The sequence below is a fragment of the Mauremys reevesii genome, linkage group 5 (assembly GCF_016161935.1).
Source record: "Mauremys reevesii isolate NIE-2019 linkage group 5, ASM1616193v1, whole genome shotgun sequence".
In the NCBI taxonomy this organism is placed as follows: domain Eukaryota; kingdom Metazoa; phylum Chordata; order Testudines; family Geoemydidae; genus Mauremys; species Mauremys reevesii.
In genome coordinates, this window is record NC_052627.1 from 119372462 (window position 1) to 119444550 (window position 72089).

Below are 72089 nucleotides of genomic sequence, written 5' to 3' on the forward strand. Positions count from 1 at the left end.
ACTTTCACATGCGTATAATCAAATATAGAAATGACTTATGTGATCAGCATCACTGTGACCTATGGGCATACGGTAACCATTCAATGTACATAGCACATTACTTCAAACTCCCCACAACAGAAAGTATGAAAAGCCCACATCCCAGGACTATTCCACCATAAGGGAAAGCACTGTGATGATAATGAAAAGGCAGACCAAGGCTTGACCACAAAGGTGTGCCTTGTACCATGCTCTGAAGCTCAGTAAGTTACCTGAGTTTAGGTTCATTCACTGAAACCACTTTGCTTCCAGTCCTTAGGCGTGCACATCTAGGGACTGTGACATCACAATAATTGTGTGGCCATGACGGTTTGAAGCAGATGAATCCTAAACCATTTATAGATTAAAACCAACGTGAACTGTATCTAGAATCAGATAGGAAACCGGTGCAGTTTTTGGAACACAGGTGCAATACACCCCCCACTGAAGCACTGCACTAAGCAAGTAGGATATTGCATTCTGCATTAGCTGAAGCTTTGGAGAGCGCTTGCAGGATAGCCTCAAGTAGACCACATTGCAGTATTCCAGTCCGAAGGATGACTGTGGGGATGTCTATGTTGGCACGGAAAGGCTACATCATCTTTACTAACCACGGAAGACGAGAGACATATGGTACAGTATGAACTGCCTGGGATTCCAAATACAGCAAGAATCCAAAAATGTTTTGAGAAGAGGTAGAGTGTGTGTGTGTGTGTGTGTGTGTGTGTGTGTGTGTGTGTGTGTGTGTGTGTGTGTGTAAAACAGCCACAACTCCCATCAGTTCCCCCTGCCAATATGCATCACCTTCATCTTTATCAACAATGAGCCTCTGCCCATTTGTTGTCATGCAATTCCCTGTTTTGGCTAGACATAAGGAAAGCAAGGAAACTGCACCACTGAGCTCAGCTATGAGCATCACGGTGAGAGATCTGATTTACCTGGTCAGCACTTAGATACTGTTGTGGAGGGTGCTTAGGATAAACCTGATAGCTAGATACCATTTATGAACAAAGATGACTCAGTTTTTCAGTATTAATTTGTTGCTCAGTTGTATTACATTCCTCTGATCTACTTTTTTACTGAAATTGATGGTGATGATGAGATATTGAGATTTTATTTATTTATTTAAATAACGTCACTTCTCCCTTGGCCCGTGGCATAATCTTGGTCAGCTTCTGGATTCTCGGAAGTCAGGGTCTTTTTCTTTGTTAAAAAATAAATTAATATTAAATTTTAATAGCCAGGATGTTGGGTACTAAAGTTAGTAATAGCACAGAAGGGAAATGGCAGAGGACTGAAAATGAAAGAGTTAGAAGGATAGAAACAGAAAGCTGAGCAATTGTGAGAAAGGACATCATCTTCAGGGTGCGGGTAAGGTCTCTGCTGAGCAATAAATTTAGTTTCAATGGCTTTCCCATGGTAAGCTTATGTTAACTGGCTCTGACGTAGAGGTAATGCTTATTTGAAATGACCTGGGAAACGACATATGAGAGAGAGAACTGAACCTAGTGGCACACAGTTTGCCTCTTTCTCCAGCTTGAGGTTGGAAGTTTTTCTACAAAGGCTACAGTAAATAACATCACTGAAAATGCATTAGACTTTACTGGTAATCAAGAAGGAAACTAAGAGGCAGTGTACAGAAATGTACCATTTGTGATGGGAAACTGATGACACAAAAGAAACCTGCATGAGGGCACATTCTCCGTTTTATCAGTTTTTCATTTTTTCTTGATCTTGCTTTAATCTTCTTTCTAGAGAAAAACACATGAAATAGTGTGGAGAAATGAATGATCTCATCAGAATCGGCTATTGTCCTTACACTATTACTCAGCAAAGCTGGATTATCTCTCTTTACAGATAATAGCTATTATGGAGGACCTCAATTTTGATTCTCAAGCCCTTCCTTAGAGATGATCTGAACCAAAAGTTCAGATTCAAACATCTAAACTTTGATAAAATATTGAATTGAACCTAGATTGATCTTTTCAGCTTGTGCTCATCTCTGTTTAAAAACCACTGTTTTTGTGCTGATCTCGCTACAAATTTCCCCTTAATCACTCTGCTCCCCACAGTTTCCCTATCTATAAAATGAAGACGAGAACATTTACTCGCCTCAAAAAGCACTTTGAAGTCTAGCAATAAAAAGTGCTAAGAATTATTATTATTATTAATAATAAACACATTTATAAATTGCTATGTATGCCAATGGTGCCATGTAAGCTATACCAAATGACCATTATAATCTACAATCAATTATCAGGAAAAATAACAGTGTTTAAGAAGTCTAAAAGGAGGTCTGCAGACAGTTTACGTACAACATATGTTTGATGGTAAGGGGATCTAACTGTGAGGTGGATCTGCATTGTTTTAAGCAGCATTTTATTAAGCATAGTACTAAACACACTTTTTAAACAGATCACAGATATTTTTAGAATTCATTGGAAAAATCTTCAGGAAGTTTGGCCTTTCGCAAAGATTGGGCAAGTAGTTCTATTAGCAGTTTTAAGTGTGGGGTGTGCTGCTAATGGACTTGGTAAATTCACTGCATGCACTTCCTTTTAATTTACTGAAAACTGAACATGTCATAGTCTCCTATTTAGATTAGCCAAAGTACGAAAGTGAGACAGAGAGAAGGAACAATTAGTAATGGGGAAATGTTTACAAACTTTACTGTAAAAGATGATTTGGTCCCTCTTGCATTACTGCATTCAGAATTTGTTTGATTTTTTTCTTTGTTTGCAGTTCAGAGAAAAGCCTAAAGATTTCCAGGATTTTATTATTTCCATTTCTTCAAGTACCTGGAGTATTTTCTGTCACTGATTTCAGAGTGGTAGCCGTGTTAGTCTGTATCAACAAAAACAACAAGTAGTCCTTGTGGCACCTTAGAGACTCAGGGCAGGTCCATACTCACCGCGCAGGTCGACGCGGTGAGTTCGACTTCTCCGAGTTCGAACTATCGTGTCTAATCAAGACGCGATAGTTCGAACTCCCCGCGCGCTCCGGTCGACTCCGGAACTCCACCACCGCGAACGGCGGTGGCGTAGTCGACCTTGGAGCTGCGGAGTTCGACCCCGCCGCGTCTGGACGGCTAAGTAAGTCGAACTAGGGTACTTCGAGTGTAGCTGAACTTGTGTACCCTAGTTCGACCCCCGCCCTTAGTGTAGACCAGGCCTAAGAAATTTATTTGGGCATAAGCTTTCGTGGGCTAGAACCTACTTCATCAGATGCATGGAGTGGAAAATACAGTAACAGGTATATATATATATAGTACATGAAAAGATGGGAGTTGCCTTACCAAGTGGGGGATCAGTCTAACGGGACAATTCAATTAACAGTAGAATACCAAGGGAGGAACTGGATAAATTTAAAAGAGAACTGGATAAATTCATGGTGGTTAAGTCCATAAATGGCTATTAGCCAGGATGGGTAAGGAATGGTGTCCCTAGCCTCTGTTTGTCAGAGGATGGAGATGGATGGCAGGAGAGAGATCACTTGATCATTGCCTGTTAGGTTCACTCCCTCTGGGGCACCTGGCATTGGCCACTGTCGGTAGACAGATACTGGGCTAGATGGACCTTTGGTCTGACCCGGTACGGCCGTTCTTATGAAAAATCACTTTTGTAGTGGTAATGAGGGTGGCCCATTTCAAACAGTTGACAAGAAGGTGTGAGTAACAGTAGGGGGAAATTAGTGTGGTAAAATTAGTTTTTGTAATGACCCATCCACTCCCAGTCTTTATTCAGGCCTAGTTTGATGATGTCCAGTTTGCAAATTCATTCCAGTTCTGCAGTTTCATGTTGGAGTCTGTTTTTGAAGTTTTTTTGTTGAAGAATTGCCACTTTTAAGTCTGTTATTGAGTGACCAGGGAGATTGAAGTGTTCTACTGGTTTCTGAATGTTATAATTCCTGATGTCAGAGTTCTTTTGCGTAGAGACTGTCTGGTTTGGCCAATGTATGTGGCAGAGAGGCAATGCTGGCACATAATGGCATATATCACATTGGTAGATGCGCAGGTGAACAAGCCCCTGATGGTGTGGCTGATGTGGTTAGGTCCTATGCTGGTGTCTCTTGAATAGATATGCAGACAGAGTTGGCACCAGGGTTTGTTGCAGGGTTTGTGTTTTTGTTGTGTGGTGTATAATTGCTGGTGAGTATTTGCTTCAGGATGGGGGGCTGTCTGTAGGCGAGGACTGGCCTGTCTCCCATGGTCTGTGAGAGTGAGGGATTGTCCTTCAGGATAGGTTGTAGATCCTTGATGATGCACTGGAGAGGTTTTAGTTTGGAGTGGATGCGTCATTACGAAAACTAATTTTACCATATTAATTTCCCCTACTGTTATTCACACCTTCTTGTCAACTGTTTGAAATGGGCCACTCTCATTATTACTACAAAAGTGATTTTACCTCCCTTGGTATTCTACTGTTAATTGAATTGTCTCATTAGACTGACACCCCCACCCACTTGGTAAGGCAACTCCCATCTTTTCATGTACTCTGTATGTATATATACACCTGCTACTGTATATTCCACTCCATGCAGCCGATGAAGTGGGCTGTAGCCCATGAAAGCTTATGCCCAGATAAATTGGTTAGTCTCTAAGGTGCCACAAGACCTCCTTGTTGTTTTTTTCTGTCACTGAGAATCACATAATGGAAAACAACTCTAAATGTTGTTGTAAATAACAAAAACCTTTTGATGCAAGTAAATAGCAAAAGCCAGGTTTCCTGTTTGTGAATAATTTATTTGGAATTGTCTCTTCCTGCTCATATCTCTTCTGATAACCCCTACTATGATTTTCCTGCCTTTTGTATCTTCTGAGGCAACTTCCCATGGGGAATAGGCTTAAAACTGCCCCATGCTCTTCCAAAACTGTATTTAGCAATGCTTGCTCCTGGTACCTAGCTCTCTGGGGGCAGGGACCATCTTTTTATTATGTTTATACCACACCCAGGACAATCAAGCTCTGATCCTTGATTAAATTGATTAGTGTGCCTAGACATTACTGGAATACAAATAATAACTGGAAGCTTCCAGCTTCAATTTCCCTCACTGAAGCTTTTTAAGGCAGGTTGGTGTAGGGGACTAGTAATGAGATCCAGAATCTTTCATCTCTGAACACTAGTTCAAATCCAGCCCAGGTTGATAACAGGTAGACTAAGAGATGTTGCCATGTATTGACAGGGGGCGGCTTATATGAAAAGAGTTTGGTGGTCTCAGTTCGGTTACCAGTGTTGTGATGGGGTGTACAAACCCCACACTGAGGAACAGGGTGTTCATGAGCAGCTCTGGTCACAGGCAGCTACACCCAGCCTTCGGGGTGTGCTCTCAATGGAGGTGGAGCTTAAAAGGGTGCAGAAGCAAAAGGAGACACAGCTATACCACATTAGCCTCCTAAAGTGTCAGCCAGGAATATGTGAAGTGAAGCACCTCATGTACACTGTGGGGAAAGGCTGTCTGTACCCACTGATTGACAAAGTTTAGGCACTAGCAAACTGCCCAGTACTGCTGACCAAGAAGGAAGTACAACAGTTCCTGGGCTTGGCTGGCTATTACAAGTGGTTTGTACCAGACTTTGCCACAATTGCAGACTTGGTAAAGGACAGTAGCCCCCAGAAAGGTCAAATGGACAGACGCTTGCGACAGTGCATGCAAAGACTTGAAGAACTGTCTAACCCACAAGCCTGTCCTTTTCCACCCTGACTTCTTGAAACAGTTCATCCTACAGGCAAGACACTTTGGATATGGACCTTGAGGCAGTGCTATCCCAGAACGCTGATGGCAAAGCACACCCACTCCTTTAAAAGAGTAGAAAGCTGTTCCCTCGGGAAGTAACCTACTCAACCATCAAAAAGGAAGCCCTGGGTGTGAAGTGGGTCGTAGATGAGCTACATTAATATTTACTGGGAGCCCATCCTACTAGTCAAGGACTATGCCCCTCTCCATTGGCTGAATTCCATGAAGGATACCAATGCCCGGATCTTGAGGGGCTACCTTTCCCTACAACCCTATGATTTCATGGCATTCCATCATCAAGGGAAGACACACTAGAATAAAAATTTCTTTTCTCAAGATGGAGGGGAATAGAGGGCAGATGACAGTCCTGCAGGTCTCAGATTGATGGGGAGGGGTGTGTGATGGCATGTACAAACCCCACATTAGGGAACAGGAGGTTAAAGAGCAGCTCTGGTCACAGGAGGATCCGCCCAGCCATGCCTGCTGGGCATGCTGTCAATGGAGGTGGAGCTAAAGGGCTGCAGTACAGCTGAGTCAGGGTGGTCAATGCAAGGAAGCAGATTTGTACTAACTCCTGCAGAAATCCAGAAGGTGCCCCACACCGTCCTGAAGCAGATGTCAACTCAGAGCAGCAAGCCACTGCAGAAGAGACAGAAGAATGTCTGCTTGTGAGTGGGGAGGGAACCTTCTGACCCTTTCTTGTGGGCCGTTAGCCAGGCCTTCCCAGTGCCTCTGGAGGAGCATGGACACAGTAGAAAGTAACCCAGGGAGTAGGCTGGGTGATATCCTGGTTCTGGTCACACACCTGAACTATTTGCCCAAGGGCCCTGGCTTGGAACCTAGAGGAATGGAAGGGCTGGGTTCCCTTACTGCCAACCCTGCATTTGAACCCAATAGGCACTACTGCCAGCCTTCAGTCTTAAACCCACGAGGTGCTACCATCAACCACAGGCTTGACCACTAGGTGGTATGGCTAGCCAGTGCTCTGTCCACTAGGGGAGTCATGGTCTAGGGAGATGGTCTGCCATCACCATGAGACACAAAAAACACCATCCCAATACAACTCTAATTGGTACTCCTAGAAGAGAGACAAAAGACTGAATCTACCATATAGACCAGGGGTCGGCAACCTCTGGCACGTGGCTCGCCAGGCTAAGCACTCTGGCGGGCCAGGCCAGTTTGTTTATCTGCCGCATCGGCAGGTTCAGCCGACCGCAGCTCCCGCTGGCTGCGGTTCACTGTCCCAGGCCAATGGGGGTGGCGGGAAGCCGCGGCCAGCACATCCCTTGCCTGCACCGCTCCTGCTGCCCCCATTGGCTTGGGATGGCGAACCTGCCAACGCGGCAGGTAAACAAACTGGCCCGGCCCACCAGGGTGCTTACCCTGGCGAGCTGGGTGCCAGAGGTTGCTGATTCCTGATATAGACTGAACTTTCTATCACAGAGGCGGTTCTGTCAGTTCAGATTTGATATAAATTTACGTAGCTGTATGGGGAAGCTTACACTGCCACTATTCTGTGGCTAAATGTAAGCAGTCCCCAAGACTGTTCATTTGGAGTCCTTCACAAACACTAATTTAACACAAAATGTTTTGTAATCAAATGTAAATATAATTAAAAGTGAATCATATAGGAATGGAGGGCTGGAAAGGACCTCAAGAGTTCATCTAGTCCATCCTCCTATGCTCTGGCAGGATTAAGTACAGTATACCCAGACTATTCCTGATAGATGTTTGTCTAACCTGTTTTTTAAAACCTCCAATAACAGGGATTCCACAACCTCCCTAGTAGAGGTTTGTTTCTAGTATGGTCACATCACTATTTTAACAAACTCTTACAACTGTAACTTGCTTTTTTTGGAAGAAATAATAACGTTGAAATCTAACTTTCATTCATCTCCTAGTATTTTATTTTTAATGCTACCTTTGACCCTTGTTTGTTCTGACTCACTGTCAAGAATCATTAATTGTTTCAGTCTTACTACGAACCTGGATTTTTCTGCCATCATCACCTGAATGTGAGTAAACAAGAGCTGTTCTAAAGTTCAGTGTCAGCAGCCTACTTCAGAATGGTGATCACATGATCGCACAGTCATGCATAAGAGGGGAAAGTACTTCTGCTTTGCAATGATATACAAATGAGAAACGCTGAGCATCCGGTTAATTTTCAAATGTCTATGACTAAGAATCAATTTCAGACTCACATTCCTTGCTCATAATGAAATTTCTCTGAAACTAGGATTGTTCTAGCACCGGTGGAGCCCCAGCAGTGCTAGCAACGATGAGAGAATTTCAGACATCCTGAGTGCAGAGAACACCTTGGAAAATAGTGTTCAGAACAAATAAGTTCAACTGAGAGACCAAATGCCACAATATAGAAATATATTGTCCTCTATTTTCAGATTAATGTGCAGGTGTCTATGTACATGATTAACTCTCAAGAGGTGTTAAGGGGGAATTGTGCACCCCTGTGAAGCCAAAGAAGAAAAGAGATTCCTTTGAGTCCTAAACTGAACTACAGGTTTAAGCTGTAAGTCTGTGCAGCAATTTACAGAGTGTTTTTAAAGTGGTAGGGGAAGCCCTTGGGCATGGGTACTCAAGTCTCACACAGGATCTTGTAGTGTTGGTGGAAAGACAAACACAAGATGAGGCATCAATACGCCTTGGTTCTATTTCTGGTTCTTCCACAGACTTCCTGCGTGACTTTGATGCAAGTCACTTTTCTGATGCTTCAGCTTCTCTGGCTAAAGTAGGGATAACAGCACCTACCTCCTTACCTCACAGGAGTTCAGTGAGATTAATTCCTTAACGTTTGTCAAATGCTATAGCAGTGAAAAATATAGCATGGTGGCCTTTCCTTCCAGTGTATAACAAGTGCACAGGAAAAAGTTTCCTGTGCTCCCAGGCAGGTAAACAAAGCGTCTCGTGGCCCGCCAGCGGCTTACCCTGAACAAGCTGCGAACCAAGTTTGGGAACCCCTGATCTAGACCATCCCTGACAGGTGTTTGTCTAACCTGCTCTTAAAAATTTCCAATGATGAAGATTCCAAAACCTCCCTAGGCAATTTATTCCAGTGCTTAACCACCCTGACAGATAGGAAGTTTTTCCTAATGTCCAACCTAAACTGCCCTTGCTGCAATTTAAGCCCATTGCTCCTTGTCCTATCCTCAGAGGTTAAGGAGAACAATTTTTCTCTCGCCTCCCTGTAACAACCTTTTATATATTTGAAAACTCTCTTAATTTTCTCTTTTCCACACTAGGCAAGTCCAATTTTTCCAATCTTCCCTCATAGGTCATGCTTCTTAGACCTTTAATCATTTTTGTTATTTGTCTCTAGACTTTCTCCAATTTGTCCACATCTGTCCTAAAATGTGACGCCCAGAACTGGACACAATACTTCAGTTGAGGGCTTACTAGTGTAGAGTAGAGCGGAAGAATTACTTCTACTGTCTTGCTTACAACACTCCTGCTAATACATCCCAGAATGATGTTTGCTTTTTTTGCAACAGTAGTACACTGTTGACTCATTTTAGCTTGTGGTCCACTATGACCCCCAGATCCCTTTCTGCAGTACTCCTTTCTAGGCAGCCATTTCCCATTTTGTATGTGTGCAACTGATTGTTCCTTCCTAAGCTAAGTACTTTGCATTTGTCCTTATTGAATTTCATCCTATTTACTTCAGACCATTTCTCCAGTTTGTCCAGATCATTTTAAATTTTAATCCTATCCTCCAAAGCACTTGCAACACCTCCCAGCTTGGAATCGTCAGTAGACTTTATAAGTGTGCTCTCTATGCCATTATCTAAATCATTGGTGAAGATATTGAATAGAAGCAAACCCAGAACTGATCCCTGTGGGACCCCACTCAATATGCCCTTCCAGCTTGACTGTGAACTACTGATAACTACTCTCTGGGAACGGTTTTCCAACCAGTTATGCATCCAACTTGTAGTAACTCAATTTAGGTAGTATTTCTGTAGTTTGTTTATGAGAAGGTTATGTGAGATAGTATCAAAAGACTTACTAAAGTCAAGATATACCACATCTATTGTTTCCCCCATCCACAAGGCTTGCTGCCCTGTCAAAGAAAGCTATTAGGTTGGTTTGACACAATTTGTTCTTGATAAATCCATACTGACTGTTACTTATCACCTTATTATCTCCGTTATCGTTCCGGATGCTGAAATTAAGCTGATTTATCTGTAATTCCCCTGGCTGTTCTTATTTCTCTTTTTATAGATTGGCACTATATTTGCCCTTTCCGGTCCTCTGGAATCTCTCCCGTCTTCCATGACTTTTTAAAGATAATCGCTAATGGCTCAGATATCTCCTCAGTCAGCTTGTTGAGTATTCTAGGATGTATTTCATCAGTTCCTGGTGCTTGAAGACATCTAACTTGTGTACATTTTAACTTGTTCTTTCCCTATTTTAGTCTCTGATCCTACTTCATTTTCACTGGCATTGGCTGTGTTAGATGCCCAATTGCTACTAAACGTCTTGGTGAAAACTGAAACAAAAAAGTCATTTAGCACTTCTGCCATTTCCACATTTTTTGTTATTGTTCCTCCTACCCCCTTGAGTAAAGGGCCTACCCTGCCCTTGGCTCTCCTCTTGCTTCTATAATGTATTTGTAGAATGTTTTCTGGTTATCCTTTATGTCTCTAGTTAGTTTAATTTTGTTTTGTGCCTTGACCTTTCTAATTTTGTCCCTACATATTTGTGTTATTTGTTTATATTATCCTTTGTAATTTGACCTGGTTTCCACTTTGTGTAGAACTTGGATTTGGAGAAATTGGAGAGGGTCCAGAGAAGAGCAACAAGAATGATTAAAGGTCTAGAGAACATGACCTATGAAGGAAGGCTGAAAGAATTGGGTTTGTTTAGTTTGGAAAAGAGAAGACTGAGAGGGGACATGATAGCAGTTTTCAGGTATCTAAAAGGGTGTCATAAGGAGGAGGGAGAAAACTTGTTCACCTTAACTCTAAGGATAGAACAAGAAGCAATGGGCCTAAACTGCAGCAAGGGAGGTTTAGGTTGGACATTAGGAAAAAGTTCCTAACTGTCAGGGTGGTTAAACACTGGAATAAATTGCCTAGGTAGGTTGTGGAATCTCCATCTCTGGAGATATTTAAGAGTAGGTTAGATAAATGTCTATCAGGGATGGTCTAGACAGTATTTGGTCCTGCTGTGAGGGCAGGGGACTGGACTTGATGACCTCTCAAGGTCCCTTTCAGTCCTAGAATCTATGAATCTACAAATCTTTTTTGCATTTCAAATAATTAAAGATCTCCTGTTTAAGCCAGTGGTGGCCTCTTGCCATATTTCCTATACTTCCTATGCAATGGGATAGTTTGCTCTTGTGACTTTAATAATGTCTCTGAAAAACTGCAAACACTCTTGAACTGTTCTTCCCCGTTAGACTTGCTTCCCATGGGATCTTACCTACCAACCAGGGCCGGCCTTAGTGAAAATGGTGCCCTGGGTGAACTTGTATTTTGGTGCCTCCCATTCTCTCTCCCACCATCACCCCTGTCTCCTACAGGCTCCCTGGCCTCCCCTCATCCCCTCCCGCACCTCCGCTATCACCTCCGGGCCATTACTTATATTTCATATGGAAAGTCTATAGGAAAGTCCATTCAATGGGTGTCTTCCATGATCCATTGAGTTAAGTGTCCCTTGATGAGCCACTTACTTTGACTAGTCCCTTCAAGATGTGCTGGCTAACTACCTTGTGGGCGTTACCCTAGGAACAAACATTTGAAATACAGGTATAGAGCCAATAATCATAACTTCAAATACAAAAATGATACATGTACACAAATAGCATAAACATATTGAGAAATCATAACCTTTTCATAGACATCTTACATGCCACATTTTGTACAAGGTTTGTTGTAAATATATAGCAGTAGTTGCAACAATGATTTATGTGGTCATGTTTTAATCTGATAATGTCACAATGAGTAACTGCTACAACTAGCAAATTCCTAGGCCACTGTCAGCAGAAGTGCAGAAGTAAGGGTGGCATGGTATATGGTGTATTACCTCACTTGCTTCTGTGCTGCTGCGGTGGCTTGTGGTGCCTGGTGCTTGGCTTGCGGCTCAAGGCAGGTTTTGTGCTGTCACATGGGGGCTACATCTTGCTGAGCCCACAGCCCTCCTGCAGCCCCTAGCCACTCCTGGCTCACCACAAGCATTTTGACAGGAAGTACCAAGCAGTAGTAACAACAGTAATAATACAAGCGTGTGTGTGTGCATGACAGAAAGTGTGTGTGTGTTTGAGGAGACAGATAGAGAGACAGTGTGTGACTGTGTGTTGTGGGATTGTGCGATAGAGTGTGTGTTGAGGAGTGTGAGGAGAGTGTGAGAGACAATCTGTGTTGGGGGACTGTGAGAGGCAGTGTGTATGTGGGTGTGAGCGCCAGTCTGTGTGAGAGAGACTCTGTGTGTGTGTGTGTGTGTGTGTGTGTGAGACTGTGTGTTGGGTGATTGTGTGAGAGATAGAGTGTGTGTTGTGGAGTGTGACAATCTGTGTTGGGGGACTGTGAGAGGCAGAGTCTATGTGGGTATGAAAGCCAGTCTGTGTGTGAGAGAGACAGTGTGTGTGTGTGACTGTGTGTTGTGGGATTGTGTGAGAGACAGTGTGTGTGTTGGGGACTGTGAGACTGTGTGTGTGAGAGACAATTTGCATTGGGGGACTGTAAGAGACAGAGTGTATGTGGGTGTGAGAATCTGTGTGTGTTAAGGAAGTTTGAGAGACAGTGAGTGCACTGTCACTTTAAGTCCCCCCTCCCTCCTCTCCCCCACCGCTCAGCCCGGCTCCCCCCCACCCCCCCACTCACTCCTCCTGGCCCCAGACTGAGCAGCACAGGACCACAGGCAGGGAGGGACTTGGCTCTGCTCCGGGCAGCAGGTGGTGGGCCGCGCCGCCAGTGACCGGCCCCAGCCATGCCGCTCTGACCTCCCCAGGGCTGGGGCAGAGCTGAAGCCCTCATACAGCCAGCTGAGGAGTGAGGGAGGGAGGGGCCAGGGGGTTGGGGAGAAGCCTGCTGGCCCAGCGCTGGGGAGGGGCCAGAGAAGAGATGAGCCCCTTGTGGCATCCCCCTGGCTATGGTGCCCTGGGCGTGGGCCCCGTTTACCCGGCCCTGAGTTTGCTAAAGTCTGTCTTCTTGAAATCCATTATAATTATTGTGCTGTTTTCCTTCCTACCATTCCTTAGAAACATGAACTCCACCATTTCATGATCACTTTCACCTAAGCTGCCTTCCACTTCCAAATTTTCAACCAGTTCCTTCCTAGTTGTCAAAATCAAATCTAGAACAGCCTGCCCCCTAGTAGCTTTCTCCACCTTCTGAATTAAAAAGCTGTCTCCAATACATTCCAAGAACTTGCTGGAACTTATACCAACCTAACCCCTCTTGTAGACAGCAACATGTTGGCAGGAGAGCTCTCTCTTGTCGGCATAGAGCATCTTCATTAAAGCACTACAGCAGTGCAGCTGCATCAGTGCTGATGCAGTGTTTTAAATGTAGACTTGCCCTAGGTCCCTGGCCGTTACCATGAAGTAGTCTCCAGCTCCAGACTACAAACAGCTCAATATTAACCTATCTGGATGGGACATGGGGCAGGTAGCAGCTGTCAAATATTTGGGCAGCATTACAGACAGTGCTGGTGGATGCTTGAAAGACATGGGCAATCATTTAGCAGCAGCTGGTGCCATATTTTGAGCCCTTCAGTGGCCTGTGTAGGGATCTCATGACATCAAGTTTGCTCTGAAGTTGCAGGTCGATAGAACCATAGTTATACCAACTCTATCATATGGAAGTCAAACGAAGGCACTGAGGAAGGCTGAAGAACACAGGATTGATGTTTTCAATTCTTGTTGTCTTTGTCAGCTGCTCTATATCAAGTGGCAGGATAATATCAGAAATGAGGATATTCAAAGCCAAACCCATAAACTGCCTCCATCAGCGTTGGTCTGATTTCGGCAATTTTCTTGGTATGGACATATCATTAGAATGGAAGACTAATGAATTCCAAAGGTGTGTACCTAGGAATGCCGCTACGTGGCCATTGATCACATGGGCATCAAAAGCTTTGGTGGCGCAACAAGATTGCCAGTGATAGACATAAACTGAATATAAAATCAGAGCTCCTTAAGCACCCTACCCAGAGACTGATGTGGGCGGCACTCAGTTTGTCAGGAGGCCAAGTCCCTTTGGGATTTGCCATGATGATGATCTCTGCTGAGAATCCCAATCAAGGGTGTCAGATGTGGTGGTGGTTTTTTTGCAGCGGACATTACTGATTTTGCTTGGATTTGAAGTAGATGTCATAGAAGTAAAAAGCTCTATTTTCCACATGCCATCCATTCTCCACTAAATTCAGGTGTTTACAATCAGAGCCCTTAGAATTCTTCAATAAAACTTTCTATGAACAAGATACAAAATCGAAAAGCATCAGTTTTTCAAAGGGGATGAAATATTGCAAGATTTCTTATATGTTCCTTTAATGATGCAGAGACAAGGTGAACCAGGTAGTACTTTTTATTGGATCAACTTCTCTTGGTGAGAGAGACAAGCTTTCGAGTTGGTCCAATAAAAGATATTACCTCACCCACCTCGTCTTTAATATTCTGGGACTGACACAGCTCAGCAACACCTCATAATGGTGCACTCTATGAGAAATTATTCTCTCTTATGGCTGCAAATGAGTTATCAAAAATAAAAACAGAGTGATGCATATGTGTGCTCAACAGCTCCTGTTGTTTGCTAGGAAGGAAATAAAATCATTTGTAGTTATGGATATGTTAATTTAATATGGCAAAAGGGAAACAGATAGCTGACATTTAGGTCCTGGGCTTTATCAAGGATGCTTTTCCTTTTGATGAACCTGAGAATGGTATAGTGGGACTCAGAGACAGTACAAGTTAAACACAAATGTTATGGTTAAGATGCAGTCATAAAAACACATTTGGCTGCTTGTGGGCCTGTCTTATTGTTACTAACTTTAATATCTGCTCACCCACATGCCTCAGTTCAACGTCTGTTCCACTTTTTCCCACGGTCAGTTCAGTCCTGAACACGTATGCTATGTCTTCAAGGTCTAACGAATTACAGCAATAATACAATGATTGGGATCCATAATAATACTACTTTGCACTTGTGTCTTGCCTTCCACTTGGTCTCAAAGTGCTTTGCAAACTTTAGTGTGCACAGGGAAATCTTGCAGCCCCTAGACTACCACCATGGAAGACACAAGAGATCCTTTTTCTCCTTCACCACAGTGACCATTAAGACCAGAAGAACTGAAAACCACTGAAACCAGGCTGAAAACCCACATTGTTACCCAGAAATTTTCCATTCAGTTTCAGGATACAGCACCTCTCATGGGAAAGAATTACCAGCCTAGTTCTCAGAAAATATCCCTTGAATTTAGGATGGCCCATTTGGCTTCCAGGAATGGCTTGCTGTGCAAATGACATACCTTTCTAAAAATGTGACATGTTCACACAACAGCAAGTCCCACAAGCATTGAACATTATTCAAGCCACCATTTGCAACCCTGAACCATGCGGTTCCTGGCTGGTGAAATACAGTAAAGAGTGCCTCCTCTTTCTGTTAACAGGGATTGTCAACACTTCCGTTGAAAAGAACAGTATATACCCTACCCTAACACACACAACAATCCAGCCATAACTCAACAATCATCACCTGACCCAAATGATCTTGCTAACTATTGCCTAGTGTCTGACTCCCATTTTGGGGCAAAGTAATTGAGAAGCTGGTGAAGTGCCATCTACAGCTACACTTGGCCTCTGCCAAGTTATTGGACCCTTTCTAGGAAAGCTTTAGACTGGGATACTTCACACAGATAGTGATGAGTAACATTTTCTTCTCGGGTATGGACAAGGGGCAAATATCCATACGATTATGACCAGATCTCTGCAGAATTGGATATGCGTCATGAGAGACTACAGATTCACCTTTAAGACTTGGCAGAGGTAAGCAGCAGAGTGTTGAGAAATGCTCTGATCCTTTCTCTGGATCAGAGCATTTCTCAACACTCTTCTCACCTGAACAGTTCTGCAAGGATTGATCTGGTTCCCAAGTATTTATGTAAAAACTGGGGTAGAGACTTTGATTTGTCTTTGTATATGGAAGAAAATAAGATGTGGAGGAACAGGGCTCTTTATTCCTGATGAACATTCTAGAGTTTTTTTCTCTAATTTAATACCTTTTTGGAATAAAACTAAGCATGAGGTTTTTGTTGTGTTGAGTAAATCCTATTAAAATGGTTACAATTCTTAAGCCGTAGTACTTGAAAGAAATGCTTCAGACTTTGCTGCTTATATGATTTATTGAACATATTTCACAAAGCATTGATGGAGGAGTAGTGTTCGTTAGTTAACTAGAGTTATCTCCCAGGTCACATGTGGTTTCTCAATTCCTACAGTATTATTCATGAACATAAATGAAATGCAATTTTGTATACCATGGTGTCCTAACCCGAATTCAGGCTGCTGAGTATAGAGAGGTTAATACCAAAAAGTTTACGGAGGCCAGCATACCTTAACAAAACTTCTCAAGCCTGACCCTGTTGGCTTGACTAGCCCCATTTTCAGATATTATTAAGTAAACTCTCAGAGCTTAGCATCTGGCAAAGAAGCATGTTGCTATTATTTACCCTGTCCTCTTATCCCTGGTTGTTCTTTTCTGATTTTTGAAAACCCCGATTTTTCCGCTAGTCAGAATTGGTAAAGGCCTTCTGAACTATGTGAAGTTACGTATATACAACTGTTTCATATATTTGAGTTTCCTGCCACAGACTTTTTGTTTGCTTTTTATAGCTCAAGCATTACCTCTTCTCAGTTGAAGACCCCTTTGTAAAAAGTTCGGGTTCGAAACATGTGCAACATTCGTTTTGATTACCGTGATTATTACATTCTGCCTTGGGCAAATCATTTCACCTCTCTGTACCACAGTTTTCCATCATAAAATGGGGTAATAATGCTTACTTACTTTTGTAAAGTGCTGACAAGTGCTGTTACTGCTACCAGTTATTCATTTGTATTGTTTTCTGACTTCCCACTCCCCGCTACCACCCACTCCCTTCTGGAATCATACTCTTTGCCGTCCACTGACATGGCACTTCTGAAAATCAATAATGCTCAAAACACACTTCTCTTTTCAAGCCAAATCAACCATTTGGGTACTCACACCACAGCAAGAGTGAACTTCCACACTGAACTTCCTTTGGGTTTACAGGAAACATACCATTTTGAAACTTTTTGGGGGTTGCCCACAAAAGTGAGCAATGAACTGAGGCCTGTGGTCATTATTTGTCACATTCACAGCTGTTTTTGCAAGCTGAGACACTTCTTGGACAGTTCACAGGAACTGAAAGATGGCAGGAAGATTCTGTTTCATTTTCTAAAAATGTTGGGCTGGTCAATAGCCATCCACATGGTTTAAAATGACAGATAAAACATCTTCCTGGAATAGAATGTATTTCACCCAGTAAGTCAGAGTGTGTATAATCTTGTTAAACATGAACTAACAGCATGTCTAAATATTTCAGTCAACCTGCAGAAAAACCAGCATCTCCTCTGAGTAGACACAAAGAAACTATGATGTGCACACTCCTTACAAAAACTTCAATAGTCGTATTATGCCTGATTCTGCAACTATGTGTAAGGATGATAGTGCATCTCATTGACTTTAATGGGAGTTGCATGTGATGCAGTTACAGAACAGGACCCATTCAAGACCCATTCTCACAGAAACTAGTAACTATAATTGTCACAGGTTCCCACTGAATTCCCCCTCTTGGCTATTCACTAAACTCTGTGAGGGAACTAAGCTGCTGCTGTTGTCAGACGCCACCAGTATGGTGCTCTGTTCTGTTCAATGTTGACAACTGTCGGCTGTGTGCGTGTGTTCCCTCTATGTGCTGCCCTGGCTCTACAGATCGCTGGCACAGCAGACCCCAAGAGAACCCCCCAATGACCACAGACTCCGATAAGATACAAAGGCACCTAGCCAGGTTTATTGTCAAATGAAGCACAGTAATAGTTTCCAGCAGACTCTACAGGGACATGCTACGAATATGTGCCCCCTGACAATGGACCGGCTCAGTCAGTGGCAGGACACTCCACTGCCCCCTAGGCCGGACAAAGGGATGCATTCTTATACACAGGTACAAACAAGTTACACATCACTCCTAACGTATTGAGGTGCAACCCTTCTACATAGCAAGGTGCCGCCTCTCACCTTGTACATGTTGGTTTGAACAAAACAACTCTATCCATCATATTATCCTTTTGTCCCTGTCTTTAGGATGGGTCAGCTTGTTCCTTGTTGTGTGTGTGGAATGTGCAAGTATTGGAGTGTTCTGTAGGGTGACCAGACAGCAAATGTGAAAAATCGGGACAGGGAGTGGGGGGTAATAGGAACCTATATAAGAAAAAGACCCAAAAATCAGGACTGTCCCTATAAAATCAGGACATCTGGTCACCCTAGTGTTCTGATATCTAGTGTCCAGTACCATTTAGGTATGTATCTTTTTGCAGCATCAGTCCTTTCCTTGCCAGCTTCTGTGATCAGGGCCTGCCTCTGGCTCATAGCTTAACTTTGCTTTATGTTAGCAAAGTCTTGACCATTACTTTAGTTCAGGCCTTAAGCCTCTTACCAGGCCTCTGATATAAGGGATTATGTTTCAGGGCCTCATCTTACTACATTCCCCCACTTTTTGTCTTTTTATGGGGAGGATGTTTACCCATCATCCCGGAAAAGCATAATGCATGGACTAAAGATAACCCAGTGGGCTAAATACTGTTATGTGGTTATCTTATTTTACCATCCATACACTCATGCCCCATCTGTCTTTTTAGTCTGCACATTCCCACGTACGACTGATAGACAGATTTTATTATCCAATTATTTTTTAGTCCCTTATGGCAGGCCTGGGAATGTTAGGCCCGGGACCATGACTGAGGAATGTAGTATTATGATTGAACCTTAGAGGTACTCCCAAATAATTAATATATATGAATAATATAAATATGGCATATATATTTGTAGTGTATATGGGCATATATGTATAGTATGTATGCATATAACAGAACTTTATAGCCAAGCATAACAATTCTTTTCCAATCTGTTGTTGTACTTTGGCCCTTGTGGTACTGCAGACAGCAACCCTTTCTACCGCCTCTCCTCACTTCGTCTCTCTCTCTCTTTGTTTCAAAAGTTATAATTTTTACAGAAACCTCCAAAAGAAAAGTAATTGAAAACAGAACAAAACAAGAAACAAAAAGAAAACAAGGTAAAAACTTTACTTTAAATAAATCCAGTAAATTAATTATTTTAACCCTTCAGGAATGGAACAGCTGGAATTATTCCTAACTTTCTTGAAGATATGGTTGCCAAGCAACAGAAATGCACACTCTGCTTCTAATCCTAACCACTCACTAATATTTGAAACATGGGCTTTTCTTATTTCCATATAGCAGAGTTTTAAAATAATGTTAAACATAAAGTAATGCAAAATTCCTTGTGACTAAATTAATACAATAAATTTGGCAAATATTAATATTTTTTATCAATGTATGATAAAAGCTTTAAACAAGGTAATAACTTGTTTATTCAAATGTTTAACCCTTTTTATTTTTTATTTTTGTTTGCCTTATTTTGTACAGTTACGGCAATCATGTGTGGGAGTCAAAAGCTTCAGTGGCACCCTATGATTGCCAGTGATGGAATAAACAGAATATATGACCAGGCCACCTTATGCACTTTGCCAGAGGGCAAGCCAGCTTATGCTGTATTTGCAAAGAAATTATGCCCCTCTGGAATTTGCTATGATGAAGATGATAAGTTGTTTTCCACGTTTCCAAGAGTTTCAATCATGATGGGGCTTTTAATTGCTTAATTCTTCCACTCAGGGCATTTTTCTTAGTCTCTACTACACTTACCCGCCCGGTTTCGGAGAGAGACTTTTTTTTTTTTGAACTATCTCTATGATCTGGATCTAGATATAGTGAACTTCGAAAGCCATGATCAAACTCGGTACTCCACCTCGGCAGAAGGAGTTGGTGGAGAGGGAGCGGGCGAGAGCGTTCCGCCGCCGCCTGCTGGGAGGTGAGTAGTTCGAAACTAGGCATTTTTCAGGCAGCTTATTCACGCGGCTGATTTTTGCGTACCCTAATTCGAACCCCCTTCTTAGTGTAGACCAGGCCTTAGTTTCTTTTTACTCCTGTACCATGTAATGTTCAATGATCACTCACTGCTTAGAGGGTTTGCAAGAGATCTGCTTCATTCAGTATCCAGTTTTAAATGGCTATACATAACTATAACAGCTTCAAAGTATCCCACCTCTCGGTCTAGGAAGCTCACCCCTTGGAGACACATTCCCCAATACCTCTCACACAGCTCCAACATGCCCAAGCTTCAGATTCTTAAAAGGGTGACACTTTTGTCTGACACATTAATTACTTGAACTTGAAACTCTCCACTGGAACTTGCTGGTACTAATATATTACTTATAGAACTCTTTTTGGTGGGGTTTCTGCTACAAAGAGGCCCAGAAAGCTGGAATGCTTCTTATCTCCAAAGTAGGACTGGTGTCAGGTTTCTTTCCTGCACTAAAACTGGGCACTGAATCAAGGCTCTACATGATTTTTGCTTCTGCTCTTGCAGGGGAAGGGTGTGGGTGCTGACTAGAAAGTGTTGTCAATTATTCCAGTTTTGGGCTCCGTTTATCTAATTCCTACCAACACTCCTGCAAGAGCCACATTTCCATCAACTATTTCATCATCTAGTACCAGATAGAGTCATAGAGTCATAGACTTTAAGGTCAGAAGGGACCATTATGATCTTCTAGTCTGAAATCCTGCACAATGCAGGCCACAGAAGCTCACCCACCCACTCCCGCAACAAACCCCTAACCTATGTCTGAGCCATTAAAGTCCTCAAATCATGGTTTAAAGACTTCAAGATGCAGAGAATCCTCCAGCAAGTGAGCCGTGCCCCATGCTGCAGAGGAAGGCGAAAAAACCCCAGGGCCTCTGCCAATCTGTCCTGGAAGAAAATTCCTTCCCGACCCCAAATATGGTGATCAGCTAAACCCTGAGGATATGGGCAAGACTCACCAGCCAAAGAATTCTCTGTAGTAACTCAGATCCCACCCCATCTAACATCCCATCACAGGCCATTGGGCATATTTACCGCTAATAATCAAAGATCAATTAATTGCCAAAATTAGGCTATCCCATCATACCATCTCCTCCATAAACTTAGTCTTGAAGCCAGATATGTCTTTTGCCTCCACTATTCCCCTTGGAAGGCTGTTCCAGAACTTCACTCCTCTGATGGTTAGAAACCTTTGTCTAATTTCAAATCTAAACTTCCTGATGGCCAGTTTATATCCATGGTTGCTTGCTACACCCCAATTTGTGGTTTACATGCAGAAAGTCTATTCCAAACATTGTTTCTCCTGAAATGCCTTGTTTGCCCAGGAAATCCATCTTGTAGACAATCTTCTAAATCACAGAGTCACTTGCATTTTTCTGAGTACTTCTACAGGTCTCTATTTGATGGCTAGAAGTCAGAGTAGTCATTTGTAAATTAGTTTCCTTCAAGTCAAGGAGATGAATACAAACTCCACTTCATTTTTTTTTCCTCACTAGACTTACTATTTTTGTGTCTTAATTGTTTGAGGGCACAAATTTTAATTCACATTTATTACCAATTGTGTAAATTGAATACCAGGCCAAAGAAGGAGTGTTCAGGTCAAAAGCAGAACGTACACCATGGTGGGGGTGTGTGGAATGTAGAAACACATAAGAAAGATGAGCTCATCAGGTTCCAGTAACCCTGCATGACCACAAACTGATCTCTGAAAGCGTTCCACGTTTCAGTTGTAAGAAAACTATTTGACTATCTGATCTAGCCATTTATAAAATAATTGGAATCCTGGTGACTATCCCCTTCCTCAGTCATTAAAACGGTTCTAAACATAACTGTCTGGTTATGGCCACTCGGAGCTTATAATTAATGTGTGGGTAATGGGACAAGTTTATGATGCCATTGTTCAGCATTAAAAGCACACCGTTGTGTTAAATGTACAATTCTGTTTTGAAAAGTGGGACCTTCTGAACTCAACAGATCTGATCCCTGTTGGTATTCAGAGTCATAAGAACTGACTTCAGTGATAAAAACAAGATTTTACTGCTTTTTACTCCTGGTTGCACTGCAGAGCCAACAGCTAAAGGGAATTTGAGCTGGAGTTCATTCTTCATGGCATAGTGTCAACAGGATTGCTTACTACATTCCACCAGTTTCACCTGTGCAAATCAAAGCAAGGCAATGAAGTTGTACAAGTATCAATGAGGGCATAATTTGGCCTGTAGAACATTTATTACTGGTGATGATACACAGCACAGAAAGAATCCAGCATGACTTTCTGAACTTGGGTTGAATTTGTAGGTCTTGTAGTTAGAAAAACATTTTGTATTTTCAAATAGAGCATATCTGATATGCAATCCTGATCACACATGGAACTCCACATCGCTATTTTTACAGTCACAATTCAGGGAAAAAAAGAACTTTAAAAATCATGGGCCTTATTCTAACGTCACGTACATTGGGGTTACACAGATGTGACCAACTTAAGTGGAATTATTCCTGATTTACATGAGTGTGAAATTACAATCTATTCACAATATATTTCCAAAATATTCCTTGCCTAATCTACAGATAATACCTTAGATTATTAAAAGATTAAAAATATCAGTTTACATACTATGCTATTTAGTTTTCCCATTTTCCAGTTAAAATAAACTAGCTAGTATCACTTCTGTTTCTAGTCAATCACTTTCTATTTTTCATGTATTATGACATTGCTGCACTATTTGGGTGGCAAACATTGCAGGGGAACATTTAGTATTTAAAAATAACTTTTATTTGATCTTTTAATTTCATGGTAACATTTCCATTGGTCAGATTTTGAAAATAATTCACTTTTTTACAAAACCTATATTTGGGCTAAATTTGACTGTGTCCCTTTGACACCCTGCTGCACACGGTAGTTATCACAAAGGTGTATAGTGATCTCTAGTTCAGATTTTGAGTTGAGGCTAAAAAGACATAGCCAGATTAGAAAGTTACTTACCGTATGGTAACTGGAGGTGCTTTGAGATGCATGGTTGTGATAGAATATACCCCTGGGTTCACACTCTCCACGCTATTGTAATAATGTTTGTACAAGGTATCATTTGAGGTATCATTTCAAAACATAAAATTTGCTGATCAATACTATCATGGCAAAATGCACATAGCAGTGTTATATGTGAAGTTATAAACATAAGATGAGATCATGACTAAAATTATGTTTTGTCGGTAAGTCTGGGGAGTGGCCAAACCAGTTCCTCAGAGACAAAGGGCAGACTGATGCCTCAGCCAGGTGTAAATAATGCTGATGAACCATTACTTGCTAAGTGGCCATTCTTTGGCAGGAAAGGGGGCAAGGGCAAAAAGTCTACATCTTAGGCTATGTCTACACTGAAAACCTTACAAAAGCACAGCTGAGGTGTTGCAACTGTGCTGTTGTAAGGTGTGCTATGTAGCCGCTCTGTATCGCCGGGAGAGATCTCTCCCAGAGACAAAATAAAACTACCTCCATCGAGGGAATGGTAGCTTCGTCATGAGGAGTGTGGCTCCTGCTGTCGAAGCGCTGTCCACACCAGTGCTTTTCATCATTAAAACTTTTGTCGTTCAGGGGGGGTGTTTTTTCACACCCCTGAGTGACAAAAGTTTTAACAACGAAAGTGCCAGTGTAAACAAAGCTTTACTACAGAAACGGGTAGAGTTTCCTTCCACACAGACTGCCTGGTGCCTTTCTCCCAGCTGGAAATGCTTCTCAAATGGGGGACAGGACTATAAAAAGAAGGGGCAGACATCCCAAGACACCCCTCCTCTCTCTCCCTGTCTGTCTCTGGCATCGCACCTAAGCAGACACAGGAAAACTGCCATTGGACTTGGGGATAGGGGATCCTGATCTGACAGTGTGGTCAGTAATCTGCTGAAAGCATGTGGTGAGAAAACTTTGCTTTTAATCTAATATAATTTGTTAAATTAGGTTACTGGTGCCTATTTTATTTTTCTTGTAATCATTTCTGACTTTTATGCCTCATTATTTGCATTCACTTAAAATTTCTCTCTTTGTAGTTAATAAACCTGTTTTGTTGTTTCATCTAATTCAGTGTATTTAAGTTGAAGTATCTGGATAACTAAAAAATAAGATGGCATATTATTCCCTTAAAGGAATAACAAACTTAATATATTTGTATTTTCCAGGAGAGGGCTGGGCAGTATGGGACATACATTTCTGGGCGGAAATCCAGGACTGGGGCTATGTTGGGGTCACCCTGCAGTATAACCAAGGCCGGTGAGAGCCAAGGTGTGGCTGGCTGGCTGGTTGTAGCGCACACACTCCCAACATGGCTGGGAGTGATTTACATGCTGGAGGCTGTTTGTGAGCTGTCCAGGTTGGAGGCTACAGCAGCAAGGCATTGTAATGAGCACTCCAGGTTATAGGACAGAGGTGACACCACTACTCATTATTCTGGATTGTGCCCTGCTATGTCACAGTGGTCCCTATCTGTACTCCACGGTGGATACACTGACACCCCATGTGCCCAGAGTTGGAGCATTCTTGTTGGTCCACACATGCACCCTCACTCTCCTCATGCTTCCAACATAAAGGGTGGAGCAAATCAACCATCTCTCCAGTTCTTTTCTACTGCAAATCCAGGTAAGATCTGAAGCAGAGGGGAAGGAAGGAAGGAAGGTATATAATGACCACATATCTAGAAGAACTTCCAATTACCATGAAATAAGTAACTTTCTTGTCCTCTTCAAGTGCTGGTGTCTATGTGTATTCCATAGCGGGTGACTGACAAGCAGTACTCAAGTAGGAGTAGGGTGCAAGGATGCAGGCAGCTGGGCTGCTCGAAGGACCGCTGTCCAAAAGGATGCATCAGTAGAGGAATTCAGCACTAAAACATAATATCTTGCAAATGTATGGATAGAACTCCATGTAGCTGCTTTGCAAATGTCAAGTAGGGGTACTTCTTGAAGCGATGCCATTGAAGTAACTTGTGGTCTTGTAGAATGAGCCTTCACTCCAATTGATAGCAGAATAGAACTCAAGATCCATGTAGAGATCCTCTGGAATTATATAGCCTGACTTTGGATTCTTTCTGCTCTAGCGATAAACAATCTGGTAATTTTCTGATTGGCTTTGTCCTTTGCAGGTGAAAGGCTAAGACTATTCGCATGTTGAGGGACTGAAGTCTCCTCTCCTCTTCAGATGTGTTTAGTTGAAAAAAAAATATAGGCAAATGCATTACTGGTTCAGGTAAAACTCCAAAACTACTTTGGCGGTGAACTTCGGATGTAAATGTAAGGAGACTTGTCTTTATGGAATATGGTGTAAGGCAGATCCTCCATCAGCGTTCTGAGCTCATCTAACCTTCTAGCTGAGGTGATGGCCACAGGAAATGCAACTTTCATAAACAGAAGAGACATGGAACGTGTAACTAGTGGTTCAAAGGGAAGCTTAGTGAGTTCTGAAAGAGCAAGGTTTAAGTCCAGTTGAGGAATAGGTTTCCTTACTGGCAGAAAGGTTCTGATTAGGCCTTTCCAGAAACTGCTACTCAGTGGATAAGCAAAAATTGGAGTATCGATGTGAAGGTGGGGGGTAAACACTGATTGCTGCCAGGCAGACCCCTAAAGAGTTGATAGAAAAACCAGCCGTTTTGAGAGAGAGAAGATGGTCTAAAATAAGGGGACTATCTACTGACTCTGGGAATGCAAGTTTTGCTGTGCCTAGATGGAGAAATGCTTCTCCTTGGCTAAATAGCATTTCCTGATTAAATCTTTTCTGCTATTAGTGAGGATGTTTTGTACGGCTTCAGAGCATGAACATTCTAGATGTGATGCCCTCCAAAAAAGAAGCCTTGAGATGGAGTGCTTGGTGGTTGGGATCCTTGATTCTGCACTTCTCCTGGGTCAGGAGGTTAGGAAAAGACTGAATGTTGATCATCCAATTCCATGGGGTGACTGCTTCTTCACACAAGGGACTAGATCATGCTCCTCCCTGTTTGGTGTAATAGTTGGTTGTCATATTGTCCAACATTATGAGTACCTGGTGACACTGGATGAATGGAAGAAAGACTTTTCAAGCTTCTTGGACTGCCTGTAATTCCAGAACATTGACGTACACCCTGGCCTCTCAGGGTGTCCAACTGCCTTGTGCCATATGGTTGTCCATGTGGATTCCACAGCTTAGGAGGGAGGCATCTATAATGATTGCCCTGTCTGATGAGGGGCAAAGGAAGAGAATGCCCACACATACATAAAAGGGGATTTTTCCACTGCAGTAGAGATAATGTTATCTTGGTGGGAATTGTTACTATGGTATTCATGGACTGTTTGTTTGGTGAGTACAGTTTGAAGCCATGCCTGCAGGCAATGAAGGTGGAGTCTGGTGAACAGCATAACATAAATGCATGAAGCCATATGTCCAAGAAGAAAAAGTCATACTCTGATTGATGTTCAAGGACTGCGCATAACCTGATTTATGAGGTTGTTTGTTGCTTGGAATCTGTCCATCGGAAACTAAGCTCTTGTCATGAGTGAATCTAGGGTTGCGCTGATGAAGTCTACAGTCTGTGTCGGAGTGAGGACATACTTTTGTAAGTTTATGCTAACCCCTAGGGAAGACGGGACCTGAAGCATTACCAAGTCAACTCGTAGGCATCCTGATGTGTCTTAGAAACTAGTTGTTGAGACAGGGGAAGACAATGAAGCCGCCTTGCCTGATATAGGGTACTATGACTAGAAAAACTTTGGTAAAGACCCGGGGAGCAGTTGCAAGGCCAACTGCGTGCACTCTGTATTTAAAATGGTAGAGGCTCACTATGAACCTGAGAGAATATCTATGAGCAGGGTGAATGTCCATGTGAAAGTATGCATCCTTCATATTAAGACTTGTAATCCAAATGTCTTTTTCCAGGGATGGGATTATAAATGGCAGTGTGTCCCTGCAAAATTTCAGCTTACAAATAAAGTGGTTGAGTGGTTGAGATCAAGGAGGAGTCTCCACCTGCCTTCCTTTTTGGTACTAGGAAGTATGCTGAGTAAAAACCCTTCCCCTGGTATTGAAGAGGTACTCACTCTATTGATTCCTTCAAAGAGGAGGGATTCTACTTCTTGTTTGAGAGTCTCTTCATGAGAATGTCCTCTGAGAAAGGGCAGGGATGAGATTTGGAGGGGGCAGGGAAGTGAAATTGATCCCATAGCCAGAATGGATGATGTGTAATACTCATTTGTCTGTTGTTATTGCATGCCAGTTGTGGAAAAAGAGTGCTACATGACACCCAAATGATATATGGGAATTGGTTGATGATGGCATCATTGGTGGTTTGCAGCTCTCAAACTCCCATCAAAAATATCATTTAGTTGAGGGCTGGAGTTGACATGATAACTAGAAGGTGCAGGGAAATGGGACTTTTGAACTCTGTCTCTTATGGGGTGGCTCATAAGGTTGGTGATGGTACAATTGTTGATCCATCTTTCTAGGCTTGTACAAATTTTCTCTTTGGGGAAGGTGTATATATTCCTAGGCCATGGAGGATGGCCCTGGGGTCCTTTAGAGTACGTAAGCACTCATCTGACTTTTGGTTGAAAAGATGGACTTCATGGAAGGGCAGGTCCTCCATGGTGTACTGTACCTCCTTTGGAAACCCTAAAGCTTGAAGCTATGATTCACAGCGTATCACAATGGCTGTTGCCATTGACCCTGATGATGTATCTGCTGCATCTACCACTGATTGAAGAGAGGTTCTGGTGACCAATTTGCCTTCCTCAATGAGAATCTGGAACTGAGTTACATCTTGTTGCGGAAGCTTGTTGATGAAGTCTGTGAACTTGGAATCATACTTAGCCAACAGCGCTTGGTAATTGGCTATCCTGAACTGAAGGCTAGTAGATGTGAAGACCTTTCCTTCTCAACAATTCTAAGTGCTTCGGTTCCTTGTCAACCAGAGTAGATCTAAGATGTTGCTGTCTAAATCTCACTGTGGCAATTTGGACAACTGCATTTGGTGCAGGATAACAGAAAAGAAATTCTATCTTTTGGCTGGGACAAAGTAGCATTTCTTTGCTGTCTTAGGGATATGGGGTGTATGTGGTTGGAGTATGCCAGAGTGCTCTAGCTGGATCCAGAATGGCTTTGCTAACAGGAAGCACTATTTGGCTGTTCCTGGAAGGTTGTACGATGCCCAAAAGTTTATATTGTGGATCCCTCTAGGGAAATTTGGAGCTCCTCTGCAACCCTGCACAAGAGTTCCTGGAACTGCTTATGGTCATCTGCGGGGAAAGGGGATATTGGAATGACCTCTTCATCCAAAGATCACAAGGATAATTTTGTCAGCACCAGCAGAACCACTGGATCTGGCTCGTAAGAAGGACGTAAGAAGGATCAAAGGGGATTGTGGAGGTCCCCATGGAACCTTTGGTTCCAAGTGCTGAGGTGGAGGTTGGTTACAGATAGGTCAAGGTCCCTGTCTAAGTAGATATCCTTTGGAGGAGACATCTGTTCTTCAGGTGGTTCAGAGTTCACCAAGAAAGATCCAGAATTGGCTATCAGCAGTATCGACGGCTCCGTGAGAGGGAAACCTTGGTTGGTAGATGGAATGGGGGACTGACTCCTCATAACTTGCATCTCTTGATGGAGTCAGGATCTCTCTGATGACGGAAGAACCTGATAGCAATGGAGATTGGGGATCAGGGAGAGCAAAAACATCCTCTGGTGTAGCACAAGTTTCTGTTCCCCCTGGAGCGCAAGGGGGTCCTGTCCTCCCGAACTAATAGAGCCAGAGCAGTTAAACTTTGTGTCACTGTCAGACAAGGCAGTGCTGGAACTGTTGGTGGTTGAAGCTCTTCATGGTTGCCTTCTGTCAGTGCCATCGGCTCCTGGTATTTGGGTTTAACTGGTACTGGAGGTATCTTTGCCGCTGGTGTACAGTCCAGTACCAATGGAGTCCTGGATTTATGGGGTTTCTTGTCATGGCTCTGAGACTTAGGATGTTATAAGACCTCATGGGCTGAGCAGAAAGATTTGCTTGACTAGGCAGGGTCAGATCCGACTTCTTTGAAGTGGACTTAGAGGAAGATCTGCTTTTGTATTTCTGAGACCGTTCCCTGCATAGGTGCTGGAGCTAGGGGTGCTGTGGGTGCGGCAGCACTCCCTGATTTGAAGTGGTTTCCATCATATGCAGGGTTTACAGTTTTGTTCAATAGATTTCAGCACTCCCACTATACAAATTGTTCCAGCACCTATGGTTCTCTGCCTTTCCGACAAGATCCCAACAAGGTGGGGGGCCAGTGAGTAGATTCTCTTGTTCCTAAGTCAGATCTCATGGCAGGAGGTGCACTCCTTGAATCAGTCTCATGTATGGCGGATTGTTCCCTGGCCTGTGTCTGGGTGTGGCCTCATGGCTTTCTTCATGAGGTGCTTTTTGAGTCAAAACTCCCACACCACATGGGTACAACTGGGGAAAGAGCGGCAGATACTGTACATTGCCATGATGTGGGCTTCCTCAAGGCAGCACAGGCAGTGTCAATGGTCATTGCTGGCCAAGAAGCAGCATGAAACACAGGTTTTGAAGAAGCCTGGCATTCTGGACATAGTCCAATCCCCTTAACAGGGTGGTGGTGGGGGGGGAATTCCCTGGGATGGGAAAGTTATGTAACTATGGCACTATAAAACTTAGCTAAAAACTATAGAGTAAAAATTCTAAGCTATTTACTATATATATAGTGCATGCATACCCACAGGGGACTACACATAGGGACCAGCACTTGAAGAAAAAAAAATAGGTGTTTCATCCCTTAATGGAGAGCGTAGTGGAGAGTGACTGATGATCATGCAATTATTTGCTATTCAGAATTACACTACCAGTGTCAGCATTTCGTTACATAAAACTGAAAAAAGCACAAATGTGCAATGCAGCAGCTCATGAATATACCTCATGAAAAGCATCTGATAAGCTTAGAGAAATCCAGGAAATGCAGGCACAGTAACAGATACATGTAAGTGCTGACTAATTCTCCAGGAGGAGTGTCCTCATAGCTCTGCGTGCTAGACTTAAAACAAAGGAAATAGTTATTCAAGGACATTCTCAAAAACATACAGGGTCAAATCCTTACTCAGGCCAAATTTCTTTTGAAGTATTTCCTTGAGTAAGAACTGTGGGTTTTCATTCACAGTGCTGTAATGAGAAAGGGAGCAAATGAAGAGGTCATTCTGTAGGCAATCATTAGGGGTTTTTTTTTTATGATGAGATACAGTATTTGATTTTGAACATCTTTATGACATTTTATTTCAAATAAAGGAATCCTATGCAAGCAGTGGAATATCGAAAATATTATGGTTCTTAGATTGTGTATCATTTTTTTAAAGTGCACAGAGATAGCAGAAACAGCAGCAGTGGAATCATTCACACCAGTTAGTTTTAAACTTGACCCAGAGGGAAAGTCCCCTGGACTTGAGTGGTTAGTTCATTAGCCATGCTCATTTAGGTCCCAATTCAGCAAAGATTTGCAAAACTTCCTTTTTTATAATCTAAATAGATAACATAAATTCTGGCTTACTCCATCCTATTATTAATTGGCTGATTTGTTGTAGGTATAGTGGCAGATGATCAGAAGCAGAGACTTGAAGGAGAGAGTTCTACCTTTACAGATGAGGTCAGGGAGAGCAGGAGTTCAGATTTGGCCCTGTTGGTACAATGCTGGATCTATGAAAGTGGGGAAGTAAAGAAGCGTATCGGAACAGACAGGCACTTTCCCCTGAGGAAAAAATGAAACTGCCTGGCCCAGTCACATGTTTTATCATATAAAACTGTGGCAAATGAAATAGTATATTTTTATGAGACTGAAGATGACCCAATCACACTGTCAATTCACTGCCACAGAAACAAACGTTTAAATAAGTAATCCATTCCAGAGACTCTGAGGCCCATCTCAGGGTAAAAACTCTAATCTTGTGCAATGCTGCTGTAAATGTCAGGGCTCTAACTTGAATCTTCGTAAAGAACAGTATGTTACAGTTTGAGTAGGGGCTTTTCAAAATTGCTTAGTTTTGAAGGACGAGCAGTGATCTATCTGGGTCTTTCTGCATTTTTTTTTAAGTGATCTGGTCTACTGAAATGAAAACGGAATACATTCTAAATGGAGGTGCTTACATCAGAGTCACATTACAAGGAAGACCGACTACTCATGCACATAAAGATTTTCAGGATCAGCCTCTAGGACTGAAAACACTAGCTCTCTCCTTAGCAAGTACTAGGAACTGGAAAGCTTCAGTGTTGCTGTAATGTAGTTTTTAGGGGCCAAATTCCACAGTTAAAACTCATGCTGACTAAGAACTCCAGAATATGGGTCAAGATTTTCTTGTAAAATTTAACTGACTTAACAATTAGTTTAACAACTGTATACATTTTTTTTTAATTGCTGAACTCACCTTACAAAAACACTGAACCTCTCCAGTTCTCCACAGCTTTCTAGTGGGAAAGCTGATTCTGAGGCCATGTCTACACTATAAAATTATGTTGACCTAACTTACATCTGCATCCAGCCACTGCGGTTATTAAATTGCTTGTGTGTGCGCGCACTTGGCTCCTTGTGTTAGTGGTGCACGTCCTCACCAATGGTGCTTGTACTGATCGTATTGTCAGCGTGGGGCGCTGTGGGATGGCTTCTGAAAGTCAGTAACAGTCGACATAAGCAACACAGTGTCTACACTGACTAATTACATTGACCGTGACTCTATGGCACTTGGGGAATTGGTGTTACTAAATCAGCATAAAGAAGCACTTATATTGGTGGGATTCAAATTTAAGTGAAGATACTTTCACAGCAAGGTTGACACAACTAACCCTGCAACGTAGACCAGGCCTGAGTCCTACTTTGAATTCTGAAATTGTCAAGATAGTAGCTTCCCGTTTGATTGCTAATTGTAGTTTTAATATAGTTACATTTTAAAATGATTTACTCTCCATTGTAATGAGAATATGTTTATAGTACTCTGGAATTTTCCAGGTTTTTCCATCATTTATTTATACAAGTGAAACCATCTTTTATATTTATAAGCCTGTGTTGCTCTCCTTTGAATTCCTTCCAGTTGATTTATGTTTCTAGTACTGAAGTCTCTAGGACTAAATTAAGCATTTTAGGCGTGGCCTTATTACAGTTTGTAAAGAGGGACTATCATCCTTAACTCCATTTTGTGCTGCCTCTCAACATGCAGTCTCAGATTATATCTAGTATATCATATTGCAAACTCGTATCTAATTTGTTATCCACAACCTTAACTACTAGACTTTTTTGCGTTTTGCAGCATGGGTGGGTGAATCTCTTTGCATACCTTGAATGGGTGTGGGTATTCACTGCTTCTTAAAGCTCTGTTAATATATATAAAGACAGTACTTTGTTTGTCTTACAGACATCACTACTACGGCTACCCCCCCTCTACTACTATCTCTTTGTTATCCACACTCACCCCTTCCATTGAATAACAGTGGTTTGGATTTTCTCCAGATGTATCTTATATTTGTTAGGGCTGAACCTTATTTTGTTATTTCTGACCTATTTTTCCAAACCTATTTTCCTTTATATGACCTCTTTGTCTTCACTAGCATCGACAACACCTCCCAGTTTGGTATGATCTGCAAATTTTATTAGCATGCTCCTTAAGTTTAGTCATTTACATGCTAACATTAAGCAGAATAGTCTTTGCCACCAACTTCTCCATCACATTAACTGGGCTACAGAGAGATTGGGGATTTCCTTGTTCTTTTAATTCTTTGAATGTTTCTATTTTAATTCCCAGTCTTCCCACATTAGTAGCAACTGAAAAAAATGTCACTTTGGCACCACTTTTGTTTACCTACAACAGGGTTACATTGTGAAGACTGTCTTCACAATAGAAGAGCTTGCAAATTAGAGAGGAAGAGTTAAAAAACATGACAGCTTATGCTGTGGCTTCATTAGGAATAAAAGGTGTTCTCTTAACTTGAATGAACTAACTTGGGTAAAATCCTAGTGAAAGCACAGCAGTTTGTAGTTTTCACATGAATTATTAGCAGGTTGCGTGAAAGACTATAGACAAGACTCTAGAGTATCTGGTATCAGAGGCCACACAAGACAGTCTACTGCCGTAGGCAAAGCTTCTGTCTTCTATCCCCCACCTCATACCCTGTTAGAAGTTCACAGCAGACCTTTAGTGCCTCCCACACTGCTGCCACCCCTGAACCTCATACAGCCACACTGGAGGCTGACAGGGCAAACCTCAACCTGGGACTGCAGAGGCCAGGGGCGCTGGAATAGGGGGCACCAAGGGACCATGGCCCTCCCACTTTTTACCGGCCGTAAGGGTGAGCAACTGGGGGAAGGGAGCAGAGAGGAGTGAGAGGGGTTTTGGGGGAGTGGGGTGGAGAGGCAGCACAGGAGCAGGGCCTCAGAGAGAAGGGGCTATGTGAGGGCAGGAACTCAGTGTGTGGGGGGGTGGAATTGGCAGCGTGAGGACAGAGTCTTGGGGGGTGGCGTGGTGCAGGGGTGAGGTGGCATGTGGGTGGCTGCCACTCCTGGGAGAGGCTGTTGGGCCCTGGTGAACAGACCTTATCAGATGGAAACAGTCATAGAATATCAGGGTTGGAAGGGACCTCAGGAGGTCATCTAGTCCAACCCCCTGCTCAAAGCAGGACCAATCCCCAGACAGATTTTTGTCCCAGATCCCTAAATGGCCCCCTCAAGGATTGAACTCACAACCCTGGGTTTAGCAGGCCAATGCTCAAACCACTGAGCTATCCCTTCCTCCAGTCCAATAACTCCAGCAGGATGCAACTCCCAGCTTGCAGGGTCTGGTTAATGGGCACCTCCACCATCCCTGGCTGACGATTTTAAACAGTTCCAGGACCTTATCAAGAGGCTTGTGGATTCTTTGCAGATTCCCTTTGAGGAGGTTCAAGAATCAAGAACCACATCATAAGTTGGTTGACATCCTCAATACAGCTTCATCTGCCTGCATCTCCCTACCTGTTACTGAGGAATGCCTGGACCCTGCAAAGATTATCTGGCACACCCTGGCCTCAATTCTGCCTACTTGCAAGAGAGTGGACAAAAAATATTATGTCCTCTCTGAGGATTCAGAAATTCGTATTCCTCTCCTCTTTGGTGGCTGAGGTGGTCAACAAATGTGGAAGGCAGCACCACACTAAATCTACACCAGGGTAGGCAAAGGCGGCACACGAGCTGATTTTCAGTGGCACTCACACTGCCCGGGTCCTGACCACCAGTCTGGGGGGTTCTGCATTTTAATTTAATTTTAAATGAAGCTTCTTAAACATTTAAAAAACCTTATTTACTTTACATACAACAATAGTTTAGTTATATATTATAGACTTATAGAAAGAGACCTTCTAAAAACGTTAACATGTATTACTGGCACGTGAAACCTTAAATCAGAGTGAATAAATGAAGACTCGTCACACCACTTCTGAAAGGTTGCTGACCCCGATCTACAACCTATGAAAAAAATCATATTTGTCGGTTACTTTACAATTCAGAATAACCAGTTACCAGACATTAATGGCAAAGTACAACCACACAAATTATACCGAGCTGAACTCCTTTACTGAACATGTACCAGCAGAACACAAAGCAATACCAGGCAATTATTGCAGAAGGCCAACTACTAGCCAGAACTTCTCTGCAGGCTTCTCTCGATACTACTGATACTGATACCACTCATTAGATTTCTACAGCAGAAGGTATGAGCAGGGCCTCCTGGCTTCAGCTCTCAGAATTTCCAAAGGAGGTCCAGAATATGATTGAAGACCTGCCTTTTGATGTCACTAAACTGCTTGCTGACAGCACTGGTGAATCTCTGACATGTTAAAGGGCTCCAGGGCCACTTCATGTTCTCTGGAGATCTATACATCTACCCAAAAGAGAAAGTTTAGCAGGACCCAGACAGCACAGAGATCCCAGCCCGCCCAATTCTCAAGTTTGCACAGGTCATATGAACCTCAATGCATGGGACAGAGGTTCCTGATGAGAAAACCACCCACCTCCCAACCCTCAACCTCACAACCTCCACCTTGAAGCACCAATTTGGATGGAGTGATCCAGGTTCTGAGCTGCCAAAAACTTTCATACCATCTGCAACGTTTCACCTGCCTTCCTCCCTTCAACAACCACCTTTATCACTTCTGGCAGGCTTGGAAGTCCACCACTATGGACAAATGGGTTTTGGAAATCATCTCCACAGGGTACTCCATCCACTTCACTTCTCTTCTACCTGACAACCCCCCCTTCCCTGTCCCTCTTCAGAGACTCCTCCCATGAGAATCTGCTACAACAGGAAATAGACTCTCTTCTACTCCTGGATGCTATAGAACCAGTTCCCATGCAGCACAGAGGGAAGGAGTTTTATTCCAGACATTTCCTGGTTCCAAAAAAAGAGTGGCAGTTGGAGACCCCTCCTGTGACACCTTTGTGAAGGCACAAAAATTCAAAGTGGTGGCACTTGCAGCAATAATTCCATCACTGGACCAAGAGGATTGATTCACAGCCCTTGACCTTCAGGATGCCTATTTCCATATAGCGATCCACCCGTCACACAAAAAAGATTCCTATGTTTTACTCTCAGGCCCATTTTCAGTACAGGGAGTGCCCTTTTGGCCTGTCATCTGCTCCAAGGATCTTTTCAAAGGTCATGTCAGTAGTAGTGGCACAGCTCCGCAGAAAAGGAATACTGGTGCTCCCTTACCTAGACAATTGGCTTCTGAAAGGTCGCTCCCTGGGCCTAACTTCATGGGCAACTTGTAAAGCCATAGACCTCTATCTCAAATTGGGCCTGCAATTGATCATTCAAAAATCCACCTGGACCCTCTGCAAAAGTCAGAATTCATAGAAGCTCATCTTGATTCAGTAGCAGCAAAAAACCTGCCTCCCAGTGCACAGATTCATGGCCCTGTCCAACATAGTCAACCTAATCCAGATCAGCCCTCAAACCCCAGTGAAGAACTGTCTTCAGCTGTTGGGGCATATAGCAGCTAATTCTTTTGTTATAGACCATGCAAGATTGTCAACAGTGGCTCAGGACTGTTTATTCAGCAAAGGGACACAGTCTAACTACACTACTTTCCATACCCACCTTCATAAAGGAATCTCTAAATTGGTGGAAATACCCTCACAATGTTTGTGCAGGAGTCCCTTTCACCTGCCCTCCCCCAGCAGTTATCATAACAATGGACGCATCCCTGTTAGGATGGGGAGCACATCTGGACACCCACAGGGCCCAGGGCAGGTGGATGCCTCAGGAAACCACTCTGCATATCACCCTCCTGTGACTCAGGGAAGTCAAATATGCATGTCTCCAGTTTTTACCAGTAATCAGGGGCAAACACATAAAAGTCATGATGGACAACATGTCATGCATGTCCTATATCAACCAACAAGGAGAGGCAAGATTCCCCACCCTTTGAGCCAAGACTGTTAAACTTTGGAATTGATGCATACACAATCAGATCATCATCACAGCAGCTTACCTCCCAGGAGTTCAGAATGTGATGGCAGACACACTCAGCAGGCACTTCTCTCGAGACCGTGAGTGGGAGATAGATCTCATCATACTTCATCACTATTCCGGCAATGGGGCACCCAGTTCTGCTCTGGAGGCAGGCTGAACCACTGATCCTTGGGGGATGCCTTTCACCTTCAGTGGTCATCAGGTCTACTGTATGCGTTCCCCTCAACTCCTCTAATATCCAAAGTCCTACTAAAAAAATAAAAAAGGACAAAGCCAGAGTTATTCTAAGAGTCCCAACCCGGCCTAGACAAACATTGTTTCCTTACTTGATACAGCTGGCCATTCACTCACCAATCACTCTCCAGGTAGCTCCTCATCTTCTCTCTCAGGAACGTGGGAAGATCCTTCACCCCCAAGATCGGAGTTCTTTGCCTCAAAGCATGGCTGGTCAATGGTTCACGGGATTAGAAATGACCTGTTCAGAGGAAGTAAAAAGAGTGCTATTACACAGCAGAAAAGCATGTACGTATTACATTTACTTATAAAAATGGGTAAGATTTGCTTGCTGGTGTGACCTCAAACACATTCCACTGACACCTTCATTTTGCTGCAGACATATTGGATTACATTCTAGAACTAAAAAACTTGGGGCTGTTGCTGAGTTTTTAGCGTCCACTTGGAAGCCATCACGCGTTTCCATTCTCCAATAGAAGGTTATTCTGTATTTGTGCATCCAACGACGATGAGGTTCCTGTGCCCATAGCCATGTCCATAGCTTGAGCCAAAGTAATGGTAGCAGAGAGAGCTGACAGTACTATGAATCTCAAATGCCCTGATGGGAGTCCAGATGGCGACCAAGTGGTCTTTTTTTGGTACGGAGTCTGAAGAGGTAGATCTCTTCTTGCTGCCTCGCTCCTCTGTCAGTACCAATGGTCTATCAGAGCCCAAAATGTTGGGGTCTCTAGGCATAACAGAGCCCTCGGTACCTGAGGAATCAGCAGCCTCATGGGTACCAGGTCAGAGACCAATGGGAGCCGAAGTGGCTGGAGTCACCGGCAACTTCAACTTCCACCAGCAACCTCCTACCAGGAGAACTTGTGGTATGGTGTTTGGAAGTCTTATGAGAGGAATCTTGGGTCTTTGGGGAGTAAGCCTTGGAGATGATACAGGTAGCTGACTTACTTGGAGACTGCCAGTCTAACAGCCTCGGCATTTGGCCCTGTGATCTCCCTGTTTTTTCTGGCTCTAGATTTTAATGCGAGACAGAAGTTGCACTTTTGGGAAATATGAGATTCTCCAAGGCAACAGAAGCACTGGGAGTGTCCGTCACTCATTGGGATTGCCTCTTGGCATGACAGACAACATTCAAAACTGGGAGAACCAGGCACACCCTCCCAGTAAAGTAAAACTCCCAGGGGAGAAACTATCTAAAAAACTATATATAAAAAGTTGCAGGAAGTTAAGTTTTTTTAAACTACTACAGCTAAAACTACTACTAAGTACCAACTACTATTAAGAACAAGTATAATAAACTAGCTACTAAAAGAGCTAAGGGGACAGAATTGAGCTAAAACTTAACGTGGACAACTGCTAAGGCTCTGTCTCAGGCTGAGGCAGGAACCGAAGGCAGTTTGCCCATACAGTGCTATATAGCAACGGCATAGAGTACAAGACGGAGGAACTCATGGGTGGGTCAAACAGATATTGCCAATGAAAGGTGGAGGGGGCGAGAGTGCACCCAGAATGGAGCCCTCACAAGAACACTACTTGAAGAAGAATTTGCAACTTTTCAGTCTCATAATTTTTCATTGTCCCTGATCATGATGCAGTAGAGATATTCTCAATAGTATTGAATGGACAAAATGGATTAAACATCAAACACATTGTAATGCTGTGTATTGGGCAAATGCTTGGTACACAGTATCTATTAGTTACAGAAGGTCTTCTGTGATTTTACATGTTGGCAATACTTGTATAGCTAGTTGTGCCAATAAAATATTTTTAAACACTACTTTTCTAATTAAGCCCAAGCTCCTTCCTGTCATTCTTTGAGGCAATTGAATGATGTGCTTCTGGTTTCATATAATGACTAACTTAAATCCTGTATGTCCCTTTTCACAGGGCCAAATGCCGAGGCTGTTAGACTGGTTTTACAGAGGGTATGTCAACACTACCGCTTATGTCGATATAACTTATGTTGCTCAGAGGTGTGAATAAGCCACCCTCGGAACAACATAAATTACACTGACCTAAGCACTGGTGTGGACAGCTTCTCCCACTGCTCGTTGGGGGTGGATTGACAGGAGAGCTCTCTCATTCGCTTAGAGCGGCTACACTAGAGAAGTTACAGCAGCGCAGTTGCACAAGTGCAGCTGTGCCACTGTAACCTCTCTAGTGTAGCCATAGCTTTAGACTCACATGGAGGTCAATGAGTCTGACACATTGTCAGTATTATGGAGCCATGTAGTCATGGCTTTACAGTTAAGGTTGGAGTTTCTCAGTGTTTTACAAAGGAATAGATAGGCTGCTTTTTTGGCTTGAATTAGATTTATCAGACCTGGTCAACACAGTTTGTGTACTGGTATAACTATTTCAGTTAAAAGCGTGGATGTTTTTTTAACTGATGTTATACCATACAGCCCCTGAGCGCGGGCATATTTATACTGATCTAAAGGTGCCCTACATCTTGTATAGCTTATTCCCCTTCCTGCCTGGCAATAACCCGGAGTGGCCAAACTGTGGCTCACAGTTAAAATGTGGCTCGCAGAATCCCTCATGTTCCCCCACTCTTTACCTGCTGGGAGTGGGGGAGTTTGGGGCTTCTGCCCTACAGTGGGGCTAGGGGCTTCTGCCAAAGACGACTGGTGCCTGCTGGGGGCAGGGGGCACAATTTAAAGGTCTGGCCTACTAAGGTTGCCAACTTTCTAATCGCACAAATGCCAACACCCTTGCCCCGCCTCTTCTCTGAGGCCCCATCCCCACTTACTCCACCCCTCCCATCGCTTGCTCACTCTCACTCACTTTCACCAGGCTGGGGCAGGGATTCAGAGTGTGGGAGGGGGCTCTGGGCTGTGGCAGGGGGTTGGGCTACAGGGGTGCGAGCTCCGGAAGTTTGGGTGCAGGAGGGGCTCAGGGCTGTGGCAGGGGGTTGTGGTGCAGGAGGGGATGAGGAGTGCAGGCTCTGGCTGGGCACTTACCTTGGGAGGCTCCCGGAAGGGGCCAGCATGTCCGGCTCCTAGGCTCACGGGCAGCCAGGCAGCTCTGCGCACTGCCCCTGCCTGCAGGCACTGCCCCCCACAGCTCCCATTGGCCGAGAACTGCCATTGGCTGTGGAGTCAGCACTCAGGGCAGGGGCAGCACGCAGAGACCCCCTGGCCACCCCTACGCCTAGGAGCCAGAGGGACGTGCCGATCACATCCCGGAGCCACGCAGAACCAGGGCAGGTAGTGCGCTTGCCTTAGTCCCACCCCCCCACACACTGGACTTTTAGCAGCCTATTAAAATCTCCCGGATTGCTTTCAATAGCCACCGACCAGGAGATCACGGCCAATTCCAGTAGCAGGCCACCGGTGCAGTGACACTGATACAACTCGTGCATGTGGCTGAGGCATTTCATGAAGCGCCTGGCCTCCTCCACTCTTTCCGAAGCTAAGATGGTTGTCAATGTACTGACCCACCCAGGCACAGCGATCACTAACAAACTGTCCTAGCAAAGGGGCACCACCCTGCCAGCCACTGCCCAGGGGCACACGGCGGAGCCCCACAGGGCGAATCTCCCCACCCCTCCCGTGGCGTTGCCAACTCTCCAGGAATTAACGATTAACCTTTCATGGACTACGTCATGCGGCGCAACCTGCGCGAACGCAGCCAGCCCAACCTGGCAAGCCTACGGCCTCCCGCGGGGTCGGGCTGGCTGGCTGGCTGTGCCCGAGCGCCAGCACCCCCTGGCGGGGCACCGCCGGCCCTGGCCGCCGCGCGCGGGAAGGGGATGAGCGCAGCCCAGAGCGCTCGCCCCTCCCCATGCTCACTGCGCCGGCGCAGACTCGCTCCGCCCCTCCCCTGGCCTCTGCGCGTGCGCCCCAGGCCGGAGCCCGGCGCGGAAGGGAGGAGGCTCGCTGCTGGCTGGTCCGCGGGGAACGGCCGGGAGCTGCCGCCTCGCGCCCGCTGCGGGGAAGCCCCGCCAGGAAATTCCCGGGGGGCAGCGCCGGCTAGGACACCGCGGGCCTTACGCAAGGCCGGGCTGCCCCCTCCCCCAACCCGGCTCCCAGAGCCCCGCGCGGGATCCCAGCGACGCCTCTCGGCCCCCTCGGCTCGCTTCGCGCTTTCCCCCGCCCCGGGGTTCCCCTCCCCTCGCTGGGCTGCGGGCCCCGCCCCCCGTGGGCGGCCCCTCCCTGCTGGCGGTGCCGAGCAGCCCCTGCCCGCCCGCCCGGCCGATAAGAGTCGGTGGGGGCCGCGCCCAGCTAGCGCCGAAAGGCTCGTACCTGCTCCCGAGCGGCGGCGGCGGCAGGGAGCGGAACTAGCAGCAGCACCTCGGCCCGTGCCCGGCGCCCCTGGGATTTATATGCAGCTGGGGGGGTTATTGTTCACCCTGCTGGAGGAAGAGACGCGGCCGCGGGGTGATCTGTGCTCTCTTCCCCCCACCATGTGCTCAGTGAACGAGGACAGCAGCACGGACCCCCTGGTAGCCCGGTGCAGGCAGCTGGAGGAGACCGTGGAGAAGCTGCACCTGGAGAACAAGAGCCTCAAGAGCAAAGTGCCTCGGTACAAAGCCATCTGCAACCTGTATCATGAGTCCGGGCAGCAGCTGAAGCACCTTCAAATGCAGCTCTCAGCCAAGGAGGCGATGATCGGGGAGCTGAGGGCGAGCGTGGCCAAGTACCAGGCTGTCCAACTGGGAGCAGCACAGGAAGGGGAGCAGCAGCCATCGCCACCTGGGGGAAAGTTTGTTGAACCTGCTAAATCTCTAGTGGAAAGTTTAATAGATCAGGTTGGCCAAATGAAGCAGGAGCTTAAAGACAGCGAGAGAATTTCAGCACAGAAGGTGGAAACTTTGAGCCAGGTAAAAACACAAATGTATCAAAATAACATTTGTATTTACAGAGACGAGTACCTTCCCCTGGCAGTCCCTTGCAAAGGGCAGAGCTCTATTCTGTTTTCAAAAAGTTGCACACTTGTGAGCCAGGACAGAATTTAACCCCAGTTAATATGAAAAAGAGTGTTATTTCTAAACCCATTTTTAGAGAAGGCTAGGATTTTCAACCCTGAGTACCTAAAGCTAAACATCCTATTTGAAAGGGGCTTGGGTGCCATGATGTGTGGTATCTCCCCACCCTTAGTTTAGGTCACTAATTTAGATGCCTAAATATCGATTTAGGACCTTTTACTTTAGATGCTCTAGGTGGTGGATTTGGTTTAGGTGACTTGCCCAATGTCACACAGCAAGCTGGTGAAGGGGCTTGGATTAGAGCCCAGAAGTCAAGTTTGCCAAGTGCTCTGCAACCACTAGGTAACCTGTCATCTTCAAATACTTTCAAGACAGCATCATTTAATATAACCAATGTATAATCATGCACTTCGGGGCACTGATTGAATTGTGGGAACATGTCATGTCAAGCAAAAAGTAGTTGCCAGAGATGTAGCATATAGAAATCTCAGAGACTGACATCTAAATGGTATTTTTAAATGTAATCTAATGATTTTTTCATGCTGCTATCAAGATGAGATTTACAGCTAGCACACAAGCTAGTGTATATCTTTATGTAATCTCACTAGTTTGCACAAGTAGAGTGGAAGATTATTGGAAAAGATAAGCTCAAATCAATTTTTAAATATTTTATTGCAAGCAGTTATTTTTCACTCCATAACATAAATCCACAGTGCCAACATTTCTTGATTAAAAGGCATTTAAATGGGATTTTTTTAGTTTTCCTTTTCCCCCCTTTGTCTGCTTCTTGAACTGTTCATCAGCCTATCTGTACACCAGACCTAGCATTTCAGTTGTAACAATTGCAACTAGTTGAGATTCCTCCCTTTCCCCCACAAGGAATTACCAACTTTCCTCCTTTCTGGTTTAAAAACAAACATCTTTCTAACACTCTGGAAAAAGTGTTTTACTGTTAACTATTTCTCTTTGTAATGAAGCAGTCTGGTGTGTGTGAAGGGAGTTCCAAACCAGAAAATATTGGAAACTGAAACAAATAGTCTTGTGACAAGTAATCTCTTGACATTATGCTGGTACAAGAATGTTTCCCAAATGCTGCAGTTCTTTAGACCTGTTCAGGCTTTGAGACTTCTAATAAAACATGATCTCACTGTTCTATACAGTGTGCAACTTGGGATATGTCTAGGTATTTACAGCTCTGTCAGCACTCTGCTGTCTGAGTACCTAGCAAGGCAGGTTGATGAATGTCTTATGCCATAAACTACCTAGGAAGTGCAACACCGGCCAACAAAACATAGCTAGAAATAGCCTTTTGTTCTTAAAGTGGATTTTTAAGCTTGTTGAATCCTTTTAAAACATTCCGTATCTGTATTGGGTTTGATATAGTTGTGGGTTTGTTCTGAATCCCAGACACAGTGTATTCTTTCCCTTAAATGCTCAAAGGCACCAATCTACAGTAAGTACATGGCAGCATTTCATTTTCTAATTACTGCAGTTAACATTTAAAATGACAAGTGCTTTCTGCTGCAGCTTTAAAACTGCACTAGTCAGTATAAGTTTTGATTTTAGAAGTGAACATTTTAAACACAATTTATTACAAGGCTCTCAAGAGGTAACCCAGTGTCACCATTGCCAAGCTAAAAGCCAAGATAATGCCCCAATACAGGTTTTTACACATGGGGCTTGGAAACTGAGTTCATGCTCTGCTTTTCCATTGTATTCTTCTATTGGAGAACCAAGATTTGATCTCCTAAGGAATTAGCGGGGATATTGCATTGCAATCTTCCACCCCCACCCCTTCACCTCCCAAAAAATGGGACATATTTTGCAAGGTGTACTGTGGCTTTTGCCTCCATAATTTCTGGTCTACCCTGGGATCCAGGACAACTTGTGGGTACAGTATGTCTAATATGTATGGGAGTGAACCTCCCAGCCTGGGTCCACAGACTTATGTTAGCAGGTCTTGTGCTAGCACTTTAAAAATAGCTGTATAGAAGGCACTTTGAAGTTGTGGCTTGGGCTCTGAAGCCCACCCCGCTCCCTAGGCTTCAGAGCCTGCCTTGCAACTTCAAAGTGCTGTCTAGACAGCTATTTTTTTAGAGCACTAGCCAGATCTCTTTTCTCTCTCCTCCCCCGCCCCCCCCAACAGCCCATGTCTGGGCTGAGAGGCTCACTCCTGCTTGTTCCAAAATGCTGTGTAGAAATACTAGCACAGGGGTCGGCAACCTTTCAGAAGTGGTGTGCTGAGTATTCATTTATTCACTCTAATTTAAGGTTTTGCGTGCCAGTAATACATTTTAGCCTTTTTAGAAGGTCTCTTTCTATAAGTCTATAATATATAACTAAATTATTGTTGTATGTAAAGTAAATAAGGTTTCAAAATGTTTAAGAAGTTTCATTAAAATTAAATTAAAATGCAGAGCTCCCCGGACCGGAGATCAGGACCCGGGCAGCGTGAGTGCCACTGAAAATCAGCTCACATGCTGCCTTTGGCACCCGTGCCATAGGTTGCCTACCCCTGTACTAGCAGATTCTGGGGGAGTGATGTTCCATCAGCTTTCTTTACAGCTGTTGTCCTCCAATTTCTTTCACCCCTTAACAATTTAAGTGGGAACATAGGAAGTTGATGCTCACTGGGTCAGTGTTAATATACAGGTACTCTAAATTTCATTTACAACTTAAGTACATGACGATGCCAGAGATTGGCTGCCTTCTGGACCCCAACAAATCCCAAACCCTTCAAACCACTCAGAGGGGCTTCCATGTGTTAAGGGAGGTAATGTTACAGAGCTTCCAATTCCATGAAACTTTATTGGTACAACAAGATATACAAGCATTGCCAAAGTTAAGAAAATGCAGATCCCTCAGGTGTTTGTCAGGCAGATATAACCCACCCCAGGATAGAGTTACACATTCTGTGTGGAGTTTGTTCCTCTGTCATTACTGTTCCTGATCAAGTTACTGTGTAGAATGATACTATCTTTGTTGTCTCTCAGGATCAGGCATACTATTTGCTTTGATTAAATTTATAGTCCCTAATAGCTTAAAGAAATTTTCTACCAGCTTATAATTTGGGACACCTGGAGTACAAGAGCCAAACAGAAGTCTTTCATTGCACCATAAGTGGTTGGCACACTACAAGCTAGCTACGCTGCCTGCATCAGAAGCATAAGTTATAGTACATAAAATGTCATCCATGTATATGTATGTAGTATGTTTGAGAAAGTGGGATAACCGCCCTAATTAAATATTTTCCTTTAAAAAAAAAAGCCTGTAGTGATTGTCATGAAATATCAAATAAGAGGTTAGAAACAATCTGCCGTTCATAGTGTATTGGCAAATCCTTTTCTGCATACCAACTATTTTCTGACCTAGGATATGTGCATAAGCATATGTTCATGCAAATATAAAATGAGAACTAGAAAGACATTGTAGACCAATGCCACATTCAGGAAACTTGATGAAAAGTGACTTTTATATGAGTGGTCTTGTTTAACTGTAACAAAATATGGTACTAATGACATTCCTGAACAGTGGACTTAAGTTATTCTTAAACAATGATGAGAAAGTTCACTTTTATAAACCTCTTGGCTTGAGAGTTCATTTTATGTTCTCTAATACATCAACTTTACCCCCAATATTTAGGAAGTGCAGAAGCTGAATCGGCAACTAGAAGAAAAAGACAGAGATATACAGCAGATAATAAGTCAGCCACAGTATGAAAAAGAGAGAGAAATCTTACGACTCCAGAGAAGCTTGGCAGAGAGAGAGAAAGTCCAGGCCACAAGTGAAGTACTGTGTCGTTCACTCACCGATGAAACTCACCAACTTCAACGTAAATTGGCATCCACAGCAGAAATGTGTCAGCAGCTGGCAAAATGTCTAGAAGAAAAGAGAAAAGACAGAGGGTATTTAGAGGAGCATATTCCGATTGAAAGATCCAATCAGGTACACTTAATACATTTTCTGTCAATGTGAATAATTTGGAGGGAGGGATGTTAAATTGTAAGCAACTGTTAATGCAATAGTTCTAAAAGTTATTTCTCACTTTCCCCAATCTCTTCAGCTACAGTGAAGAGGAAAGGAGAATCTTCTCACAAAACCTTAACTGTTGGTATTTGTTGTTGAGAGATGGAAGCTGTTTTTGATCATTTCTGTCCAAACGTCATGTACATTTTTGCCATCCCTCATCTATCTCTAGTAGTCAGAGCCTCTTTTGGTAGGTGCCATAAGCATCCTTTCCCAAACCATTATTATGTTTACACACTTACTATTCGGTAAACCAATGGAGACTAGAGCAGAGCACTAGAGGGTGCTATGCTGTTGGTGGTGACATTCCTTGGACGAGACAAAAATGAGGTCCTTGGGGTATGTCTGTGCCAGGGGTTCTCAAACTTCATTGCACCATGACCCCCTTCTGACAACAAAAATTACTACATGACCTGCAGGGGTATGGCAAAGCTTGAGCCTCACTGCCCTGTGTGGGGGAAGCCAAAGCATGAGCCGCACCATCCTGGGGTGGGGAAACCAAAGCCCAAGGGCTTCCACCCCAGGCTGGAGGGAGGGGGGGAAGGGGGGCAGCTGCACCCTGAGCCCTGCCGCCCTGGGCAGTGGGGCTTGGGCTTTGACTTCAGCCCCGGGGTCCCAGCAAGTCTAATGCCAGCCCTGGCGACCATTAAAATGGGATCGCAACCCACTTTGGGGTCCTCACCCACAGTTTGAGGATCGCTAGTCTATGCAGTTAGGCACCCATAGCTGGCCTGTGCCAGGTGACTGAGGCTCATGGGGCGCAAGCTAAAGGGCTGTTTAATTGTGGGCTCTAGCGCTCTGAGATCCTTCCATCTCTCAGCCTCCAGCTCAAGCCCAAATACATACTCCGCTCTGAGTCCTAGTCAGATGCCAGTGTCTAATTGCAGTGTAGATGTATCCTTGGACTACAAAAATCAAGTTGGCTTAAATATCATAAGATTTTAAAAATTTGCATTAATTTTTTTCTGATTCATTGAGCCGTGGTGTGTGATCATTTGCCATTTAAAATTCAGCCCTGCACACAAAATATAGGCCTCACTCTTGCTGATAGGTTGTGGAAGAGGATTCCTCTCTCTTGGGGAAGGATTAAAACACTGGCCAGGGAACCAGGAAACAGAGCCAGTTCCTTGCTCTGTCAGACTTGTGTGTGGCTGTGGATAAATTATTTCATTTCTGTGACTTAGATTTTCTACCTAAAGTGGAGATAATATAAAGCCACAAAGCCTTGTTCAGGTAAATTCCTTAGTGTTTGAGAGGTGCTTAGATACTACAGTGCTAGCCAAGAAATACCTACCAAGAATCCCCACTTCACTGATGGCAGTCTGACTTCAGTTTCATTGAAAGCCTTGGGAGACGGCAGTCTTAAATAATAGTAAAAATTTACAAGAGAAACCCTACTGTTCCTGAAATGAAGAACTACTTAAAAAAAAATCAGTTGATTCATGACAGTCATGAGTTGGCAACTCTTGATAATTGAATATACATTATAATCCCCATAAGAAATGGGGTATTAAACCAGATGCTGTGGTGACATTCTTTAATCATTTTGTTCATCAAGATTCTTCTTGAAGTTTAAAGCAGATGAAAGTAGTGCTCACTTCTTGTCCTAAGCTGTTGTTACTGGATCTTTTAAAAGAGCTGTGAATTTCAATGATCCCTGTGGAGAGTTTAAATTTGTAAAGTGCATTGGGAGCCTTTGGGATGAAAGATGCTCCAGTAATGTAAAATATTACTATGTGAATAGCCAGAGGCTGACTTGGATGGAAAGAAAAACAGATTGTTTAATGGGACTTGAAATTTTCAGCAGTGTGATGTTTTATGTGTAACTGAAATATCCATCTCTCTAAGTAGTAAGTTTTCAGTCTAATAATTAGCTTACCTTGTACAGTGGGGACTTCCCTGTCAAAGAGAAATTCAGATGTGAGTCTTAGTTCATTCTAGGGAATTTTTTACAAAAATGCTTTATTACTCATGTACTTTGGGGTTTTTTTTTGAACAGATGACATTTCTTAACGTCTAAAGGCATGTAATTAAAACAAAAGCTCAAAACTTCTGGTCAAAAATTTATCAAGCAGCTTTATTATTTTTCTCATTTGCTTAAAGTCGCAGCAAGCCAACGTGAACGAGTGTTTGTGGCTGCTGGTGGTTTTTGTTTTGTGGTTTTTCAGGTGGGCTATCTCCCTTATGTTAAGGCAAATTTAATTCCTTTGCTTAAAAAAAAAACAGCTTACCAACAACTGATCTTATGAGTTAATCCAAAACATGTTTGAATAGCTTAAGGAAGAAAAATGGAGGATGTTTGTGCTATTTTTAAAATGAAGCTGTGAATACATGTCTTCGAGGTTTGTGGTTTTTTAATCAAAGTAACGCTTACTTTGTCTGACAGCTACAATTTTCAGAGAATAAAACTTCACCCCAAACAATTATTTGCCAACTACAGGAGGAAAACAGGAAGTTACAACAAAAAGTGTTTCATGTAAGTACATTTTTTAGTTTGTAGAATAGGATTTGATTATACATTTTCAACAGTAAATTCCCACTAACAAACCCTAATTTAACTTAACCCTAATGGCACCTTTATGCAGACCCTGAATAGTCTCAATAAAATATATTAGCTAGCATGTAATCTTTGTTCCCTTGGCAAATACAAATCCTCAATACATAACCTAGCTGCCCCATTAAACACAAAGAAATTGAGTCAATGTAACATGTTTAAGAATTCTGTTTCTGCCCTAACAACAGATCAACACCACTCACCGTAATCCTTCTCTGAAAGCTTTTGCTTGCAACACTTTGTTTTAAGATGTATATTTTTATTTTTGAATTTTCTGGTGCTCTCAGGTGGAAGACTTAAATACAAAGTGGCAGGCGTATGATGCTAGTAGAGAAGAATATGTGAAACGACTCCACCTGCAGCTGAAAGAACTGAAGTCTCAACCCGAACAGCAGCAAAGAAATTCAGAGCTGATGCAGAAGGAGATTTCTCGGTTGAACAAATTACTGGAAGAAAAAATGAATGAATGCATTAAAGTAAAGCGAGAGTTAGAGGATGTGAAGAAGGCTAAAGATGGAGATCGTGAGCGTGTACAAATGTTGGAGCAACAGGTCATTAGATCTACTCTTTGATCAGATTTGCTTGATTTAGGAATTAAGATTTTCTCAGAAAAAGATGAGAAAAAAGTTCACTGAATTCACTTTTTCAAGTTGATTTTTCTGATTTGGCACTTGGGTGACTGTACAGATTGCAAAGGTGGCAGCAGCACAAAGAGGCATACACACACTTTCAAGTAAAATTCAGTATTGGAGGAATTCTGTGATAGCTTTATTTTCCTCCAACACAAAATATCAGTATTTTTGTAAATTCTGTATATCTAGTACTGTTAAGTGCAGACATACTGTAGAAAAGAATACCTGCATTCTGAAGTATTAGTTTAAATATTAGAGATGGGCGAATCTAATTCGTTCACCCTCTATGACCTCTGCTAACTCACCACTCTCAGTAAATGGCTAAAGTATTTAAATGATTCATTTTCAGGTACTTGTTTACAAGGATGATTTCACGTCTGAAAGAGCAGATCGAGAGCGTGCACAAAGTAAAATACAGGAACTTCAGGCAGAAGTTGCTTGTCTACAGCACCAGCTAACCAGGAGACAGGTAAAGAAATCTAGAAAGGCAAGATATTAAACCAAGTTCTTTTCATTAAGAAGAGAAACTCAACCTGAAAATCAGATGCACCCCAAAGAAAGAAAAAAAACTTCAAAACATTCCAATAAATCATGGACAGTTTTTTGTTCAAATATCTTAAATTCAGATGTGTCGGAGCTGTAACTGCTAAATCCCATACCCGTCTTTCAGAACTTCAGTTCTAGAGGAATTAGGAGTTGTCTTCTCCTATTTATATAACACCTCCTATTAGTTCCAGTTTCCCTTCTGTGTTGAATCAGCACAACTGGAAATATTTCTTCTCATGGATTTAGACACTGTACCAGTTCAGTACAAAGAGGGGATAGGTGGAACTCGCTTGTTTTTTAATTTCAGTTATTGTTGCACGTGATACTTGACCCTCAATCACTTATTTTATGTAGGTCTTATGATTGTTTGGAACTTAATCACCTGTCAGTCTCTGGCTCTGATTGCTTTGAGTTTCAGCTAAAAATCTTTATATGCAGCAGCTTTTGGATCTTGTCAGCCTTATCAAAATATTGTCAATGCTAGAATTTTAGATCAACCCTTTTGGGCTCAAAATTGGATTTTTCTGATACTGATTTTTTTTTTATTATTTTAATTTCCTAGGAATCAAGAGAGACAACTGGTCATGTTAGAGTTCACACTGGGAACCAAAATCATCGTGTGTATGTACAGACAAATGTTGAACATCTACTGGGCAACAGCCAAGTCCAGTCAGGCGTGAGGAGAACAGGTTCACAATCTGAACAACCTGCTACACGCACAGACAGTGGGAGTTCAGGGTCAGAGAGACGAGGACAGGGTGAACTTCAGTGCCCTCATTGCATGAGGTTCTTCAATGATGAACTCAGTGATGAATTTCTCAGACATGTTGCTGAATGTTGTCAATAATCTGACCTGAGAAGTGCAATCAAATATCAAATCAACCACTACTTGATACTGAGAAAACAGCACTTTGAGATGTATACTACAGTACCAATTAATGTTGGTTATATTTTTAATATTTATCATCCGGTTTGGATGTTTGACTGACTTATCTAAGCATAAATTCAGTGCTTAGAGAGATTCGATGCTGAAACTGATTTGAGGACAGCTTAGTGAAAGAAGTTGATTACTAATCTACAATAAAGGCAAAAAAAATAATAATGAAGTAATTCATTTTAAATGGCCATAATGTAGGATGTTAACCAGCACGATGAGAAATGTCTACCTCTTTCTTCATTCCACCACCTGTTGGACTGCACCAGAGACTTCAACATAAATCAAGCCATTTTGCAAAGAATGGAAATATACAAATTAACACTCCAACAAATGTGAGTGTAACAAATGCAAACCTGCTACAAGCCAAAAGTGCTGGATGGGCTCAGAGCAGACAGACTTACAAGCAAAAGTTTGATTCTTTGTACTGGTGGCAATCTGAAATATTTATAAAGGGTAAAGAGTGACAGTATCTTAACTGGATTTGAAATCTGGATACCTTCCTTTTCACAGATACAGCCATATAGGGAAGAGTGGCAAAAGTGGTAAGGTAGGGGGGGAAAGCTTCACTGTGCCATACTGGGGTACAGTGGAATAGAGACATCTCATTTGTCATTACCTTGAGTCTGTTAGGCATTTTAATACAACAGAATGAAATCAACCATGTCTCTGTCTGACAGAGCTTTTACTTATCACTTGCATTGAATGGGAGGAAAATGTTAAGATACTAGTTACTCTGATCTAAACCCTCTCTTTTTGCACTGAAACATATTGCACAGGGATTATATTTATTTTTTTCTTCTGTGCTAGAAAGTGACTGTACATACGTGAATACAGCTTGTATACAAATATTTTAAAATTGTCAAACTTATTTTTATAATAAAATACTGGGGTGTAGTTGCTTTACTGGGTTAGAGTATTTTCCACTGAAGTTTTCACTGAAATATATTACTAAATGCAGCTGGACTTAATTTCTGGCTGACTGTTACAGCTTCAAATACGAGTTGCCACATTACTTTATACATAAGGAATCTTTTATGTAACAGCAGCTTATCACACACTATTTTTCAAGAGTAAGTGCTAAGTAATTGGAGAGGAAGGATGAGCCTGGGGTTAAGGTGCTCGTTTGGGAACGAGGTTGTCTCCCAAGATCAATTCCTTCCATGCCACAGACTGAGGAACTTGCACAAGTTACTTACCTCCTCTGTGCCTCAGTTTCTTATCTGTAAAAGAGGGAAAATAGCTTTCTCTACCTTACAGGGCTCTTGAGACTAAAGAATGTGAGGTGCTCAGCTACTGTGGCAATAGGGGCCATATAAGTACCTAACAGATACATAGAGCTTGGGCTTGGAAAAAATGTACCTCACCATGACAAGGCTGGAGTCTAAGTAAAGTGGGTAGGGGAAAAACCCTGCACCAGCAGGCTGTCTCCAAATTAAAGGAACATCATTCAGTACTGTATAGTGTGCATTTTGCATATCACTTACCCTAGCTTCACTTCATTCCTCTCCCCTCATCCCCATTTCCTTTAACAGGTCAAAGTACAGTTTGTCTGACATTGTCTTTCTCCTTGTTCTAGCACATTTGTCTGTCTTTTCCCCCCCTCCCCACACGTCCTGTTAACTGCTGTCATATGCCCATCACAGCACTTGAAAATACTAGGTATCTCATAACTAGAGAACTAGTAATAAGAGACTGAAGGGAAGGAGACATACTGTCCAGATGAGATGCTGTCACAGGGCCCCTCTGTCACTATCCAGTGAACCAGTGTCCAGTCAGTTCAGGTGGTTTTACACACACACCTGTTTCTTTCACCAAGGTGTGTATTTATTCTCTTACATAGTAATACCATGCACTGTGGGCTTACAGCAAGCATAGGTTTCCCTACAGCCCTCACTCCTCAGCCCAGGCTCACCCTGTGAGCTTCCTGCTGAGCTGCCCTTGCTTGCTTTTTCCCTTTCTTACATTCTCCCAGTTACCGTGTTAGCCCAGCAATTGCTGCCCAGGTGCTCACAATCCTTCCAACAGAAACTGTATAATTGGCCTCAGATGGGCCTGCAGCCGTCTTCAGGCTGCAGCAATGTCAGTGATTATTAAATGTAAATATTTATAGACTAATAGGTCACTCTACAACTTATTCAAATGAAAAGTTTTATGTGGCGATTAGAGCTATATTGTTTTCTTGAACTCAGATGTGTTTTGAGTTCTGTAGCAAACCACATTGAATTACATTGACCAAAGCATTAATCTACTAAATACTTTTTTTCCCCGTGTCCTTCCATCCACCAAAATAAACCCTGATATTTACCCAGAAAAATTAATAGTTTTTTCCACCAATTTTCACCTCTTATTACTTCACCACCACCACCAATAAATTCCCAGGAAAAATTAAATAAGATAAAAACTGAAAACGAAGGGCCCTACACATAGGTCATTGCACCAGTCACTTCTGACAGGTCTGGCTGAATTGTCCCTCTAGGGCCACAATTTCTGGATCCCTCTCCTCTGCCCCTGGTTTGAGACTGGTGGGGTGGGTTTGCCCACGAAGGCCTCCATGTCAACGTCCTGCTCTTTTTCTCTCCTTCTCTTGCCAGCTGGTTCTATACCCTGTGTCTTGTCCAGGGAATGCTCCTCCTGGACACCTGTTCAAATGTTAGCAAAAAGGCATCAGGCTCATCACCCTGGGCCATCTTACAGAGTTCTAGGCCCACTGTTTCATTTCCAGTCCCCTCACTGGCACTCACTAGCCTCTGCAGGAGCTGTTACTATACCTGGGCCTGCTCCTTGATGAATTCTGGCAAAGTTTGTTGTTGCTCCGCTTGCCAATTCAGAAATGCTTGCCTCTGTCTGCTGCATCTCCTGTTATTCCACCAGCCAGCACAGCATCTCATTCATGGTGCCCAGATCTCTTGCCTTTGTGCAGGTCCCACCTCAGGTATTCTCAGCTGAGGGAGTTACTGCTCCCAGACAAGCCCCCACAGAGCACACAGTTGCCAACTTTCATGTGGTAAATAAGTATCATAGAATCATAGAATTCAAGATCAGAAGGGACCATTATGATCATCTAGTCTGACCTCCTGCAAGATGCAGGCCACATAAGCCGATCCACCCACTCCTTAGCAAGTGAACCCTGCCCCATGCTTCGGAGGAAGGCGAAAAACCTCCAGGGCCATAGCCAATCTTCCCTGGAGGAAAATTCCTTCCCGACCCCAAATATGGCGGTCAGCTGAACCCCGAGCATGCGGGCAAGACTCTCCAGCCAAACCCTCTGGAAAAGGTTATATCATACCAGGCACATAATTGACCTATTGACTAAGCCCGTTATCCTATCATACCATCCCCTCCATAAACTTATCTAGCTTAATCTTAAAGTCATGGAGGTCCTTCGCCCCCACTGTTTCCCTCGGTAGACTGTTCCAGTATTGCACTCCCCTGATGGTTAGAAACCTTCGTCTAATTTCAAGCCTGAATTTCCTGACTGACATTTTATATCCGTTCGTCCTCGTGTCCACATTAGCACTGTGCTGAAATAATTGTTCTCCTTCCATGGTATTTATCCCTCTGATATATTTAAAGAGTGTAATCATATCTCCTCTCATCCTTCTTTTGGTTAAGGAAAACAAACCGAGCTCCTCAAGTCTCCTTTCATACGAAAGGCCTTCCATTCCTCGGATCATTCTAGTGGCCCTTCTTTGTACCTGTTCTAGTTTGAATTCATCCTTCTTAAACATGGGAGACCAAAACTGCACACAATACTCCAAATGAGGTCTCACCAGCGCCTTATATAACGGGACTAGCACCTCCTTATCCCTACTAGAAATACCTCGCCTAATGCAACCCAAGACCGCATTAGCTTTTTTAACGGCCACATCACATTGCCTACTCATAGTCATCTTGCGATCAACCAGGACTCCTAGGTCCTTCTCCTCCTCCGTTACTTCCAACTGGTGCGTCCCCAGCTTATAACTAAAGTTCTTGTTAGACATCCCTAAATGCATAACCTTACACTTCTCACTATTGAATTTCATCCTGTTACTAATACTCCAGTTTACAAGGTCATCTAAATCTCCCTGGAGAATATCCCGATCCTCTTCCGAATTGACAATACCCCCCAACTTGGTGTCATCCGCAAACTTTATCAGCCCACTCCTACTCTTGGTTCCCAGGTCAGCAATAAATAGATTGAATAAAATCGGACCCAAAACCGAACCTTGAGGAACTCCACTGGTAACCCCCCTCCAACCGGACAGTTCCCCCTTCAATACTACCCTCTGCAGTCTCCCCTTTAACCAGCTCCTTATCCACCTCTGGATTTTAATTTCGATCCCCATCTTTTCCAATTTAACCAGTAATTCCTCATGCGGTACCGTATCAAACGCCTTACTGAAATCCAGATATATGAGATCCACCGCATTTCCCTTGTCTAAAAAATCTGTTACTCTCTCAAAGAAGGAGATCAAGTTGGTTTGGCACGATCTACCTTTCGTAAATCCATGCTGTAATCTATCCCAGTTGCCATCGGCCTCATGCTCCGGAACCACTCTCTCTTTTAAGATTTTTTCCATGACTTTGCATACTACAGATGTTAGACTAACAGGCCTATAATTCCCTGGGTCACTTTTTTTCCCCTTCTTGAATATAGGAACTACATTAGCTAATCTCCAGTCAGTCGGTACAATCCCCGAATTTAGGGATTTATTAAAGATTATCGCTAACGGGCTAGCAATATCCCTCGCCAATTCCCTTAATATTCTAGGATGAAGATTATCCGGGCCCCCCGATTTACTTCCGTTAAGCTGTTCCAGTTTGGCTTCTACCTCAGCTACCGTAATGTCTACCCCCATATCTTCATTCCCATCGGTCCCTCTATCACTATTCCTTAGCCCTTCATTAGCCTCATTAAAGACCGAGGCAAAGTATTCGTTCAGATATTGTGCCATTCCAAGATTATCCCTAATCTCCACTCCATTTAAAGTTTTAAGCGTCCCACTTCTTCTTTCTTGGTTTTCTTCCTATTTATATGGCTAAAAACTGTTTGCTATTGGTTTTAATCCCTTCGCTAGATCCATCTCCACTCGTCGCTTTGCCTTTCTCACAGCTTCCCTGCACCCTCTGACCTCAATAAGGTAGGTTTCCTTGCTGATCCTCCCATTTTCCACTCCTGGTACGCTTTCTGCTTTTTCTTAATGACCCTCTAAGACGCTTGCTCATCCAGCTCGGTCTAAAACTGCTACCTACGAGCCGCTTTCCCTTCTCGGGATACATGCCTCTGACAACTCCTGCAACTTCAACTTGAAGTAACCCCAGGCGTCATCTGCCCTTAGATCCCTAAATATGTTAGCCCAGTCCACTTCCCTAACTAGTCGCCTTAATTTAGTAAAATTAGCCCTTTTGAAATCATACACCCTAGTCTCAGATGCACTATTGATTATCCTCCCATTTATTTGGAAACGAATTAGCTCATGATCACTCGAGCCAAGGTTGTCCCCTACAACAATGTCCTCAACAAGGTCCTCGTTACTCACCAAAATCAAATCTAAAATGGCATCCCCCCTCGTCGGTTCAGCAACCACTTGATGAAGGAATTCATTAGCTATCATGTCTAGGAAAAGCTGAACCCTATTATTATTACTAGCATTTGTTTCCCAATCTATATCCGGGAAGTTAAAGTCCCCCATGATCAAGCAGTTCCTATTAGTGTTTACCTCCTTAAAAACATTAAAGAGCTCTCTATCCATCTCTAAGCTAGATCCCGGCGGTCTATAGCACACCCCAATCACTATCCTGGATGAGGCTCTGGTAGTTTTCTTCCCCAATGTGACCATTGCCCAAACAGACTCTGTATTGTCCATTGCAGCGCTAGTTATCTCATTACATTTTACCTCGTTATTGATATACAGTGCTACTCCCCCACCTTTACCTTTGCATCGGTCTTTCCTAAACAGCACATACCCTTCCATACCTGTACTCCAGTCATGGCTACCGTTCCACCATGTTTCTGTTATTCCTACGATATCCGGTTTCAATTCCCGGACCAGGAGCTCCAGTTCCTCCATTTTGTTACCTAAGCTTCTCGCATTGGTGAACAAACATCCTAATTTTTCCTGTTGGGCTCCTCTCACTCTTTTCACCCAACTCGGTAGGGACACAGTACTTCCAGTATGACTTGTAGATCTAGAATCTGTCCCCCCCCTCTTCCTTACACGTAACTGCCCCCCTCTGGCTATATCTGTTATCTTGTTGTCCTCACTCCCAATGTGAAAATTTGGCGTGGAGAGCACTAGGACCTCTCCCGACCGTCTCCCCCCAGTGTCTAGTTTAAAGCTCTTTTAATCAGATGAGCCAGCCTCCCTCCTAGAAGTCTACTTCCTTCCCTACTTAGGTGGAGCCCATCCCTTGAGAACAGTTGTCTGTCCCCAAAAGCCTCCCAGTGCCCATACATCCCAAAGCCCTCCTTGTAACACCACTCCTCAGCCAACTATTAATCATCACGATCCTCTCTCCCTTTGGCGCCCTTCCTAGGGACAGGTAGAATCCCACTGAAGATCACCTGAGCCTCAATTTCCTTGAGCGTCTTACCCAACCTGGCATAGTCTCCCTTGATCCTCTCTAGCGAGAATCTAGCCGTGTCATTCGTTCCCACATGAAGGATGATCAAAGGGTTCTTACCCGCTCCTCTTAGGATCCTTTTCAACCTCAGGTCCACATCCCGTATTTTAGCACCCGGTAGACAGCACACCCTTCTGTTCTCCGGATCGGCCCTGGTCACAGGCCTGTCCAACCTTCGCAGTATGGAATCCCCAATCACGTAGACCTGCCTTCGCCTGGGGACAGCACGGTCCTCTAACCTATCCCCCGTTCCCCCTGGTTGCAAGCTCCTTCCATTCCTATCATCCCTTGTGGTTCCCCTTAAGCCATCCTGTATCTTCCCTGGGCCCAAACTTGGTGCTACTTCCATCGACTCCTCCCCTTTATCTATGGGACTGGCCGCTCGCCTCTTTTTCTTTGGCCTCTCACTGTCAGTTACCACTTGCTGTACCCCTTCCTCATTCTCCAAACCTTCAAACCTGTTCCTTAGCTCAATTTCCCCCTCACTGGCTCTCCTTTTCCTTGGCCTGCTTCTCACGGTCACATGCTTCCACCGCCCATCTTCCTCCTCTGGTGGTCCCCCTTCCTTGGCCTCAGCCCCTGCTCCCCCCTGTGCCCCTGGGCGTTCCCCCTCAGTTACTGCTTGCCATTGCTCCATCAGCCTCTCAAACTCCCTTCTATTCTCTATCAGGGTTTCCACCTGCAGCTCTAGGCCCTGGATCTTTTCCTCCAGCAGCTCTATTAGGCGACACTTCATGCATATATAGTACTGTTCAGGGTCCCCCGCTAGGACCAGGTACATACCACAGCTGCTGCATGCTCTCATCCTCGGTGTGTCCTCTGCTGCTAGGCTCATGGCTGCTGGCTGCTGCTGTCTTGGCTCCGCTTGGTGTTCTTCCCTGGGGGGCGCGGGGCCTCCCCTTCCACCTCCCCCTGCCAACTCCCACGCTAACTCCCCTGTTGGCAGCCCTGTTTGCTGCCTCCTGTGCCGCTGCTCGCCTGACTTCCACAATAAGCCAGAAATCAAGTTAATCCCATTTCAAAACAAGGCCAAAACAAGCCAATTCATAACCCCCTATGTGACTGGACACCCCCCCCCAGCCTGCAGTCTGGAACTGGGGGGGGTCCACTGTGCACCCCTGACTCTTCCCCCCGCCCCACTTGCCCCTGCTTGCCAGGAGCCGATCAAAAAAAAGCAACAAGCCAAAAACTAGCCAACAAGCAACTCTCAAGCCAATTAAGCCAAAAACAAGCCCAATTTCTGCATTTTCTCCCCCACGGGCTTGGCATGACTCAGAGGGCACCTCTGTCTCTAGCCAGTAACCTGCACTACGTGGCCAGTTCAGGTAGTTTCACAATCACAAACATGCACCAGGCTGTTTATCTTTCAGCAAGAGGGGTGTGTGTGTGTGTTCGTTCTTCTTACATAGTTATACCATGAACTGCAGGCTTACAGCAATAATAGGTTTCTCTGCAGCCCTCACTCCTTAGCCCAGGCTAACCCTCTGAGCTTCTTTCTGAGCTACCATTGCTTCCTGTTTACTCCCCTTCTGTTCTCCCTATTACCTTGTTAGTCTAGCAATTGCTGCCCAGGTGCTCACAATCCCACCAACAGAAAGCATATAATTACCCTCAGCTGGGCCTGCAGTTGTCTTCAGGCTGCAGCACTCAGGAATCAGGGTGTTGCTAATGTGTGGAATCGAGGTTGCTTGTCACAGATGTTAATCTAGAACCTTCCCTGCTGAGGTCTCACCCACATGCTGTCCCTGGATGCTATTTAGGTTATGTCTATACTAGCACTTTTGTCAGTCAGGGTTGATGGGGGGAGACACACACACATCCCTGACCAACATAAGTTGCACCAACAGAAATGTCAGTGTGGACACTGCAATGCCACTGGGAGATGCTCTCCTGCCAATATAGCTACCGCCTCTCATGGGGGATGGTGTAATTATGCTGACGGGAGAGCTCTCTTCTGTCAGCAGAGAGCAGCTACACGGGGCCTTACAGTAGTGCAGCTGCAGCGGTACAGCTGTGTCACTGTAATGTCTCCAGTGTAGACATAGCCTTAGGGGTTATCAAGCTTCTGGCTGGTAGGTGTTTGGTAAGTATGAACCCACTAAGGGTATATCAACACTAGTGACTGTACACACTTCCACGTGGGTGATTGTGCCAGAACCCCCTATTGCCCACACCTAAACCCCAGAAGCATGGGTGAGTAAGCTAGCATGCATGAGGGGAGTGGATAAATATGCCTGTGGCATACCCATGCTAGACTGCAGTGTGGATGGGTCTAAGAGGAGTGTACCAGAACTCAAATTTCAATAGACCTCCACCTCCATTCCCTCAATGCACTGAACCCTTTTCTTCCTGAACCTTACCTAATCTACAAAGGTCCCTGTCCCCACATTTTCACTGGTGGTAGCAAGCTGCACTGACCACATCAGACCAGCTGTCCATTGTACTCTTTACAGACCAATACAGCTGCCTGGCTCGCTAATACACCTGGGTGCTGATAGTGTGTGGTTGGAGTACGCTGTCCTCCATGCCTCCTCGCGGAGAAGCAGGAATATACACATGCAATGGGAGGTTTCACAGAGGATGGAGCAGGCAGGCAATTATCAGACTCCAGCTCAGTGCTAGAAACACATGGAGCACATGAGGCTCCTGTACAAGGGTGAAAGACTCCAATAGTCATTCTGGGAAGGCTTGTCATATATGCCCCTTCTATAAGGTGCCCGACTGGGTGCAATACAGAGCCTGAAGTGGCTCACAACCCCCTCCTTAACCCCACCGGCATTATGAGGGTCAAGGTGAGGAGGCAGCAGGGACCGTGAAGGATACCCTGAAAGACTGGAGGAGGAGGAGCATGTGATTTCACACCTGTACCCAGAGGAACCAGTTGAAGAAGCACCCCCCTGTCCCCATGGACCTCAAGCCATAGTAGGAATCAGAACCCAGGGTAAGTTACAGTGGACCCCACCATACCTCCAATATCCCCTCTTGCTCTCGTGCTACATACCTGATTTTGTGACCCAGGACATTTGAAGCACTGTGCACTGACTTTTCCTCCCTTAATAAAATGCCATGCACTGCTATGTTCACTGTGAGTATGAACAGCCCTGCTGAAGCACTGTCACACCCCATCCCCTTACCACACTCCTCAAACTTTCCCCATTCCATCCTACCCCAAACTGGTCCCCCAGCAAGAGACAGCTATAAATCAATGGTGTTGATTTCTGTTGAACCACTATTAAGTCAGGCAGTGATGATCCCAGGGCCAAAAAGCAGGGAGAGGTGAGGGGAGGGGCAGGTTAGAAAGGTTTTGGTTGGAGATAAGACAGTTGTAGAAAATGTACAGTTTGTCTAAAGTTAGTAGCAGCTAGCCTGTCTTTGGTCCCTTGAAAGATTACAGTTTCAGTGCGTCTCCTCCCACCCACTTCATATGACCATCTCCTTACAAACAGAAGCTGGTGGGGGTTAGGTTCAGGAAGGGGAAGGGAACTGAACACTTTGGTTGTCTGAGGAAACGTTAGTCACACTAGTTCTCTTCTCCCCTGAAAGATTAACAATTTTTTATGGTGTCTTCAATTTTAGTAGGGATTAGTGCTCCAGAACAGCTGCTAAGTGCAATTAGCAGGGCTGACAGACTGATGTAAAAGAAATGGCTGCATACCCGGCCCTGCCCCCTCCAAGCAAACAGAGATAAGGCCACTGAGAGATGGAGCACTCCCCATAAAAGGTTTGTAAACAAGTGTGAATAGTGAAGACAAAAGCATTGCCCAATGCCTGCATTACGTCTTGGATGCCACCCTCCACACAAACCCAACCCAGAGGAGGAGCCCTGTTACAATTGTCTTTATGGTGTGCAATGGAACAAACGGCTAAGGGGAAGAAAACCCTCACAAAGATGTAGCCCCACAAGTATGTGCCAATAGTCCCTCACATTTTTCCAGCAGCTGGGGAGGGTGTGATGGTGTTCCTTAGCACAGGCAGATGTATATGGACACATCTTGGCACAACAGGGCGGAAGACATCATCCCTGATGTCCCTTGCCTGTTGGGAACCGGGACCAGCATGCACAAGTGGGATCCGGAGACTTGTCCTGAGCCTGCTCAGGGTGGAAGCACTCCTCTTTACCCTCAAACATTATGGTATGTGCAGCTGGTGATGATTATACAAATGGCGTTTGCCACGTTGCCTATGCAGTCGTCCAGATCGCCAGTCACAACGGGATTTCAGTCTACCAAACATGCGCTTCACAACCACTCTCAGTTACTGAGCTTCTAACTGAATTCCTTTCTTTGAGGGCCATTGACATCAGAATACAGCTGCATGAGCCAAGTTAGGAGTGGGCATGCGAGGTCCCCCACAATAACAGTTGGCAGACACCCCATTGAGAACAATAGCATTTGGGGGAATAAAGTCCCTTCTCCTCCCATCAAGTACGATCCTGATCTTCTCAGCACCCTGGCCTCAAACCTTTTTGGTATTTCCCACAGTTGTATTCATGAATCTGCCGCTGTGATCCACCGAGTCTTGTAGAAGGAGTGAAGAGTAACCTTTTTGATTCATACACTCACTTACCCCTTGTAGTGGACAAATTATTGGAATACGAGTGCCATTGATGGCCCCTGCATAGTTCAAAACCACATCCTGTCCAATCCAGATATTATTTCTGGAACTTTTCCTATGGCAACCACCCCTGGGTAGATCAGTATTATCTGCCTTCCAAACCTGCACAACCTCAACAGTGGAGTGGTCCAACCCCAAAGTGGTTTGTAGCAGACCTATAACTGTCTAGTATTGCCAGCTTCCACAGGGCAACAGCCACCCATTTCTGCACTAGTACGGCTTCCTTAATCAAGTGTTCTGTCGCTGGAGGTATGGTGCAAGCTTCTCACACAGCTCCACGAAGGTCTCTTTCCACATTCAGAACTTCTGAAGTCACTGCTGGTCAGTCCACATCTCCAAAGCAATGTGATCCCACCACATCATGCTTCTTTTTCCCCTCCTAAGAGCATATCATGGCAATACCATCATTCAACATATCTACCCTGTAAGCTGAATGAATTGTCATTGTCTCAATGTCAGCTGTCTTCGACCTGTCAGAAAGTTCTGCCCACATTCCAGCTAGCATCTCACTGATGGCCTACTCCACTGCATAACCATGTGTCCCACAATAAGGAGCTGTTCCATGTCTTCCATCCAGAAATGGGTTGGAGGAGCATGCGTGAGCATGCATACGAGCTGATAACTGAGTATGTGTGCCACTCTAGGCGTAGCCTTTGAGAAGGAATCTATCCCTTAACCTGCCTCCCTTTTGGGGTCCGCCTTACAAAAAACCTCCAGTGTCTACTTCTCATAGCTTTCCTAAGCACTAACAATGTGTATCCTGGATGATTTTTGTTTCACTGCTTTCCCAGGGGTTCTGAATAGTAGAAGGGAAAAATTGACAAGGCATTCAGTTTTCACTCTGCTGTGGTTAGGTAAAGCTACGAGCAGGTATAGAAGCACGGGAGATGCCTCACTGTAGACTCCTGAAGACAGGACTGCATCAGTATCCTCTTGGTTTACGTATGGAAGGTTATAAACATCTGAAAGAGATGGTGTCTTCTTCTTAGAGCTTAGATTCTGCTGAAGTTGAGGATATTCACCTGCAAAAGCTTCTTACTCCCAAGCCCTGCCTGAATCAGAACACTTGTTCGTTTTGTATGGGGGTCCTGTCCATGAGAGTGAACAGCAACAGATATTTCAGTAAAAGGTGTGCAAGAAACTCCATACTGGATAAGTATGGAATTAAAAGCTTCCAATAGCAAAGCCTTCTCAGCTCCGGGCAGTTAGCTGTTTTATGCCCACAAGGTATACTGGAGTGGGGTGGCTTATGCTGCAATAAATCCAATCATAAGCCTTTGAAAAGGGAGCTCTGATTGCCTGTCTTCTCCCTCCCCTCCACCCACCAGTGTCCTGCCGACACTTGTTTCTGGTGTGGTTGTACAGCAGTGCTGGGTTGTTGGCATTTAATTCATTTTAAAGATATTATTGAAGCACGGACATCTTTTGTTAATGATTAACAGCTACCTGTAGTTAGCAAAACATATAAAAATAATAAACCACGACATCTGATGCAATGGTACAAATCCGTCTATCTGACTTGATCACAATATTCGTTCCTATGCTTTGAGGTGGGCATGCTGCCCTATAGCTATGTGGAATGGGAGTGAACATAGGGATCACATGGCTATAATCATATGGCCTGTGACATGCGAAAGGTCACAGTAGATGGTCATAATGGTTGCTTGTAGCCTTAAAATCTGTGAATTACTCCTCAGTGTGAGATAGACTGCTACCGTCCTACATAAAGAGGGAAGCGCCCAAAGTGAATGATGGCCCTGCCATCTTGGATCCTCTCGTGAATCTAGTTAAATTCAAATGCATCCTCAGAGAAAACCACACTAGACCAACAGGCCACAGAGATGATAATATGGTGAAACACGGATTGTATCCTGAGAACAGTGCTAGGCACTAGTCCCTAACCATACCCTCTCCCACCACTCCCCTCGCAGAGCACCATGGTTCTCTGAAGCTCCACAACAAATTAAACTAGAAGAAAAGAAACCTGAGTGACAAGAGCAAAAAGCCAAGGCAGAAACAATGTTTTCCGGTACATAAAAATTCCATTCCACAGCCGTGATAGAAGCAAAAGTACTTACCTTTTCCCTCTACCGGAGACCATCACGGGCATCAGGATAGTGGGCACCGGCCATTACAACCAAGCAAATGTGTAGCTGGGTCTCCTTTCACCTGGAGACAGCATTACTGTGGGAAGCTAAAGATGATCTTTGATGTAGCCACATGTGCACAAGATGGCAGGGGTTTCTAAATGGGAATCTACTCTTCTGCCTTTGTCACCCCTCCCCCCCTTTTTTTTTTAAACCAGAGAGTCACCAACATGTGTCAAGCAAAGCCCCTTCTTTCCCCCCCACCCTCCTTTCCTTGCAATTCCATCCTCTCTTACCGAAACAACAGGCTACAGGTACATTTTCACTGTGGGAGTTAACCCAGCTGCAGGCACCTGGGTTAGCCTAGCCCAATGGAGCGTCCAAGCTTGTAAGCCATACAAGTCATATCTGTATAGCCTTATCTACATTGGTGCTGAACTAACGTGGGTGAACTGCCAAGACTTCTTGGGCATATCGCACATAGTACTTAGTGCTGCACTAAGCTGCACCACCTTATTAATTGTTTTGCGGTGTAGTGTGGGAAAAGTTGTCTGTCCTTCCCAGGCCCCTGTGTGGAAGTGTTCTTAGCCTGCCAAGAAGTGTAAACACTGCCTTTGATCATACTTGACTGACCTCATCACAAATCTATCCCTTCTCCCAACAGCACACAGTCAGTCACTCCTGCAGCAAAGGTGCCCAGTCTGACCCTCCTCCCAGACTTCTACAACCTGCTTTGTGGATTGGTCCTGCTTTGAGCAGGGGGTTGGACTAGATGACCTCCTGAGGTCCCTTCCAACCCTGATATTCTATGATTCTATGAATCTACCTGGACAGCCATTCCATCTCAACTTGGGCCCTCCAACACAGGGCTTGGGTATATGAGCAGCATCAAAACCTCCACAGATGGATGGCTCATTACAAAAGCAAGCAACATATGAAGTCCTCAGTCAAGGGCCTTTCTATAGTTCCACTCAAAAACAAAACAAAAACAAAAAGGGGGTGGGGACAGAGAGAGGAAATGAATGTTCCAGTTGATGTTTCTGTTTCTTGTTTAATGTCGATTTCCATCGCTGGATGCTGCATGATTATTTCCCCCTCATGTAACTGAACATAAGAGTGTTGTAGGGCAAGTGTGTGCAGGTGTGTCTTACATTTATGCTCCAATAAACCTTTGGAGGAGGAAGAATGCATCAAAAGAAGAAATGTGCAGAAATCATCAGCTCAGGAAGAGCTGAACACAAGCCAAGTAATTATCACAAGAACACGCACAAGCATTATTCTAAAATACCCATGTCCGATTGCGTTCTAGCTTTAAAACAAGCTGTTTTAGAACATTCACACTTTTAACCTTAATTACCATGGAGTAGTGATGGAAACCCTCCAGGCAGCCTCTCATAGTGGGTCTTGTCCCCTTGCGCAGCTATTGGACACAACGTATCAGCATGGATCCTTCACAAGAAGATTTCACACCAAGGCATGGCAGAGGTCCTGTCAGTGCTGAGGGGTGACTTTCTCCCAACTGATGTGCTGATATCACTAGATCTCTCAGCAGGCTTTGATAAGATTGTATAATGCTGATGACACACGTGAGATTTTATGGGCTGAAATCGGCAGGACTACACTGGATCCTCTCACTCCTATTACACAGATCCCAGAGTTATGATAAGCACCTTTTCCTTGTCATCCTGACGGTGAGAAATCATGACATGCCACAAACTTCCATGACTCCACTATGCCAATAATTCTCGGTTTCACATTTCCTTCACTGATGCAGCCTTTGCCCTCACCATGACATCCGAATAACTGGATGGGCCTGTGATGTGTTTTGTCAGAGACCCCTTGGGACTGTCACCTGACGTGCTGAGCCCGTTTTCCCTGCCAGCTTGGGACTCCAGAACCCTGCCTTGTTGAGCCAGACATGCTAGCCTGCTGCAACACAAACCCAGGTCTGGTTCATGTCCCCAAAGCTGCAGACTTTAACCAAAAACTGCTCAGCAGGTCACCTATCTCCAGCACCTAGACACCCAGTTCCCAATGGGATCCAAACCCCAAATAAATCTGTTTTACTCCGTATAAAGCTTATACAGGGTAAACTCATAAATTGTCCACCCTCTATAACATTGATAGAGAGATATGCACAACTGTTTGCTCCCCAGGTATTAATCACTTACTCTGGGTTAATTAATAAACACAAGTGATTTTATTAAGGGTAAAAAGTAGAATTTAAGTGGTTTCAAGTAATAACAGACAGAACAAAGTAAGTCACCATGCAACATAAAGCAAGTCTAAGCCTAATACATTAAGAAACTGAATACAGGTAAATCTCACCCTCAGAGATGTTCCAATAAGCTTCTTTCACAGACTAGACTCCTTCCTAGTCTGGGTCCAATCCTTTCCCCAGTACTGTCCTTGTTAGTTCCAGCAGGCATTTTAGGTGAAAAGCAGGTGATTTCACATGACTGGGACCCTCCTTTGTTCTCTTCCACCCCCTTTTATAGCTTTGGCACAAGACAGGAATCTTTTGTCTCTCTGGATCCCCACCCCTCCTTCTAAATGGAAAAGCACCAGGTTTAAGATGGATTCCACCATTCTTCCTGGGATGGCTTACCCGAACACAGGAAGGCTTGCAAGTAAACAGAGCCATTCACAACCAATTGTCCTAATCAATGGGAGCCATCAAGATTCTAAATCATCATCAATGGCCCACACTTTTACTAATTACAATAGTACCTCAGAGTTATACCTTATCTTTCTAGCTTCAGATATGAGAATGATACATTCATACAAATAGGACAAACACAGTCAGTAGATTGTAAGCTTTGTAATGATAACTTACATAAAGCATATTCCAGTTACATCATATTTACACTCATAAGCATATTTCCAGAAAACATTATGGAGCGCAACATCACAGAGCCCACCGTTCTCCTCTCACAACAGATGGATGATGAGCAGTTGGCTCATGTTCAACCTAGGGACGACAGATTTCAGCGAAGGGACAGGAATTGTGAAGAACTAGTCATGGCACTAACCTCACCAACAATGGAGGGTGTCAGACCACAAAGCAACATGGTGGTGCCCGGCTAGTCCACACTACCCTTAAGTATGCTGACTGCCTTGCAGAAGTGAGGTTCTAAAAGGAACAATCCTGGAGACAACTGTCTGTACTGTTTAGTTATTAGCAAAATTCACTCCTCACTAAAAGCTTTTTAGTTCTCCTTTCACATGTACGTATATGCAACTTCCCCCCACAGTGATTTGGGAAATGAACTCTCTTGGTACAAAAAAAATTCAAAGTTGTGTCTAAGAAGAATAAAACTTGCTAGAAGAATAAGACCTGTGATTCAAGAGGCATTAGTTACCTATGTTTTATGGTACTTTTTTGTTAAAAAAAAAAACTTCCACTTCCTGTGGTTTCTACAGATCTGTTTTAAAAAAAAGGCAAGGGAAATTCCAAGTAACCTGCCACACTGTTACACTCATACCAGCAAGGGTTCTCATTTCAGAAAGGAGAAGTAACAAATCCTTCACTGTAAGATCAATGATTTAATGTGAGAATTCAAAGTACTACAATAGTAATACTTCCTATCACCATGTTGCTATGACAACTTGCACGGCCTTCCTGTGCTTTTAGATCTTTGGATGAAATTAGGGTGACCAGACAGCAAGTGTGAAAAATCAGGACAGGGGGTGGGGAGTAATAGGAGCCTATATAAGAAAGAGACCCCAAAACCGGGACATCTGGTCACCCTAGATGAAATGGGCTAGTTAAGTACAGAGTATTAATTAGATTAAGTAGCCACCACTACATTGTTATCTTTCAAATCCCACCCTCTCTTTCATGATGCTTTCAAATCACTTTAGGAAAGCTGGTGTTTGTAACTGTCTCACCACTACTTTGTGCTTCTGCTTGGTGTATCCACCTGTTGCCTGTCATATACTTAGACAGTAAGCTCTTGGGGCATTATGTATGCACATTGCCTAGCACAATGAGTCTCCTTGGGGACTTTGGGCTTTATCATGACACAAATTATTAGAAATATCACAGTCATGACTGAAGTGCACGTGGGGTTTTGAGTAGAGATCGTCTGAATTGTACTACCTGCTCTTACTAGGAAAAGGCAGGTTAAGACACAACAACATGATTTACTACATTTTTAAATCATGGACGGAATCAGTACAAAATAAAAAAAGAGGGTGGTGGGCTGGATATGGTTGTCTCTTTAAATAGGACATCTTTTCCCTTGCTCAGGTACATCAGTGGGGAATGTAGATTAGGTATGTTTGGGGACGTTTTGCTTCATGCTGGGTGTACAGCAGCTCTCCAGGAGTATATATCCCCTGGTTATTATGCTAACAAGCCTGTAATTAGGAGGGAGAAATACATGTACTGATTGTGCATTGTAACAATCTTAGTGTGCTGAACACTGTGTGTGAGATACTATAGAAGCACTGAAGCAGAAGTCTGAAGTTTGTCTGATGCCTTGCATTTTTGTGGCTATACGTGGAGGTTTTACATCAAATGCTACAGCATACTGTCTTGTTTTATATTAGCCATTTTTTTTAACGTGTAGTTTAAAGAAGTATTGATCTGCAGTGGTGGGGAAGGTAAGTTTTAAAAATGTATCTTTACTGTAAGTATATGAAATCATGACTGATTCCCCCTGTGGTAAACTACTCTAATGAACCACTCTTATATTTAAAAAGAAACTTACCCAATTTCCAGTATTAAGCTGGTTAGGGATATTCTTAGTCATGAGGGGACCAGGGGTATGTGAGGGCTGTTACTCTACATAACGGAAGCAAATTCAAGGCCTGTACACAAGAAACCTATGAAATCATGTTAATAGCTTGCTGATGCTGAAAGTACATTAAAATAGGCTGTGAAAAGTTTACCTTGAATGACCAGTATAGCCACTTTTCTAATGTTAACTTGAGCATTCAATTAGCAAAAAATACTAATCTAGAAGAATAGCTCCCATTATAGACTAATGCTCTGTAAACAGGTCTTAATTTTGAAATGGAGCATTCTGCACAATCAGTTGCAGGGTCAGGTCTAAGTCAAGAAGAGAACAAACAGGAAGGGATGACTGCACACAGAGAAAAGGTGGGCAATAAGGGTGATAACATGATTATGTGGTGGGCTTGGAGAGCAGTGGATGTGTTTTGAAGACTACATATGTTTGCAGGGGGGTTGTTTAAAATTTAGCTATGTAAATGACCATAGGTTATTAAACTTCTTTGCAGGAGTCAGCTTTGAGAAGAGCCCTCATCAAGCCTGATTACACAGTCCCACTATTGTGGTGAACTCTGTATTCAATAATAAAATAAATAAATAATAATAATAATAAAAATCCATCTTTGAGGAAAAAACAAGGTTTTGTGAGCAGGACTCTGCACACAGTGTTTTGGCTAATGCCTTCCAGTCCATATAGGTACAGCCTTTCCCCTACAGTTTGTTTAGCTGAAGGAATGTCTAAACGACTCCTTTATTTTAAGTGAATTCAGGAGCCATCATTTAAGTCAGTCTGGATGACCTAGCACAATACATTTATACACTGCTATTCCCAGTTCATGGAATAAACAACAACAGGCAGAGCCTGGACACACAATAGTCACTCAGCTTGACACATGAAGGCTGAGTGTATGTGTATTTGTGCACTATACAAACCACTACATGTGCATATCAGTGTATCACTATATAATTATTTACATAGCCAATAATGAAGCAAGGGAAAATTCCATGTCTGCCTCCTGGATGTGGTTGGTTATCTATTAAATGACTAGGTTTTGATCAGTCATGATCAAAAATCAGTACCTGCTTACCGGAGGTGATGGTTGTTTGTGTGTGCAAGAGTGAATGCTTTTATCACACACACACCCCAACCAATTTCAGCCTTGAACAAAGAGTGAGTGGCACAGACAATTCTCAGATGCCAACGTAACCCACATGCTTTATACTGCAGCAGTGGGAAGGGGACATGGATGGTAGCTGGAATATCGTCTCTCTGCACACGTGTGGAGGGCAGGGCAAGACAACTCAGCTAAAAGGGCCCAGAAACATCCAGAAATAGGGTATGAGTGGAACAGTTTATAGAAAAGCTCAGTAGCTGCTTCTGAAACTGTTGAGTAAGTTTTCACTGTGGGCAATCTTCCTGGTGAGTCACACCCAGTTACCATTTAAGAGCTGAGCCTGTGGGAGGTGAAGGGAGAAGAAGGTTGTAAATGCAGGAATTAAAGACAGCCCTGGGGACTCAGCAGCTGGATGCAGGACTAAGCTTGGCAGTATTTCAAAAGGACTGAGATGCTGTCATTTCTCAAGCTCTGAAGAGTCCGAGCGACACACACTACATAGCATGGCCACTCTATAAAAACCAAGAAATCATCTCTGAAAGAACATCAGAGGGCAATGGGTTTGTGTGCGTGCAAAAGGATCGAAGTGTAGATGTTATGTTGGAACTTATATTTGAATATATGTAACAGCAGCAAAGGCTAGGAAGTCTAAGGAGCACCAGTAGATTCAGAGCCTAACAGCTTTTGTTTAAAAGTTGTTCATAGTACAGTATTGCAAATATTTACAACATTTTATACTATTTATAATGTTTTATGTGAGCATTATATGTTTGCTTTACTAAGAAAGTGTATGGTGCTCTCCCTTGGGAGTTGACTGGGAACTAGTTAACCTGGACTTATCAGGGTATTACATACAAAAGCCCTGAGGTTTAACTGGCTAATGCTTTCTGAAAAGACAGAATTCTAGCCTATATTTCAACGAAGAGTTAAGGTGCGGTGCAGTGCACGTAGGATGGTGTAATAGAGTTATACTATTACCTCACTATCCCCTTGCGCCAGCAGTTCTGAGGCACTTATGTCTCCCCAAAGGCTTGTCTACAATTCAAAATGTTGGCAACTCTCCCCTTACAGCTTTAAAACCACACACAATGTCTTAACAGTGCACATCTGTTCCAACACATTGTGAGTGACTGTATCCCACACAGTGCTTGTATGGGCAGAAAATGCAGATGTGGCAGCTGCAACAGTGTATTTAGGTTGGTTTTTTTTCCTGTCTACCCTTCAGTGACAGCTTTGACAGCTCAGAGCACTGGCCTGGTTTAAAAACATAGGAACAGTTTTTAGTTGCTCCTTGGGATTCACTGCAAAACACAAGGCAAAAACCAGTGCTCAGTTAGCAGAAGGACACACTGACACACACAATTACTTTATCAGGGCTTGCCCCAGAATTGGAGGTACAGCCTGAACAGTATTTTCTACCCTCCTGAGAGCTGCAAAGAGAAAACTGGCCTGGATCATTAGTTAAAGGACATTTTCCAAGTAAAATATTTTCCAAGTAAATTCACCTATTACCCTGTGGGCCACAGACAGTTCATCCCAGAGGGGCCCTAGTACAGCAAGTGGGGAGGTTGGTGGCACTCCTTGGGTTGCATGGACAGCCCTGGATAGATATCCTCTGTTGACCACTTCCAGCCTTGGATCCTAAAGAGAAACACAATAGAAAAGGAAATTAGTTTAGCTAAAGAGAAAAGAAAAGACAAAAAATAAACAAAACAAGAACAGAGAAACCCAGTTAAAAAGTAATTTATTTTCATTCATTTATTCAACAATTGTTTAATTTTAAGTTCTTTACCCTCTTACTTCCCCCATCCTATAGGTGGCAGCACTCATCAAAATACACTCCAAACTGCTAGCCATGGCCTGGCAACCCGCCACCATGAATCTGAAAGTGTGAAGGTGTCACAAGGAAAAGTCTCTGTCTTTTTGATGGACTATGGACCCTCGTGCAAGACAGAGCTAGTAAAAGCAGGCAACAGAACAGGTACAAATATTCCTCATGTACCATAGATGTTGTACATTATCCACAGAGATGTGCGGGGCATTGTGAGAGAGATGCAACACTATACAGGACCCACAATACTTACAGGGAAAGTTGTATGTTGATCCATTGTACTGTGTGTACCTGAGATAGGGTACCTATGGAATAGTGCTGTGTAGCTGCACATTACACTTGTGCAAGTTGCAATGGTGCAATTCTCGAGCGTAGACCAGGCCTCAACGGAGAATAAGTAGAACTTCTTTGAAAGGCGTTTGAAGGAAGAGGGGTGGAGTCAGGCCAGACTGAGGGGTTTAAAAAACGAGTATTATTTGCATCAGGTCATTTATTAAGCTAAAGTCTGTAACTTCGACTAAAAAAGGCTTGCGAGGGAAGGCAGGCTTCCCCCTCCCACGAGATACACCCATCTGAAACTGAACATGGAATCCCCTAACCAGCCGTACGGTGACAGCTTTTGGGTGAGCTACAACTTTCAGTGGAAAAAGTTGATTTGCACATATACATCATCATACACACACACCAAGAAAGGACCATGACTTATTCTGTGATTGACTTTTAGACTTTATTCTGTTCGGTACCTACACATCTATTAAATGGCAATAGAGGCAACTCCCACAGAATGTCAAATGTTACAACTCGGACTAATCAGTAACCTGTAACAGTGTC

The 72089-nt window shown here is 43.8% G+C and overlaps 1 protein-coding gene and 1 long non-coding RNA gene across 5 annotated transcripts; one reads left to right on the forward strand and one right to left on the reverse strand.

Moving 5' to 3' along the window:
- Positions 1 to 1600: 1600 nt before the first annotated feature.
- Positions 1601 to 40354, reverse strand: LOC120405785. Of its 4 annotated transcripts, none has more exons than XR_005598872.1 (4): positions 40233 to 40354; positions 36760 to 36883; positions 36428 to 36657; positions 1601 to 1769 (listed from the first exon to the last, which is right to left on the reverse strand). It is a non-coding gene; the product is annotated as an uncharacterized LOC120405785 (long non-coding RNA). The 4 variants fall into 4 exon arrangements; XR_005598873.1 differs by lacking the exon at positions 40233 to 40354 and adding an exon at positions 40086 to 40201; XR_005598869.1 differs by lacking the exon at positions 40233 to 40354 and having other exon boundaries at positions 36760 to 37688.
- A 134-nt stretch (positions 40355 to 40488) lies between these two features.
- On the forward strand, positions 40489 to 51172 carry TNIP2 (TNFAIP3 interacting protein 2). Its single transcript, XM_039542421.1, has 6 exons — positions 40489 to 41467; positions 45215 to 45517; positions 47985 to 48074; positions 48440 to 48703; positions 49134 to 49253; positions 49893 to 51172. The coding sequence occupies exons 1-6, from the start codon at positions 40970 to 40972 to the stop codon at positions 50175 to 50177; spliced, it is 1560 nt and encodes a 519-aa protein (XP_039398355.1). The 5' UTR covers positions 40489 to 40969; the 3' UTR covers positions 50178 to 51172.
- Positions 51173 to 72089: the final 20917 nt, after the last annotated feature.

Coding starts and splice junctions, on each gene's coding strand:
- TNIP2 (XM_039542421.1), top strand. CDS start 40,970: ATGCAGCTGGGGGGGTTATTGTTCACCCTGCTGGAGGAAGAGACGCGG. Junction 41,468..45,214: donor AGGTGGAAACTTTGAGCCAG/GTAAAAACACAA, acceptor CCCAATATTTAG/GAAGTGCAGAAGCTGAATCG. Junction 45,518..47,984: donor CGATTGAAAGATCCAATCAG/GTACACTTAATA, acceptor TTTGTCTGACAG/CTACAATTTTCAGAGAATAA.